The sequence below is a fragment of the Pelodiscus sinensis genome, chromosome 5 (assembly GCF_049634645.1).
Source record: "Pelodiscus sinensis isolate JC-2024 chromosome 5, ASM4963464v1, whole genome shotgun sequence".
Taxonomy (NCBI): Eukaryota; Metazoa; Chordata; order Testudines; family Trionychidae; genus Pelodiscus; species Pelodiscus sinensis.
The window spans coordinates 96,912,506-96,984,594 of record NC_134715.1 but is presented as its reverse complement, the minus strand read 5'-3'; positions in this window follow the sequence as shown (position 1 = coordinate 96,984,594).

Below are 72,089 nucleotides of genomic sequence, written 5' to 3'. Positions count from 1 at the left end.
GATAATCACCCAAGGCAATATCTACAAATACCAAACCCCAGATCCCAACAATAGTATTACATATCCACTGAAATGTATTGTGGACATAGAACTGACATCAGTCCTCTCAAAACCTCATTCTTTCCCATTCCTTACTTACTATGTTTTACAGACTTATATACTTTAATGTTATTTCTGACACACGATGAACAGTGTCAGAAATAGCTTTTCTTTAGTCACAAAACCAAGGGAAAATGTCACCAATGTGAGAAGTTTCAGTTTTATGTTAGTAACTTCAAAGATTGCCAGTCATTCATTTTTAACAGGTTGGAGTAACTGTCTCTGCTTATTGGTTCATTCTAAAGTTCACCTTTAACACCTGTTGAAACCAGCACTTAATTTGTGCCAGAGCTGATATCCAGAATCTCTAGGTTTGGCAGTTCATAGTCCCAGAACCTTTGGCCTTTGTACATCAGTAATGAATGTAAAAAAAATTGCTTGAGTACTGGCACTTCTTTCATTACTAATTACATAGTGCTTGAAACTGTTTTTCAAAAAAACATAAATCTTCTTTTTGTGGTGAAAATGGAATCTGTTGGAATAGTATCAGGAGAAATTTAGCCTTCAAGGATTCCCTCTGTTCTTATGAAATTAGTAACCCTCAAAGTAACAATGTCACAGAAAAGTAAGCAAAGTTTCAAATTATTTCTTGAGCTCACTTGCATTATTGCTATACTGGATAAATGTAATAATCCTGAAAAGGTAATATATCTAAAGTTTATGTCGCAGATGTTAAAGTTAAAATAAGAATTTCCTGGTCCTTAATCTTTCACAAAATTAAAACTGATACAAAAAAATCTGTTACTTTTTTCTTTTTCTTTTTTCTTTTATACATTTCATTATCTCTGAATTTGAGATATGCTATGGGTCATAAGCATTTAACCAAAAACATAGGCACAATGTTTTTGTGATGTGATGTGATATGATATAATACCAGTGCAAAAAAAAAAAAAAAAAAAAAAAAAAGCAGGGAAGTCTTTTTTTCTAGTGAGATTTCCATTCTAATTTGACAGTTTTAATGAGATTTGCATAGATTATGCTTCACATAATCTTTCAGACACTTGAATGCTAATATGAATCTGAGATATATTAAAAGGCTGAACTTGGACCTTTGCAGCTGTGAGATGACTTTACTTATGCGTGCTGCATACCAGTAACAGTCATGAGAGCAACACAATTTTCAGGATCAGAGATCCAAAACCACTAGAAGATTTAAGGTTCACCCACTGTGATCTTAGATGCTGTAATTCTGCAAAATAAAATAAAATAAATGTCTGAAAAAAGTTAATCCATGATATATGACCCTATATGTTAGAAGAAATAGACATTATACAATAAGAACCTATTGAAATGTATGTAACTATTTGCTGAAATATACATTGTGTGCTAATATATTTCAGTAACAAGTTACATTCAATTAACAAAATGTAAGTTATCTGAATCACTTAGAACACTAAAAATATATCATGTGAAATTCAGAGTATCAGTATAATTCTAGGAAATGAGATTAATTTGATAAAATAATTGTACATGGGAAGTATATTAAATTTAATGGGCATTGGACCTCACCCATTAGAATCACAAAGGACAACACAAAAGTCTGCTAAAGGAATGCTGAATTTACATAAATGAAATTTCACGCAAGAATTTTAATTAGCCTTATGCATAAGAAATGTAATATAGTATTTTCTGACAGTAATTTGTTACATAAATTGTTTCTCTGCCAGTATTTGGTCTAGTGTTGCTTTTACAGCTGGGTAGAGAAAGATAATTCTGTTTTGCAGAGCATTTTTATAGTTCAGACATTAATTTCATTCCATTTATGACTGAAAGCCAAACATTTTGAAATGTCTGCAAAAGAGAATGAGGTCCTTGGACAATATATCTAATGTGCTGCTCTGGAGCTATGTACCCTGGAATTCATATAGCCCCCATATTGCCTCAGGAGAGTAGATATGGATTCTGGAAGTCTGGAGTGTCAAATAACAAGATGTTGAGCTAGAAAATTAAACAGGCAAGTTTTTGCCCTTGTTCTTTTGGAATGTTAGGGTTATCAGACAGTCTTCATAGCACACTTTGACTTTGCTTAATTGGCCAAATTCCAATAAAATTATTATTTTTTCCAACCAGATCTTGTTGTTTTCTTTTCATTTTCCCAAAAAGGGATGGAAAGCTCATAGATGGGTGACTAAAATATCTTGTGAGGTCCTAAAGTGATTATGTGTATGGTTATATATTCTGTAGAAATGTCTTCATTTTCATATACAAGTTCTACCATAGTTCAGAAGTCTTTTTTGAACGATCTCTTATTTTACAGGACACATGTCATACAACACATCATGTTGCTAGGTGCAGTCCTGTTCTACACCAGGCATTCTTCTATAAGATTTTCATGATTCAATTCATGCAACAGAGCCAATACAATTAGTTGCATGTGACACAGATCCAGAATAAATTTACATAAAAACATAAAAATGGCCATACCGGGTCTGACCAAAGGTCCATCCAGGCAAGTACCCTATCTATTGACAGTGGCCAATGCCAGGTGTCCCAGAGGGAGTGAATTGAACAGGTAATGATCAAGCGATCTCTCTCCTGCCATCCATCTTCACCCTCTGACAAACTGAGGCTAGTGACACCATTCCTTACCCATACTAGCTAATAGCTATTAATAGACTTAACCTCCATGAATTTATCTAGTTCTCTTTTAAACCCTGTTATAATCCTAGCCTTCACAACCTCCTCAGGCAAGGAGTTCCACAGATTGGCAATGTGCTGTATGAAGAAGAACTTCCTTTTATTTGTTGTAAACCTGTTTCCCATTAGTTTCATTTGGTGGCACCCAGTTCTTATATTATGGGAACAAGTAAATAACTTTTCCTTATTAATTTTCTCCACACCACTCATGATTTTATAGACATCTATTATATCCCCCCTTAGTCTCCCCTTTTCCAAGCTGAAAACTCCCAGTATCTTTAATCTTTCCTCCTATGCACTAAGCTAACTAGGATATGGCAGAATGGGAGAAATGAAACCTATTACTTTTTAAATGTCCATACATTATTTTGACAATATGCTTGAACCTCCTTTGAATGGACAGAATACCTTTTCATTTTATCATATGTCTGTTTTTTAATTGCCTAAACAAAGCTTCAGACTGCTGTTTGAACTTCAAATATTCATCACAATATACAGGATATCCACCACTGAGATGCTATAAATAGCTCAAAAACACTAACAGAAAATACTTTTGGAAAGAATCAAAACAAAACAAAACAAAACAAAAGAGAGGGGGAGGAGGGAGCTAGCCTTTTGTTTTCTTCTTCTTCAGGTGGCACATTCCTTTAACTATCGATATCTCATTTACATGCACCATTAGTACAAATAATCTGTGTGTAATGCAGATTAACCAATAACATAAAATATCACGGAAGCAATGAAATTTATTGTAGTTATGTACAGGTATATAGTTTCATTCTCTGAGGATGTGCCATAAAATCATCTCTATGTCAGGTATGCCCAAAAACAGAGGTAGGTAATAATTTTAGAAGGGGGGACTCCTCACACATTTTTGAAGTAGACCCAAGCTGTCCTGGAAGTGGTGGGCCTTAGGTGGAAGGAGCGGGGCCAGGATACTCCCCGTGCTCCCCCTCCCACAGACCCTGATTGGCCTATGACTGGGGGAGTATGCGAAATCTTTGCCCCCTACCCACTGCATCTAGACTTGCAAGTTTTTCCGCAAAAGTGGCCGCTTTTCCGGAAAAACTTGCCAGCTGTTTACACTGGCCGCTTGATTTTGTGCAAAAGCACTGACGTTCTACTGTCCAAAATCAGTGCTTCTTGCACAAATGCTTTGACATTCCTGTTCGGGCAAAAGCCCTTTTCCAGAAATGCTTTTGCACAAAAGAGCCAGTGTAGACAGCTGGAAACCCAAAAAAGCCCTGATGGAGAAAATGGCGATCGAGGCTTTCTTGCACAAAACCGCGTCTAGATTGGCATGCACGCTTTTCCGCAAAAAGTGCTTTTGTGGAAAAGTGTCCGTGCCAATCTAGACGCTCTTTTCCGCAAATGCTTTTAACAGAAAAACTTTTCCGTTAAAAGCATTTGCAGAAAATCATGCCAGTCTAGACGTAGCTCTGGTGTCTAGAGAGAACCACCAACTGGTGGTTCCCTCTAGGTGCTGTGTGCCCCTGGCAGTGGGAGGAGACTTTGCGTGCTCCCTCCACCCCCAAGCCAATCAAGGGCCTGAGGGCTGGGGAGCATGTGCAGTCTTTGCCCCCATCCCCACCCTGCAAGAGGTGTGCAGCACCTGGACTGAACTGCCAGTGGTTTTGAACAACTGGTGGTTCACTCTAAGTGCTGTGTGCCCCTTGCAGGGTGGGAGGGGACTTTGTGTGCTCCCTTCTAGACCAGTCAGGGCCTGGGAGTGTGGGAGTGTGTAAAGGCTCTTGCCTTCTCCCCCTGGCCTTCAAGGGACATGCAGCACCTACGGTGAACCACCAGTTGTTCAGAACAGCTGGCGGTTCACTGTAGGCACCTACCCATGCCCCTGTCCCTGCCCTTCCCCTGGCAAGGGGAAAAGACTTTGCCCTCTCCTCCATCCCCAGGTCTCAATTGGCCTGGGGGAGGGAAGTTGGGGAGTGGCCGTGGGCTGGATCAACTGGCGTGGTGGGCTGGATCCAGCTCTCTTGCCCACCACCCTTGCCCAAGAAGCACACCTGAAGTAAAGGAATGTCAGGTAATAAGTGGGTTGTGTTAACCAACTGAAAACTCTCCTTATTAACTAGATAGTCTTCACTGGCACTACACAGGTGCTTCTCAAGCAGTCCTGGGATTTCCAGGAACATTTTTGGAGCTTGATGATCCTGGCAATGTGCTACTGAAGTGCTGCATCACCAGTATTGGGCCTACTGAAGTGCTGCTTCTTAACTTGATTCAAAGTAGTACTGAAATCGGCTTCTCAGATTTCTAGTAGACCGGTACTGTTTTGTTCACACAGCAGTGAATTATAATGGACTACTCAGATAGTGGTTGGAAAGAGGATCCAAGTGGCATCACTGCCGAGAGCTATTAAATATTGTATTTAAGCTCAAATTGTGGAGCTGCAGCTGTTGGATCCAAGAAGCCCTATTTTAAATCCCAGCAGGGGCAGATTAGACACTGTTTTAATACGGGCATTTTTTCTTAAGTTAATTTTTATTTCCAAAAGTTCTGCTTAACAACCACGGTAGAAGAAATGTTAGACTTAGTTCCTGTAAGAGCCTGTCATGTCAAATCCAATATTTTTATTCACCAGGGAAAATTGTAGTTTCTTCCTTTCCCAAGTAGCTGGAATCTCCTTCTCTTTCTGTATATTTTCCCCACTACCCTTCTATGTTTTCGGCTTTTGATACCCCAATACAGATATATTATTGCTGGGTCCTGAATTTAAATCTCTGTGCAGTAGTGATTCATCTAGAGAACTTGGACAACAACCCATGTGTCATACATATTACAGTAATATGTTGCATGATTACCTGAAATATGCTAATTAGGCTGGCACTAAAGAGCAATGGTAGGGGGAATTCTGGCCTTAGTTTTTCTGGAAACTGCGCAGTTCTGTCTGTTTCCTTACAAATTCTTTAACAAATAGGATTTCATTACAATTACAGCAGTTGCTCCTCAAAGTGCCATTCTTTCCCCCTCAAATGGGACTTCTTTTAGGCCCGCATGAGACATGTAGGATTACAGGATTTAAATAATTTAGGTACATTGGAGCAAATGGATATTTTGTCTTGGTGTTGATCTTCCACAGTATGAAAAATTACACCCTAACTGGAATGCTGACACAGTCCCTACCTTAAAAAAAAATCTTCTGGCTAGCTGAACTGGACAGCTTGACAGCAGGAAAGTTTGCATCTTCATTACAGAATAAGATAAATAAAAGGATAGATTATTTAGCATTGCTCTCTTCCAAACTGGAAAGATTTCAGCTCTTATCTTATATGCCCCATTCCTTTGCATGATTAATTGAACCACATTAAATACGTATTTCAATAGTTCTGTTCTCTCCTCACTTCTTCTGGTTATGTAATGACAACTTTTATACAAATTTTAATAATAATGTTATGTCATCTTTCAGTAATACATACTTTGTATATATTATAATCTTTTGTTAGGCCATATTTTATGTAAACCGCTTTGTTAGCTTCTGATTTTCTTGCTTTTACCTTTCTCTAGTTGGTTTTTAAACTTTATCATTTTAGTCACAAACAAACAATAAAACAGACTACAGTTTCAAAAGTTAATTCCATTTCCAACATGACTTTTTTAATAGATGGGCATTCTGTATGTTTTCAATAGAGCTGTAGTACAGTTAACATACAATATCATTTACTATTTAAAAAAAAATTCTGCTCTGTTATGATGCTTCAGCTGTTACTTATATATATTTTATATAAGCCATCTCTTTTCTTCACACTTTTGACATGTGATCACCAAAGTGACATATGCAGGAACCTGATTATAGAGTATATTTCTATGGGTATGTCTACACTAGACCCCTAGTTTGAACTAGGGAGGCTAATGTAGGCATTCAAAGTTGCAAATGAAGCCCGGGATTTAAATATCCCGGGCTTTATTTGCACCTTCCCATCCGGGCGCCATTTTTAAATCCCCTAGTCTGAACGAACTGCCAGTGGCTACACGCAGCAGTCAAACGTTAACTCGAACTAAGTCCTTAGTTCGAGTTAACTCTTACACTTCATGGACCCTATATTATTTTGAATACATACCATTGATGTCACATACACATTCATGAGGCATGTTCATTTTGTATTGTATTATTTTGAATCCAGAATGTACTTTTATATTCCATCATTTTTTAAATCAATGGATAGCATTTCTTTATGCCTAGGCTAAACTTGGCCCTATGTCATGACTGAAGAAGAAATAAGACAAAAACAAATATGTCTTTGACCATACAGACCATATTTTTGATGTTTACTACAGGTGGGTGAACTACTTGTCTGGCAGCATTCAGTTTCATGGTAACACTGTTTTAAGATGCTGATGAACCATTTCCTTTGCTCTTAAATGGAACACTTTGCAGGCAGTAGGAGAAAAGAAGGCAAAAAACCTGCTATCGGATTGGGTAGAACCTAAAAAGGGACAGCAGGAAGAAAAGGAATGGAAAGAATGCAAGCTGCTCCTTCTGTGTTCCCGCACTCACAGTATCTTGCTGACTTTTCTTTTGCTCCATGGGTGGGTATGATCCTTCTCAATAGTCATGAGAAGGAGTCATGGTGCACCAGCTAAGAAGGCTTGAACTAGAGTATGCTGACTCTGTGCAACATAGCATTTTTAATTCAAGAAGATTCTAAAGGATTTTACATTTTCTCTGTACAGACAGGATTCAGTGCATCCACCAAAGTATGCAGCTACTCTTGAGTGAAATATGGAAATTATATTTAATAGTGCATAGCAATTCTGCAGGCTAGATTGGGTCAAGAAATAGCTATTTTGTACAAATAGAACTACAAAAAATATTTATATAGGGTTCACTGTAGATTGTGTGTGTGTGTGTGTGTGTGTGTGTTTGTGTGAATAGTTTGAAGTTACATAACAGTTTTGGTAACTAGAACATCGCTGTTGATACCAATGCATCTAATCAGCTTAAATTGTGCTCCCTTATCACACAGCAAAGCAAGATTCAGAGTTGGTTGGCCTTTTTCTTTCATGCACTAGATTTTCTATCCAATTTCTCTCAGACAAGGAAAAGTTAAGTTCTTGTCTGATCACAATTTTATTTGCACTGCTGTTAGGAACTAGGCATTCACTGATCTTAAATATCAACTGCTGAAGCTTAGCAAGAACTCTGAGGTCCTTAATCCTAAAGTGGAAGTTTATTATAGGTTTTAATTTGTTTTTATAATCTGCCAAACAAGTTAAGGTATGTTTAAGGTGGTGTAAAAAAAGAATGTTTTGTTATTTTCCCTTGCATATAGATGACTTTGCACACTAAATGGCACTAAACCTGTTTATCCAAAGTGCTGATGACAGAGTATTAATAAACTGATTGCTGAGTGAAGCACTCCCCAAACACTGTAGTTATGCAGAGGCATGTGGGTATATTTGCTAAAGATCCAGTCAGTTTTGACTGTCTGAACAGTGTGGCTGGAGTAGTGAAATAGGATGGAGTTCTCCTCGGATGAGAAATCCAGGATTATAGAAAAGTCATGCTACCAACATCAGACGGATCAAATTATATCATGTGATCAAGGTGATTTCATTACAATTACAAGAAGGACTTCTCTGTCTTTAGTGCTAACTCTCATCCGTTACTCTGTTGCATAAGCAAAATAATCCATTGTAAACAATACAAAAGTATGTACTTGTAAGAAAGTATATTGCCACATACTCTAAAGTGCACTACCTAGGTCCCATTGGCAGCATCTTGCTATGATGTATAACTGATTTCTTTTATGTGTTTCCCCTCTTTTGAATGGAAAAGCAATAGCTCATCAATGCAGGCCTTGATTAATTTAAGGTGCCAAATGAGCAAATAAATAATAATAATTGTTTTAGTCAAGGCTATTTGAGATGTCTTATAGGAAATGAGATAGGGGAGTTGTTTACAATAGAAATGAAGATCTGTTTCCTACCCAAATTCATACAAGTATAATAGCAACTTCAGAAAAGCAAAATAAGTCTATCAAAATACCTCCTTGGATTGTGCATACCCACAGATTATGAAGACCATCAGAAATGAAGAAAGAAAAAATAAGAAGTAGAGAATCACCATACGAGTGAATGGCTATAAGGTTTCCTTCTTCCTCTCATTCCTGTTGGTACAAATAGTTGGTTTGATAGTCTTTTATAACTTTTCCCCTATATCCACATACATCCAGAATAATTTGGATTTATCTTTCAGCTCCTTGCCTGTGTTCATTATTCCAGAGCGCCATAATTTGGGTTCCAACTATAAGTAAAAGCTATTTCTATTCAAATGAGTGGAAATACTTTTAAAAAACCCTGTCTCAGGGTATGGCTACACTAGCACCCTAGTTCAAACTAGGGTTGCTAATGTTGTCATTTGAACTTGCAAATGAAGCTCAGGATTTAAATATCCTGGGCTTCATTTGCATGTTCCCAGGCGCTGCCATTTTTAAATGTCCAGCAGCTCGAACTACCTGCCTGTGGCTACACGCGGCACGGGCTAGGTAGTTTGAATTAATACTCTTAATTCAAACTACCATTACTCCTCCTGCAAGGAGGAACTAGGGTGTCTAGTGTAGCCATATTCTCAGTGATTTTAATATGTAAATGTAGTAACTATATGGCTATATATAAAAAAACAGACCCTAAAAACATCAATATGCAATATTGTAGCCCAATTGGTCTCTGGTAATTATAAACAAGGTGGATGAGGTGATATCGTCTATTGTATCAACTTCTGTTGATGAAAAAGACTTTTGCTCCTACACAGAATTGTTTTTTCGACTTGAAGTAGTCTACATCAGGTCAAGGGTCAATATCAGTAACATCTAAACACGTGCACTATCAGAATTGATTAAAGGGGCACTCAAGTATATATATCTTAACTTATCCTTATTAAGGTGGATTGATCAGAGTGCTTATAGAAGTTCATCTATCTACCATTTGTCTATGTTTTTACAGATTCTTAACTTCCTTCATACCATTTGTTTTCCTCACTTTCTGAGTCCTGCCTTGAATTAGGGCCCCATCCAAAATTCAGTGAAGTTAAAGGAAAAATCCTGAGTGACTTTACTGGGATTTGGATCAAGTTGTGAAACTCTAATCTCTTCAGGACAGGCATCCTGTTTTCCTGTGTGTTGGTACACTTTACACAATGGCTGTGTCTAGACTGGCCAGTTTTTCCGGAAAATCAGCTGCTTTTCCAGAAAAACTTGCCTGCTGTCTACATTGGCCACTTGAATTTCCGCAAAAGCACTGACTTCCTACTGTAAGAAATCAGTGCTTTTTGCGGAAATACTATGCTGCTCCCATTCGGGTAAAAGTCCTTTTTGCAAAAAACTTTTGTGCAAAAGGGCCAGTGTAGACAGCTGAGATTTGTTTTCCGCAAAAAAGCCCCGATTGTGAAAATAGCGATTGGGGCTTTTTTGCGCAAAAGCACGTCTAGATTGGCCACGGATGCTTATCCGCAAAAAGTGTTTTTGCGGAAAAACGTCCGTGCCAAGCTAGATGCTCTTTTCCGCAAATGCTTTAAACGGAAAACTTTTCCGTTAAAAGCATTTGCGGAAAATCATGCCAGTCTAGACGTAGCCATAATGAGAACCTGGTTTTGTTTAAGTCCTTTGGGCAATGCCACAGAAGAAGAAAATAAATAATCGACTGTGTTCCACTGAATATTTTGCTGATCAGGCGAACCACTTCGAGTTCCTACAATGGTCCTTCATATTACCATGATACTAACTCTTAATATTACTACTACTGCTATGTCTTTTTTTTGCAGAGGTATGTTTTTCTGACCTTGGTTTGCTTTGCCATAATATGGTGGGATTGTCAGTGTTATGGAACTCCATGTGTTCTTTTCTTCCAGTTTTAAGATATAATTTGGTCCCAACTGTTTTGTTAATTTTTGTGATAAGATTTAAAGCAACATGCAAAGCCAATATGGAATGGTTGTCACAAAGAAAATACTTGTATGTCCAGCAGATAAGATGGCTTTTGCTATTTTATCTGGGCTCCCAATCTAAACCCATCAATGTCTGGCACCTGTGTCCTAGAGAAAAAGATTGACATGAATACAGGCTTCATGCCATCTGAGCAGATGGATCTGAGTACAAATATCAAAGACACCAACTGTAAGCATGAAATATGTTTGTGGAGGGTAGAGATTTAGCCAGTAAATTCCAGATGGTTATCTGTCCTGAGGTTATCAACATATGTTTAAAGGATGAACCATTGGTAACCCATCTTTTACCTAGATTAAATTCTAAAAATAAAATAATGAACTGGACATAAAAAGGTTTTCATTTAATTTTTATATTTTAGACCCATTGAGTTGAACTTGGACTATATTGTAAATCTGGAAGAATGTGATCATGAAAATAGGTCTCTACCTCCCCTTGTCTCCTTTTATGAAATCTTTCTTGAATTTACAAAAGTAAATGCCGCAAAATCAGATTGATGAGTTGAGGTGTTCAATTGATGACAATGGCCTTTGCGAGTGGTGTGAGAAGGTTCTCTCTACAGCATGTTCTGCTTTCTTGAACTGCTCAAATTAAGGTTCATAAAATATCTGCAGAAGACATAAATGACAATGATCTATGGGGAAAAATAATTGAAGTTGAGCTCCCTCAGTTTCGAGATGCAATTAATTATTGGAGATAGATAAGGTTTGTAGAATGAGAGGGGCAGGTAAAAGAAGGGTGACAGGAGAGGGGAAAGGATTCCCTTCTGCTTCATTTTTTTAAATAGAATCAGATTTTGGGAAATAGCAGGAAATAAGGGAGCTCTATTTTCCCAGATGACATGACTATTCACTATGGGTATGTCTACACTAGCCCCTAATTCCATGAGGAATACCACCTAATTCGATTTAGGGCTTTATTCCGGAATCCCGTTTCACTTCCGCGTGTAGACATGGGCAGTTACTTCGGGCTAGTCAATTTCTAAAATGGCAACCGGCCGGGAACATGCAAATCAAGCGTGGGATATTTAAATCCCAGGCTTGATTTGCAATTCTGGTCACCCTTATTAGCCTCCCTAGATTGATGTAGGGAGCTAGTGTAGATGTACCCTTTGAGTTTACAGTACTAACTGCCTTAAAAATACAGGGCCATGGCCTGGATCCAGAAAGGGCCTTAAAGAAACCTTGAAAAACCACTGCAATCCACAAATCCTGTATTATGTACTTAGGTTTCCCTGTATGTTGTGTTGGATGATATAGGCACCTGAGAAAGGTGGGGAACTTTTTAAGATATCCAATGGGATATGCCTATAAGAGATGTCTATCCTAAGCCTTGCCCTTCTCACAGACTTGTACACCTAAGTACAGGCTGCAGGTGGCACCTTTTGTGACAACTAAGCTCTAAATTTACCCTAATTGTGAGCTCAACTGTAAAGAGTGAGTAAAAGCTTCTAGGATGTGACAATAGTCTGCAACAATAAATAGTAATGTGAAAAAGTTGCTAAGGGATGTAGACTAACTTAATCCAAGCAAAAAAGCTTGCTGATATAATTCAAGGAATGTGCTGAGATCATGCCTACTAAACAACAAAAGCGTGGGACCAGAACTTGCCAGATGTGATGCAGCAAGAGACCATCAACACTTGAGAAAGAAGCTGTTTTTCCCTCTTAGCTGTTCTTGTCTCTGCCCTTGGTAATCCCTTTGTAAACTTGGGTTCATGATTCTTTCTTTCTTTTTCTTTCGTTCTCTCTCTCTCTCTCAGGGTATTTCTACACTGCACGCTTATTTTGAAATAAGCTATTCCAAAACAGAAATAGCATATCTATACTGCAGGGAAGCCTTAAAATTACTTAGAGACAGGTTTCCCTATTGTAGACATGCTATCTTGATTTAGAGCTCCAGGAGGCACCGGGAAGGAATAACTTAGAATGGCCCTGGTGAAGGGCTATTTTCAAATAGCAGCAGTGGAGAGTCTACACATGCCTTATTTAAAAACAGCTATTGCAGAATAGGCATTATTCCTCGTAGAATGAGGTTTAGAGATTTCAGAATAAGCTGTCTCTTATTTCAAAATTATTTTGAAATAACGGAATGGCTGTGTAGATGCTCGTATTGTTATTTTGAAATAATGCTAGTTATCTCAAAATAACAACGCACTCTAGATGCACCCTCAGTCCTCCTCATGTTTTCTGACTGTAGTGCATATATGTATAATTGTCTTTATTATCCAAACATCACTTTTACAAATTTACCTAATATAGAACATAAGATGGGTATTTGTCTCTTGTTTTCCTAAGATTTTGTTCTAGACTTTGCCGTCAATAACATCACTATTGCTATACTGGATGAGCTAAAGGTCCATTAGGTCTAGTTTCCTGTTCCTGAAAATGGCCAAAAATAAGAGTGTACAGGCCAGGGCATCTGATGTACATTGATGTAACTTTATTGACTCCAGTGGAACTATACTTGCTGAGATCCCTTAACTACAGTGACTTAAATGAAGTAACTTGGGGATATATATCAATATCATGAGGTCAAAATCTAGCCCTATTTGTGCAGTGGAGTTCAAGCATAACTTTTCAGTCTTTATGCCTCAAATCTTTATTATGTGTTTATATTTTAATTAGCATTATCAAACATGCAGAAATATCACACACCCCTAAAAGGGAAATAGAAAAGTATGTGCTTATCTAAATTAACTTAGAGTTATGTGCATCCTTAGTTTTAATCAAAGTTACCTGACAAATCCCATGTATATCAATAAATCACTAAAAAAGCTCTTGATATAAAAAGGTAATAAGGTGCTTTGTTTGATTGGTTTGGTTTCATGAAACTGCATGAAACTGTAGTGTAGATGATACCCATTGTACTGTCAAGCTCTAACCCTGAATAATGGAATTTGTAGATCTTATGATATAACTTTTTGCTTTGGGCAAATAGCTGTTGGGCTATTTTCTGCCTCTGCACATGATTTAAATTCTTGGTGATTCCATGAACAGTGTTCTACAGTGTTCCTTCTATCAATATGTTTTTGAAAGATTTTCATCATCTGTAATATTCAAGGTCTGATACAACTGACAAAATAATGACAGGGGCAATTCTAAGTTGTTAAAGACCTTGCTGTAATAGATGCTTGCCAATGCTGACTGCAGCAGAAGTGAAGAAAAATGTTTATTATATCAGAAAAAAATGTAAAACTGAAAACATGATGACAGTTTCTTAACCTTCAGCAACACAACCTACTCCTCTGAAATGACAGGAAAATGTCAACTTATGAAAAGGACACACAACAAGAAGTAAAGGTAACAAATAAAAGTTAATGCTAGTTCATTACAATCTAGAAAAGAAAACCATATTTGGTGCTGTCAGCAAAACTTCGCTGTTTTGCATTTCCGCAAAGTAACACTGACAAATAAGAAAATGTGAACGAGCTTAGTAAATTTCCCTCTATGACAGATATGGGCAATTTCCTGCAATATTCTTGGGAAAAGCTTATTGAATTAAATTGTAAAATCTTTGTCCTTTGTATTAAATGAAAAATGTAGGCATTATTGTGGGCTGAGATCGCATATAACCTCTCTACAGGAGAAATTTATTTGAGGCCTGGGAGTTCAAAGGATGACACTGAAATTGTGGCTAGCTAGAATGGACTTCTGGTACAATAAATGTGAAATGGATTTCATGGGGAATATTTAGGGAGAGATTTAATATAAATTTCCTCTAGTTATGCAAAAAATCCAGCTTTTGGAATCTATGCTTTGAGGATCGAATCATTGTCTGCTGGTCATCTGTTAACTAGAGACTGAAGATCAAAGATCTAAGCTGTGTGATCTGTCAGATTTGTTCTTCTGGTTCTGAATTTCAGACAGACAGTTATGTAATTTTATCCCTGGGGAAAACAGGTGTGGGTTTTGAAGGACTAACACCTATCAGAGCTGGAGGGTAGAATTTGGGAGAGGCTTTTTAGCATGTATGTATGTTCTTGTTTTGGTTCTTAATGTTTTCTTTGTATTACTTTTACCTTAAAAATACTTTTCCTTGTTTAGAGTGTTGTAACCTATGACCATAGGCAAAACATTGGGCATAGGTGCTGGTGAAAACACTGGCCTTTTCAGCTGGGGATATTGCTCTAATCAAGGAGAAAGGAAGCCTTAATATTCTAGCCAACAGTGGGAGAGTTGTAGGTATCTGCTCGAGTGAGTTGACAGTTGAAAGGCAGGAGCCTAATCTGGGTACTCTTATGAGACCTTCAAGAAAAAAATGTCTTTAACTTTGGCATGCTCCTATTACTAGTTGTCACATAAGTTACAACGTTCAAGTTAATGATGATCTTAGTGCATTTTGGCTTTAGCTGCATTTTCCTATTGCTTAGAACTGAGATTACCTTTATATTTTACTTGACAATGACAAATATGGAATCAATCATGTAGCTATATTTTCATAACTGCCACTACTTGATTCAGAATAATGATAAAAAAGTCAGCTAAACTTCTGAAGATTTATAGCAAAAATAGGGAATTTGGGACAAACAGGTGTAAAATAATCAGAATTAAAAATGAGATTTGTGTCTATTGAGAACGTGGGAGTACTAATTTCAGCAACCACATCAGCAAAAATACCAAAGTGTTTTAACAAGTGATGTTGATTATACTAGTGAAGATGAGACCAAATGATATCAATGTACTTTGAATCAGACCCTCCTATATTAGATCCGATTTCTATGGAAGTCAATGGGCTTCTTTTCTATTCTCTCTAATGAGATTTGGGTTGGATCCATAATTTTCTCCATTATCTTTGAAAATCTCACTTTTTTTCTTGATTGTATATGTCATGATTGTAACAGAAATTTACCAATTTTCACACATTATAACCACATAAAAAGCTGGCTTTCTCTTATCTCTCGACAAAGATTTAATATCAGGGTGCTAATATGAAGCCTCATATTACTAAGACTTTATATTTTTTATCAATAAATGAGTATATTAGAACATTACAGCATAAATAATAAAATAAATTGGAGTTATCTAAGTAGATTTTGGACTACTTATATTTGCTTTTATAGTGTTGCCAAACTCATTAATTCACAACATTCAGTAATGCACAGTGGTTCTGACCTTTGAATTAGTGAGATTTCCACAGTACACTGGAAAACAACAAGCTGTAAAACATAACTTGGGCCATATCCCAGTTTTGGATATGCATTCTTTTCAAGACTCAATGAATGGAGGCGGTCCAAGGCATGAGTGTTTGAGCACAATAGCCCAGATCTTCAGCTATAACTGACAAAATCACAGTGCAGGACTGGGGAGAGGGACAGCGTGCAAATTTGGGCTTAAATGAATACTGAGCCAGCACCAAGGCACAACAGGACAGTTTGAAGGTCACTCTAATTTCCATCAGATGTTAGTAAGCTAGAGAGTCAATAAGTCAGATAAGAATCAATAAGGTTTAATGAGGTTCTATCCAAAAAAAATTCCTAGTAATTCTATTTACACTGGTAATAAGGAACACGGTGTTTCAGGAGCCCAAACTTCAGCTGTATAACACTTAAGGAGCTCCCCATGATGAGAGGTACTGTCATGACATATAAATTCTTCTCCAACAGTTCAAAATAGCTGACCTTCCACTTAAGATCTAGGCCATCATTTTTTCCTCTCTTGAACAAATCTGAAATCACATTTCAAATGTTTCCATTTCTGAAACAACTCACTGTAACATAAAAATGTGTCTAGCATTTGCATTAAGGATGCAAACCATTTTAATCTTTATTTCTTGATGTAGCATTGGAATGTGAATTATGACAGTAGGAGGTATCATTCACTGATGGCAATGCATTAAGAATATCACCAAATGCTGTTTGTTCCAAAGCTAACCATTTTCTAAAGGATTAAAATCATTACAGCACTTTAATATATTCTTTCATCCAAAGAAATATCTTAAACATCAGGAGACTGAACATCATATATTGATGCTTTGCTCCGTTAAAATACTTTTACATTCTAATACAGCGTAAACAAGGAAATATAACTCAAGGATCATCTATCATTTTTATGATCTTGCTCACCAACCGAGCTCTTTAAAAAAAAAAAAAAAAGAAATTCAATGCACTAAAACAGCATAATTCCAGGCTTTCGGAATTGTCTTATCTTAAGAAAACTCCTTAAACCTGATGCCTATCAGATAAGAGGATACAGTAAATGGCTTTTAAGCCCTGATTTTTATACTTAGGTTAATCTACTTAGAAATAAAAGTAGCATCAGGAGATAGCAAAAGTGTCTGAAATGCCTTTTGTATAAACATTTCTGTAGTATTACTCTAGCTAAATATTTATAAAAATGGACACTTTCAAATAGTCTAATAGCTTTTATGTGCACTATAATAGAGCAAAAACATACTTTTGGTGATTTGATACACTAATGTGATTGTTCCAATTATTTCATGTTGCAAAGGTGACTTTGATTCCTAAACTGATTTAAATAATACAAATGACAACCAGGATATGCTTAAGACCATGCACTTTGTACACTACAAAGGCATTAAAATCTGATTGATTGAATGAATATATCAGAAAAATGAGAATTAGTTATTAGAAATGAATTGTAATTCTGCATCAAAAGAACTATTTGACAGTTTGGGGAAGATTTTCATTAACATGTCCAAGCTTGTGTAGCTCTAAAAAAATGGGCTAAGTGGAAAAAAATCCCCCCAGACACTCTCTTAATTATGTAATCTCTCCCCCTCCCTGACAGCTGACTTGGGAGGGAGAGAGATTTCAGGAACAAACTGTATTTACATGAACACACCTGTTTTGCACAGGTATCTAGCAAACAGGAGTTATCAGCTGCAGGTGACCAGCTTTGGCTGGTGTTAGGTGACAAATCTCTTTAGTCTGAATACAGGGACAGTGACAGAGTAAAATAGGTTATGTTAAATGATCAAATGATAGTTGAAATTACTTATGATGGGAGGGTGTTTCTGTCCAGCCTCCAAAGAGTTGAAAATCATTTCAGAGTATGTCTACACTCCTACGTTTTGTCAACAAAAGTTATGTCTCCACTCAAAAGTCAACAAAACAGAAATTGTCAGAGGCTATGTTTACACTGTGAGGTCTTTGTGCAAAAACCTGTGGAGCGTCCACACCTCAAATGCGCTTTTGTGCAAGGAAATCAAGAGTAAAATGGAAGAACCAGAGGGCTTTTTCTGCTGTAGGTAAACCTCCTTTTATGAGGCATAACTCCCTTTTGCATAAGAGTTCTTGAACAAAAATGCAAATGTGGATACTCCAGAGGGGTTTCTTGTGCAAGAAGCCCCTGTGGGAAATAGCACAAGTGCTTTGATGGCTATTCTGTGAATGACTATCAGAGCTTTCTTGTGCAAGAGCATCTATGCAGTGTGGATACTCTCTTGCGCAAAAGCACATCACTTTTGCCATGTGCTTTGAGGTGTGGACGTGCTCTTGCGCAAGACGTTTTTGAGCAAAAGCTCTTGTGCAAAAGGCTTCTTGAGCAAGAAGCATGTAGTGTAGATGTAGCCAGAGGGCATTCACACTTGCTCCCTCTGTTGACAGATCATGTCCCTACTAGAGACATAATCATCGACAATGTGGAAAGGCAAAACTGACGCTTGCACATCTCGAGATTCCCCTTAGTTCTCCCACAGCCTCTTCAGCTGTTGGGAGGGGCATTAAGAGTAGCTCTGTGAGCTCTCTGTGCTGAGGAATGTCAAAGCAGCACAGCAGCCTCCAGATCCCCCAGCAGCAGCAGTCTGCCTGGTGTTGTGCTACTAGTGCAGGACAGAATAGGAGCTCTTTGTTCCTCAAATGAAGCAGCTCACCCAGTTGTCAGACACTTCCCCAAGCTTTGAAAGGGGAGGGGCATATGCCTGCAGGGTAGCAGAGACCAAAGATGAGCAGAGCCATCAGGGCACCATGGAATACTGGGGGAAGCCAAGTTTGTCAAAAAACAAATAGTAGAGTTTACACTGCCTCTTTGTTAACAGTAGAGAGGGGAAAAAATCTCTTCTAGCAGTGGAAATTTTTAACCACTGAAACTGTGTGTTTTTCCTGACAAAAGCCTCATTGAAGTGTATATGCTTTCACTATTTTGTCATCAAAAGGCAGGTTTTGCTAACAAAACTTTGTAGTGTAGACAAAGCTTCGGGTTTGTCTACACTACTCAGTTTTTAACAACAGGGCAGTGGTGACATTGCTATGTTGCTAAAAGTCTGTCAGTGAAGCTGGTGTTTCTTGGGACTTTTGCCAACAAAATACTTCCACCCACAATGAGCTGTCTTCATATTGTCAACAAGAGAGTGCTCCTAGGGTATGTCTAGACTACATGGCTCTGTCACCCCCCCATAGGTACAGCAGTGACCCAGCTGCTCCCCTCAAAATCCAATAACATCACAAGCAGGCCTGTGTTTTGGAACTCTAGCCTATACGGGAAGTTGGAGGCAGTCACATTATTCCCCCATCATGAATTAGCAGCTGGGGACATGCCAATGCCATTGTGCATCATGGGGGATGAAGCTTACCCCCTCATGTCATGGCTCATGAAGCCTTATACTGGATGCCTGGACCCCAGCAAGGACCAATGCCTGCCTGAACTGGGCCAGGATTCAGATCGAATGCACTTTTGGCCACCTCAAGGCATGTTTCAGGTGCTGCTGACCCACCTGTCAGGGAGCACAACATCCCCAAGGTGGTCGCGGCATGTTGTGTCCTCCTCAATATTGTGGAGAGGAATGGGAAGGGTTTCCTCCCAGGATGGGGGGGGAAGATGCCAGCTGTGAAGGGAGGGCCTTCAAGTAGCCACAGATAGCTGCCATCTGCCAGGTTCATCAAGCTGGGATGTGTATCCGGCGGGCCCTGAGAGAGTTTCTCTCAAGGATCCCAGTAGCTCTCCCCAGGACCTCCCCAATAGGGACCTCTGGCTTGTTGCCCTATCACTTTCCTACCACAACCCCTCCCTTTGCTCCTTCCCTGACCTCTCAATAAAAACACCTGTTTGATTTTCAACAAAACAAACTCTGCATTCATCTTTCATTACAAAAAGCTGGGGTCAGGGGCTCATAACTTGGAGGGGGTGGGGGTCTCAGAGTGGCATAGGGGGCTACTGGATATGACACCTTGAGTGCAGGGACCTCGTTGGACTTGGGGTTGTGTGGGTCCAGGGAATACGGGGGAGTGGATAGTAGGAGGGGCTGAAGGGGGCATGGTCATTGCTTGGGGAAGGAGCAGAGGCATCACTTGCGGGGCTGGGGAAGGGGGAATGGGCAAAGCAGGAAGGGTAGGAGGATGGTAGGCAGAAACAGTGACAGCAAGCAGGTGTGCCATCATTTCCCTTATGATGGCACACATGCTATTGCATTGCTGCATGAGCTGGTCCCAGGTGCAGTTCCACCACTCTGCGTCCTCGCAGATCTTCTGCACCAGGGTCTGCTGCATGTTGCACAGGACACTGACATGCTGCCATGGATAAGCAGACAAGGGAATTGTCCAGCCACAGTGGGATCCCATGGGCAGCACAGGACCAGGAGCAGCCTGGCCCTCCCTGAGGTCTGCACACACACCTGCTCCTGGCAGCGTTGTCCATGGCAGCGGGTGGTGCCTTGCACATACAGGCATGCCTGTGTGCTGTTTACATCAGTCCTCAATGTGTCTGGGGTCATGCCGGTGCCCTTGAGGCTAGCCTGCTTCCAGCCATGGCAGGTTTTGGGAGGGCCACTCTCTGGGGCTAGACATGTGTCCAGCCTCCCCTGAGCCTGGCAGCATGATCCCACCTGTGCAATGAGGCTGTCTGCTGAGTCTGCATGGCACACAATTACACTGCATGTGGTCCCACTTGCATGGACTGCAGCACAATGTCCAGCCCAAGCAGGCCAAGAGATGCTCACATCCCACCCCCTCTGCACCCACCTCTCCTGTCCTGTGTGTGTGACAAACTGAGAGCACTCACCTGACAATCCCTCACCAGCGTCAGACAAGGCCTGGTGTCCCTGGCCTCCTCCTGCTGTTCCTGGTCCTCCTCCTCCACTGTGGGGGTCTCCAGGCTGGAGTCCACCATGACGGGTGGAGAAGATGTTTCCTCACCCACCAGGAGTTGGTGCAGCTCCTGGTAGTAGGGGCAAGTGTGGGGTCCTGCCCCTGAGCATGAGCTGCACTCTCTGGCCTTGATGTATCCCTGACGGAGGTCTTTCACCTTACTTCAGACCTCTTCCAAGGTCCGGGGTGGGTATCCATGCTCCACAAGGGCCACTCCAGACCAGGAGAGAGCCTGCCTCTTGGTCCCCATGGGTGGGTCCTGGGGCCCCTGGGGGCTGCTCCCTGCGAGGGCCAAGGAGGTCTCACAGGATTTGTGAGATGCCATTGGTGAGCAGTGTGATGGACCAGTCCGGGTCTGGGCACGTCTGTTCAGGGCGAATTGCTCAAATTCGGGGCTCCTTACAGCCCCCAGACTGGAGACCTTCCCAAATAGGCCACAAACCACAAACTAGTCCCACAGAGCACTTTAGCTGTCTCCCTGAAGCCTCACAAGCAAAATCCCTCCGACACCCGAGCAATATCCATGCCCCAGATAGCCCTGGGCCTCATACACAGGTGAGGGGTTTTAGAGCCCAATCTCACATTCCCCGAACAAGTTCTGTCCGGTTCCAAGAAACCAGCCACAGATCCCAGGTCAATTTACCCTCTGGATCTTACCCACAGATCATGCTGAGCCAATCCTTTAGAATCTAACATTTAAAGGTTTATAACTACAAGAAGGAAAAGCATGAGAGTAAGGTTGTCAAAGTATCATACATTACATGCATTGAATCTCCCAGTACTCGATGCAGGTTTGCAGCAGAGATGTTATACTTGCTGACTTAAAAGTCCTTGGTGCACATCCTATGTCAGGATGGGTTCACAGTTCTTCCCGGCTCATGATTCCCTATGAGGCCGCATCTGGGGTCAGGAGCAGATCTGGAGACCAAGATGGAGTTGGCCACATGGCCTATTTATACCTCCTTCCTGGCTTCTTCCAAGCTGGAGACAGTCACATGGTCTCTGACCAGGTACCTAGATTCCTTTGTAGGTGTGTCTCGGGTACTAAAGAGACCTATTGTCCCTGGACCCTTGCTAATTAGCATGTCCATAGGCCAAACCCATTGCTCAACCACATACAGAGAAACTTCCAGTCTCCGTACAGAGTATATATTCATAACTCCACACACAGACATTATACAGATATATGAAGAGCATATACAGAATCAGTAGCAAGTAAGCTTTTGTTTGACACCTCACATGGCCCCCTTTGTACCACTTTTGGGGTGAACACCCCCCCCCCCCATGGGTACAGCAGTGACCCATCTGCTCCCCTCAAAATCCAATAACATCACAAGCGGGCCTGTGGCTGGAAGAGCTGTGCAGGCAAGTGCTGCTCCCAGGCCAGCTTCTTACCATAAGACTTGTTCAAGGTGCCAGTAGCTTTAAGAGGTGTCAGAAGAGAGGAACTATAGAGTTGTGATTACTGTGGACAGAGTGGCCACCAGGGCACCTGTGTTATTTCCTGGAGGCCTCTTCTTTTGAAAGAAAACCCTCTTCCCCTTCCACACACGCCTTTCTGAAAGAACTCTTTTGGAAAAGACATTCTTCCTCATAGAAAGAGGAGTGCCACTGTCAAAGAAAACCTCTGTTCTTTTGATTTACTTTTGAAAGAACGTAATTGCAGTGTGGATGTAATTCAAGTTTTGTCAGAAAAATTGCCATTTTTCCAACAAAACTTTGTAGTGTAGACATACCCTCACTGTGCTAGGTATTATACAAACCTGTTTTCCTTGAGAGTCCTTCTTCAACCAGAACCCAATCAGTCATGGTCCTTTCCTAGACAAAATGCACAGATTCTGTGGATGTTTATAAGATGCAAAACATTTAGTCAGAAATGAGATATTTCTCTAAGTCTCTGAGATGTTGTTCTTCCCCCATAATTTCAAAAGATGAAAAAGAAGGAAAGACCAGTGACACACTACATTTTAAAAAGGAAAAACTGTACACAAAAGGGAGTAAGGGATAAAGAGCTACTGCAAAGTCATCAAGCATCTCCACAAACTAGAACAAACTAGAACTCGGTTTATGAAGTACAGGTTGAATGTCTCAAGAACGGCACCCTTGAAACCTGACCGGTGCCAAAGCAGATAATTTGCCAAACCATGAGAGGTCAGTGTTGTCTGGCAGCATTACCAACTCTTTCATTGCTTACTGGACTCTTAGAAGACATTTAGGGATAAATTAGAGCTAAATAACAGCACAGAACACTGAGAGACAGGAGTGGGACAAACTTTATGAGACTGTGAGAAACTAGGCCACACCCATGATAAATAGACATCTGGCTAATTGATGGACCACAAATGTTATCAAACCAGAGAGTGCTGGGTTAGAGAAGATCAGCCTGTAGTAAAAACTCCAAGGGAAGTTTTGTAGACAGAAAGGAGCTCAACAAGGCAGAATCTACAGAAAGTACTGTACTGAAAATTGCCCAAAGGAGCTCTGTCGGCCAAACAAAGCTTCAGAAATTAACAATTAAGGACTTCTAACATACAATCATTACCCAGGAATGGGAATCCAAACAGATTACTGTACTGGGGAAAAAAGAAGTGTTGACAGTACACAAAATGAATTCAAAAGACATCAAATTACATTTGTTTAGATAAAATCTAATGAATAGTCTCTAAAAGAAAACATACCATTTAATTCTACAGGGAGCAGTTTTCATGATGTTTGTGTTTCAAAGTTTGTAAGTTTGAGAACACTATTGCGCCAAATGTTTGCTGAAGAGCTTTATAGGAATCCCTGCTTTCTCTCCAATCCTCATCACTCACATAGTCATTTTACTGGATAGTAAATTTAAATGAACACACAATACAACGTTTTCATCCAATATCTTCTAAACTTGACAGAGAATGAATTATTGATATGCCTGTCACATTTCATTATTTACATGTTCCATTAAAACCAGAAAAAAAAAAAACTATCGCAAGCTTTGGTATGTCAGGGAAATAGCACATAAGCACAACTATGGATGGTTCCTAAAGGTTAACGTCAGCTAAGGATATCACTAATTAAAGCAGTCTAGTGGCGGGACTTGGGTTTTTGTTTGTTTGTTTGTTTTTAGTTAATCTTTGTAATGGAGCAATATGATGGATTTTGTTGATAATTAAGACTTTTTGAAATAATGTTTTAAATTGAATACTGAGTTTACTGAAATTATGTCATGGTTTTCTCCATGTGAATACAATTAGGCAGAAAGATGCAGAGTATCAGACAGTTCTCATCTCTTATCTCTTTCTTTCTCCCCCCAAGACCACAGCTTTTGATTACATATTGCATATCTAAACCAGGTTTTGGATCTTAACGACTGAAAATCCTGTTTAATGTAATTTTTATCAATGCAAATTAAAGTTGTTGGAAGCAGGATATAATGCCAGCTTTCAAATTCCTTTCCTGCTTTCACTCATTGGGCATAGCAGTGCTATTTCTCTGAGGCTATGTCTACACTGCGGTTTTTTTTGTGGTAGAGGATATGCAAATGTCATGCTTATTTGCATATCTTCTTCTGCTTCTTTTTGCAGATGAGGTTTTGCTGCTAAAAAGCGCATGTAGATGGAGCCATTTGTCAGGAAAAAAAACATTCAAAAGATCCTGTAAACCTCGATTTTTGAGGAATAAGAGATCTTGAGAAAAAGGTGGTGCGAGGGGGGGGGGGGCGACAAATCTACACGGGGCTTTTTAGCCGCAAAATCGCTTCCACAAAAAGAATCAGAAGAAGATATTCAAATGAGCATGCGATTTGCATATCTTTTTCCACACAAAAAAATGCAGTGTAGATGTGGATGCAAAAAATGGGCATAATCTGACCTATGCTGCCATTCTGGATGTTTTTATTATATCTACAAGCTGTGGATATTATACAATAAGAGGAGGTATTAAAGACATGGAAAAAATCTACAAAATTAAACTGAATCCTTGATCAGAGGTATGAAATAAGTTACTTTGATTTTTTTACTTATAAAATCACTTAAGATGTCTATTACCAATTTAACATGAAGAAAGTGTAATTTTTCACATCTAATAATGGTATTCAATACTGGACTTGAATTTTCAAAGCAAGTGCTTGAAGAGTTATTTTGATTGCCATTTTATGAATACCATTTGAGACCTGCACAATGAATAAAGGTTAAATAACCACTTACCAAACTGATATAACCAATTGAAGAAAGGAAAAAAAGAAAATATAGGCACAGATGGAAAAGATTGATGATTAGATATTATCTTCAGCACATGGTTAGAACTTGGAAGTATGAATTCTCTCCACTCTTCTGAATAGATCTCCAACTCCTTGAGATTTAGATTAAAGTATCTAGCTATTTCAATTAATTGACAACTGATTAATCCACTGATGACCTTGGTCTCAGAAAACTTCCAGAGACTCTGTAACAGAAAACTACCCAATTTTTACCAGAAAAAAAAAACAGAAAAATTGGGGTAAGAGAATAAATTGTTGTTACCTCTCCCTTTTACAGCATCAAAATGTGATTTTTAAAATATTATTAAAATTTCAAAAGAAAGAAAGAAAGAAAGAAAGAAAGAAAGAAAGAAAGAAAGAAAGAAAGAAAGAAAGAAAGAAAGAAAGAAAGAAAGAAAGAAAGAAAGAAAAAAAGAAAGAAAGAAAGAAAAAGAAAACTGAGCAGTTCTGCTAATTTTTAAATGCTAGTATGCTCCAAATGCCTAGTTCCCAAACAGTGTTTTGGTTTGCATTGCCCTTATGCAAAATATACTTCTTGGATAAAAATTACAGCAAACTAAGAAAAAAGACAGACACTTTGAAAACTCCTGGCACAAGACTTACTCAGGTTCACCCCATGATCAGCTATAGAACCACCTGCAAAAACAGAATGCAAAGTTCAGTTCTTTATCTATTGAGCCCATATTGTACTAGGACTTTGAAGTACTTCAGAGCTCATCCCACTATTTGCAAACTTCCATGACAATTACATTCTACAAGCCTAATGCAACAGAAATGAACCAGACACTGAAAATCATTGTAATTTACACATAAGTGCAAGCTTAAAGTTCCCATATTTCTGTCTCGGTGCATAACAAAAATTATTTCTATGTGTTATTTTGTAACATCACTAAACCATACCAAACACGAAAGAAAATATAACAAAATGCAGTGAGATAACAAATACTGGGCATATATCATTGGCATTTTGAAGAAGTATTCAATCTAAAGATCCAGCTCTACTTCCATTTTGTTATTGACAAAACCCTTACAGATTTCAATAAACAAAGGGCTTTAAACTAGGTTCGACGGGGACAGGTGAGCAAAGCCCACAGGTAAGTGCTGAATGTGCGGGACTGGGAGATGGGTTAGAAATGGGGGGGACTACGGCCTATAATGGCAAGGAGAAAGGAGAAAGGAGGGTCAGGGCACAACAGGGAGGCAAGATCAAATCAGTATCTTAGATGCCTATACACAAATGCGAGAAGTATGGGTAATAAACAGGAAGAACTGGAATTGCTAACCAATAAATACAACTATGATATCATTGGTATTACAGAAACCTGGTGGGATGGGACGCATGATTGGAATGTTGGTATGGAAGGGTACGGCTTGCTCAGGAAGGACAGACAGGGAAAAAAGGGAGGAGGGGTTGCCTTGTATATTAAAAATGTGCACACTTGGACTGAAGTGGAGATGAACGTAGGAGATAGCTGTGTAGAGAGTCTCTGGGTTAAGCTAAAAGGGGTAAAAAATGAGGGTGATATCATGCTAGTAGTCTACTACAGGCCACCTACCCAGGTGGAAGAGGTGGATGAGGCCTTTTTTAAACAATTAACAAAATTATCCAAAGCCCAAGATTTGGTGGTGATGGAGGACTTCAACTATCCAGACATATGTTGGGAAACTAACACAGCGGGGCACAGGCTATCCAATAAGTTTCTGGACTGCATTGGAGACAACTTTCTGTTTCAGAAGGTTGAAAAAGCTACCAGAGGAGAAGCTGTTCTGGATTTGGTTTTAACAAATAGGGAGGAACTAGTTGAGAACTTGAAAGCGGAAGACAGTATAGGGGACAGTGATCACGAAATAATAGAGTTCATGATCTTAAGGAAAGGTAGAAGGGAGACCAGCACAATTGAGGTTATGGATTTCAGGAAGGCAGATTTTGATAAGCTCAGAGAACTTGTAGGTAAGGTCCCATGGGAAGCAAGACTGAAGGGAAAAACAACTGAGGAGAGTTGGAAGTATTTCAAAGGGACGTTGTTAAGGGCCCAAAAGCAAACAATTCCGCTGTGTAGGAAAGATAGAAAATATGGCAAAAGACCAGCTTGGCTTAACAAGGAGATCTTGCATGATCTCAAAATAAAAAAGGAGTCATATAAAAAATGGAAACTAGGACAAATAACAAAGGATGAATATAGGAAAGCAACACAGGAATGCAGGCAAGATTAGGAAGGCAAAGGCACAAAATGAGATCAAATTAGCTACAGGCATAAAGGGAAACAAGAAGACCTTTTATAAATACATTAAAAGCAAGAGGAAGACCAAGGACAGGGTAGGCCCACTGCTTAGTGAGGAGGGAGAAGCAGTAACAGGAAACTTGGAAATGGCAGAGATGCTCAATGACTTCTTTGTTTCGGTCTTCACCGAGAAGTCTGGAGGTGTGCCTAACGTAGTGAATACAAGCAGAGAGAGGGTAAGTTTAGAAGATAGGATACACAAAGAATAAGTTAAAAATCACTTAGGAAAGTTAGATGTCAGCAAGTCACCAGGTCCTGATGAAATGCATCCCAGGATACTCAAGGAGCTGATAGAGGAGGTATCTGAGCCTTTAGCTGTGATTTTTGAAAAATCATGGCAGACAGGGGAGATTCCAGAAGACTAGAAAAGGGCAAATATTGTGCCCATCTATAAAAAGGGGAATAAGAACAACCCAGGAAACTACAGACAGGTCAGTTTAACGTCTGTCCCAGGGAAGATAATGGAGCAGGTAATTAAGGAAATCATATGCAAATACTTGGAAGGTAATAAAGTGATAGGGAATAGCCAGCATGGGTTTGTGAAAAACAAGTCATGCCAAACTAATCTGATAGCTTTCTTTGATAGGATAACGAGCCTTGTGAATAAGGGAGAAGCGGTGGATGTCATATACCTAGACTTTAGTAAGGCATTTGATATGGTCTTATTGATGTTCTTACGGTCTGCATGATATTCTTATTGATAAACTAGGCAAATATAACTTAGATAGGGCCACGATAAGGTGGGTGCATAATTGGCTGGATAACCGTAGTCAGAGAGTTGTTGTTAACAGTGCTAAATCCTGCTGGAAAGGAATAACAAGTGGAGTTCCTCAAGGGTCTGTTTTGGGACCCCTACTGTTCAATATCTTCATCAATGATGTAGATATTGGGATAGAGAGTACGCTTATTAAGTTTGCAGATGATACCAAACTGGGTGGGGTTGCAACTTCTTTGGAGGATAGGGACATAATTCAAAATGACCTTAGCAAGTTAGAGAAATGGTCAGAGGTAAACAGGATGAGGTTTAATAAAGAGAAATGAAAAGTGCTCCACTTAGGAAGGAACAATCAGTTGCATACATACAAGATGGGAAGCGACTGTCTAGGAAGGAGCATGGCGGAAAAGGATCTAGGGGTCATAGTGGACCACAAGTTGAATATGAGTCAACAGTGTGATGCTGTTGCAAAAAAAGCAAATATGATTCTAGGTTGTATCAACAGGTGTGTTGTAAGCAAAACTCGTGAAGTCATTCTGCCGCTCTACTCTGCACTAGTTAGGCCTCAGCTGGAGTACTGTGTCCAGTTCTGGGCGCCACATTTCAAGAAAGATGTGGAGAAATTGGAAAGGGTCCAGAGAAGAGCGACAAGAATGATTAAAGGTTTAGAGAACATGATCTATGAAGCCAGGCTTCATGAACTGGGCTTGTTTAGTTTGGAAAAAAGAAGATTAAGGGGGGACATGATAGTGGTTTTCAAATATCTAAAAGGGTGGCACAAGGAGGAAGGAGAAAATTTGTTCCTCTTGGTTTCTGAGGACAGGACAAGGAGTAATGGGCTTAAAGTGCAGCAAGGGAGGTTTAGATTGGACATTAGGAAAAAATTCCTAACTGTCAGGGTGGACAAATATTGGAATAAATTGCCAAGGGAGGTGGTGGAATCTCCCTCTCTGGAGATATTTAAGAACAGGTTAGATAGACATCTGTCAGGGATGGTGTAGATGGAGCTTGGTCCTGCCTTGAGGGCAGGGGGCTGGACTCGATGACCTCTCGAGTTCCCTTCCAGTCCTATGATTCTATGATTCTATGAAAGGACTGTGTGCAGAAAAAAATAAAATAAATCACTTCTTTGCTACAGTTCAGTGAAGATAGATGAGAACTACATTTATATAATTTCAGTTTTCGTCTCAGTTTCCATCGCTTCTATATGGATGAGAGAATTATAGTTATCCTGTTAAGATACTTCTGTGTTTGTACACCTCAGCAATGTCACTCAAATGAATTATCTGAACTAAAATCTAGGTATTGTAATTGAATTTTCAATCAGCTTTTGTGTGTGTAATATTAGTATAGGTATATCTACACTATGCAGAAGATTGACCTTTTGGAGACTGATCTTCTAGCGTTTGATTTTAGTGGGTCTAATGTAGACCTCCAAATTGAATGCTGTGGCCTTCATCAGAGTCTTTTACTCCTTATTCTGCAAGGAATAAGGGAAGCCAATGGGAGCTTATGCTTCCGTCAGCCTCCCACTGTGTAGACACTATAGTGGCTCAGTTTAAGGTAAGACGAATCCAGCTACACAGTTTCCATTTTGCATTTTGTGCAGCTGGATGGCAAACCTCCTTGGTTTAGTGTAGATCAGGCCTCTTTGGTCCATCAATATCTGTGGTCTGGCATGATTTTAGATGGCTGGATGTCTACTTAGCTGTGTAGCCAAGTTTCCTGAGATCCTATTCAGTTTGTTTACAGCCACCAGTCCTGTCTCTCAGTGTTTTGTGCTGTTATTTAACTCTAATTTACCCTTAAATGCCTTCTAAAAGCCTAGTAAGCAGTGGAAATGTTGGTAATGATGCTAGACAATATTGACTTCACATGGTTCAGCACCAGTCAGATCCCAAGGGTGCTGGACTAGAGATGTTCGACCTGTAGTGCAAATACTTTCAAAGAATAAAAATTTACATTAGTCCACCATATGTTGATTTCCAACATTTTGCAGGTAAGGGCTAGTGAAGTCAGAGATCTAATACTGCAAGATGAGTCTGAAGGTCAAATTCCTATAAATCAAGAAAAAAGAAACAAAACTATTTTTTTTCCTCACAAATATTTTTTCAGTGCTTTAATTCTTTCCTTTGATTTTTACAGTAAAATTAAATATAATTTCAATTAATTTTTTCCAATCCAATATTAAATATACTTGTTCCATCTCAGCCACATTTTTTTTAAAAATGATACTATAATTACAAAGTAGTCACACATAATTTTATATTAATCATAACAGTTTCATTTTTTTTTACTTTCTTGTTAACTTATATTTCCAAAGTATTGATTACATGATTTTCCCCTTTGACATTCTTCTTAATATGTATATTATTACTATCTTGACACATGTATGATATTGTATTTATACTATAATTATTTTCAATTGTAAACTATCCAGTTACTTTGTGTAGTTATGTTGTAATTACAATGTATGTACCTCTTGTATTTGTATTGAAATTATAATATAACTACATTGTAATTACTTTAATTATGCATAATTTTTCTTTAATTATAATTATTTATAAAGACTGAGAAAACTTTCAGTTGAATTGTATAAGTTAATACTTACATCTAAAACCTACAGACATTATGGTGCAAATTGGAACACTTTTCCATTATATAGTGACAACAACTCAGTGGTCTGTAGAATGTAGCAGAGAGAGCTAAAACAGGGAAAGAAAGGGGGAAAATGATTGAATGAAAGTCAGTTAAGCAAACAAGATGAAGTTACGTTATGCATCTAAAAATCTGAATGACAAAGTTGTAATACTAAGATGAGGCAAATGAAAGAATCTATAGAAGAAAATGTTTGATGACTGAAACAGAGAAATACAAATGTCATGTTGGAATAATGTTATGAGCAAAAGACAAAAGACATTACAATGACATATTAACTGACATGTTAACATGAAGACAGTAGATGAAAGAGAAAGTTCTTCAATACTGAGAAATGCCAGGGTAGCTCAATTCAAAGGCCATTAGAAATAATAATGTCTTGCTTCCTTCCGTGTCTTTTAGTTGTTTTTCTTACCTTATTGGACAATTACATGAATGATGTAAACCTTTTCTCTTTCATCACAAATTATGCAGTCTTTTGGTTTTAAAAAAAATCAAGTGCATTCAAAGCCCCAAGTGCAGGTGTTGATATGAATAGATATACATTTAAAGAATTGGCTTAATCATAAAGTCTGTGTTCACTTTACTCTTGTTTACGTCAACATGAAATAAATATGACAAATCGTAAATTATTTTATGAGAAAGGTTTCAGTGGGACATATTAGAAACAAACAGAACTTCAACTTATGGCATTGATGGGTCTTTTAACAGTGTAGATAGTTTGCTAATTGCACAAATTTCAGAGATTTCTAAATGCTGTAGAAGAACTAGGGTTTTAACCACAATTCTTTGTCTACCAGTTGAAGATTTCAGTAACTATCACTCACATTGTGTCAAACAGAAAACCATCCACTTTATTTTTGTGTTCCACAAACCCTTCACCATGAAGTATTTTTGCACTAGCGTAGAATGTATTCACCTTGTTTTCTCAGTCTTTCTGCCTTTCTTTGCCATCTCTAGGAAATGAGTGGAAGCTATATAGAGGGATCTATAGTTTATATTGGGTGTGTATGATATTACCTTTATTATACCATATCCATTCATAACTTCTCTTCCATAAGTTTGCCTTTTGGGGCCAGACTGTGTCTAAACTGTGCCAATTTTCAACGTGAGTGTAGTTGAGCCAGATCTCTCCTTCTTTCCAGGTATGTCTACATTGCATTCCTTTTTCGAGAGACAAATGCAAATGCATCTGAACGAAATTGCAAATGAAGCACGGATTTGAATTTCCCATACTTCAGTTGCATAATTGGGTCTGGCCGCTTTTTCAAAATAAACTATTTTGAAAAAGAAACTCTGTCTCGACATGGTTATTTCAAAAGAAAACTCTTCTTTCGGAATAACCCTTACTCCTTATGAAATGAGGTTTAAGGGTTATTTTGAAAAAGGGGTTTTCTTTTGAAATAACCACATCTAGACAGCGTTTCTTTTTTCGAAATAGGGTATTTTGAAATAGAGCCTGAACACAATTATGCAAATGAAGCATGGGAAATTCAAATCCGCGCTTCATTTGCAATTTTGTTCATCTGCATTTGAATTCCTCTCTCGAAAGAGGGATGCAGTGTAGACATATCCTCCATTACAGGTTGCTAAGAGTTTTGGCCTGCAGCAACAGCCCATTTTAATGTTCCTGCTGGGTGGCCAATGAGGTGGATTTATACTCCAATGTGATAGAGCAAAAGTACAGCAGGATAACTTTATTTGAAGTTCACACTTTATACAGAGTGAACAAAATTGCTAGATCATATTCCAGGCATCCCCTGCTTTCTTTTCATGGCTATCTCAGCTGCTTCAGCCAGGATCTTTGGGTTAAAGCCCATGTATACTGGAAGATGATCATATATGGGTTGGGAAAGATTCTTCAAAAGTAAATTCTACTAGGGGTAAAAAGAAACAAACTGATTAAAAAAAGATGCTGAGCAGGGTGAAAAGATTAAGGAAAGAAAAAGTAGACTAATGAAAAATGAATTGGATAAGGAATGGGCACTTCTGCTACTACTGTTCTCAGGTTCATTCATTGCTGACTGTGGCCTTTTAATTGTTGTACTGCAAAATCATTCTCTCCCCCTTCCAAAAAATGGAATTACAATATCATTCTGATGTTATCTCAGTAAAATTTGGTGACATGTGCATGTTTAACAGCTAAAACTCCCCTAGAATTAAATATTAGACTAGAAAAGGCACATCAATGATTCAAATATAAAATCATGTTCTACATGAAGGAACACAGATTTGTAAACTATTTTTCAAAAGGTAAAACATCTTTCTTAAATGGGCGATATTAAATTTTTAAGTACTGATGAAATATTTACTGGGTATGAAGTTAAAAGAAAATCTTAAATATTTTCAGAGTTGGGCTAAAAACCTTGGAAGGAATTTGGTGAAGAGGAATAAGTTTACTTAAGCCACTACTAGAGCTAGCATTTTACCTAATTAGTTAATTAAATATTTATAATGTTTACTTTCCTTTTGATGTAACAGTGTTTTGTGGAAAAAAATAACCTTGAAAGGTTAAAATGTTAGAATGATTTTACTGGTATAAATCTTTTCATCCCTTAGCATTCCATATAAAAACTTTCCTTTCTATTTTTCTCTGTCTCCTAACCACCTGTGTTGGGTCATGGAGAGTGTGTAAACAGCACATAGGAACACTAGACCAGTGGTCCCCAACGCGGTGCCCGCGGGCGCAATGGTGCCCGCCGGGGCATTCGTAGGTGCCCGCTGACAACCTGGGCCGGCCCCGCCCCCGGCACACGGGAGGCGCCGGCCCCAGCCGTGCGACACGCACTGGCGCTGGGTGCGCGGCGCTCGGGCGGCCTCAGCCCCAGGGCACATGTGGGCACTCGGGTGCGCGGTGCTCAAGCGGCGCCGGTGCCGGCCCCAGGCTCGTGGCTCGGGCAGCAGCGCCGGCCCTGGGCCCATGGCACAAGGTGCTTGGGCTCCCCCAGCCCCAGCCCTAGGGCGCACGCCGGCGCTGGAAGCAAGGGCATCCCAGTCCCCTGGCGTGCCCCCGGGCACCCGGCGCATGAGTGTCCCCCACCTCCCGGGCGCCCGGGAGCCTCTAAAGGTTGGGGACCACTGCACTAGATAATAGTTTAGGCCAAGAAGTGCCACCACACACAACTGAAATGGTAGAGAGAAATATATATAGGTAGATTGAAATTATCCCAATAATATTTAATCAAAACACTTGGATTAAGTCTTCTGTGCCTGTACAAGTACCATGGCATATTTCATAATTCTAGTTCTTCAAATTTGTTCTATGTTTTCAACAAGTCACATTCCCTGTAACACATAAATTCCCTATACTGGGCATTAATCAAGAACTGATTGCAGAGAAGTCTACTGTCAATGGTGAAGATATTGTCTGGGCTTGCCAGAAGAAGGTGGCAGTGCTTTATATATGTAGGGAGAGCTGTGGAAATCAGAAACTACAGCAAAAGTGTAGGTGGGAGTGAGCTTGGTGACACCGACTCCATTGCTGGGAATGTAAGGGTGGGAAGTTTAAAATGTACAAGCCTGAGCATGTGAAGCCCTTTCTCCAGGAAGCAATCAAGGCTGCATCTGTCCTCTCTCCCCTTGAAGTGGTAAAAAATAGTAGGTTTGGTTAAGAGCCACTGTCAACATTGTGCTAGTCACTGCTTTTTAGGGATGCGGGGAAGGCTTTTTTCCCTTCCCACCATATTGGCCAAGATGGAGTGAGGGGTTTTGCCTTCCCCACTGCATGTGTCAAGGAGGACCTATTATGGCAGTGGAAGGGGGTTAGGCCATATGTCACAACTCATTCTGTAAGTGTGGGGGCAGATGTCTAGTGGGTGGTAAGTAAGGGTATGTCTACACTACCCTCCTAGTTCGAACTAGGAGGGTAATGTAGGCATACCGCACTTGCTAATGAAGCCCGGGATTTGAATTTCCCAGGCTTCATTAGCATAAGCGGGGAGCTGCCATTTTTAAATCCCCGCTGCTTCGAACCCCGTGCAGCGCGGCTACACGGGGCTCAAACTAGGTAGTTCGGACTAGGGTGCCTATTCCGAACTACCGGTACACCTCGTTTCACGAGGAGTAACGGTAGTTCGGAATAGGAACCTAGTCCGAACTACCTAGTTCGAGCCCCGTGTAGCCGCGCTGCATGGGGTTCGAAGCAGCGGGGATTTAAAAATGGCGGCTCCCCGCTTATGCTAATGAAGCCCGGGAAATTCAAATCCCGGGCTTCATTAGCAAGTTCGGTATGCATACATTACCCCGCTAGTTCGAACTAGCGGGGTAGTGTAGACATACCCTAAGTTCCAAGCCATGAGTTGGCTGGGTAACATAGATGGATTATGCAGGGTGATTGGTGGAAGCCCCAGGTCATTATTTGAATGAACATGAAGTTGTCTTTTCTGTACATTTTTTATCTGCTAGGTATCTCATAATAAACTTGAAGCCTAAGTTTCCTTTTCTTCTTTCCGGATAGCCAGACAATGCTATTTCCTGTAGCACTCTGGATTTTCCACTGAAAAGTCTCATACACCTACTGGCTGTTCATTTCCTTTCCTAAGAGTAAAGTACTTTCCTAGAGCTCTTATCCATTAACAACAGAATCTTTGATGAACAGGCATCTCTACTGGCGGGGGAGAGCGGGGGGGGAAGGAAGGAAGTGACTTTTTGAAACTCTAGCTCCATCTGCTGATAGTTCAAAAAATAATATAATAAGATAGTTCACACAGGAGTATTACCCAATCCAGGCTCCAGGCTTGCTGAATTTGTGATAGAGATGGGACACCGTAGAAAATTAATTAAAATAAATTATGCAGAATGGAAAGAGCATGGCAGTAGGTTTCCATCCATAAACTAGGCACTGAACAGATTGAGTTGAAGAAGAGCTTTATGTATAGTCAAAATTTTATATCGCTCACCAAGAGAAGTTGGTTCAATAAAATATTTCACCTACTTCATCTCTATCATGTAAGCAATGTAAAGACAGTACTTTTAAGCTTATGGATTCATCATTTTATTTTAAAATAATTTTATTTAAAAATATTAATGAAACCTGCTTTATTTTTAATCATCTTAGAAATCTTTCTTGATAGCTGCACTAGTTTTTTTTCCATTCACAATCATGAACCCCCTGCTCATGGTTAATGGCAACCAATTTGCAACTTTTCAAAACTCTTGCTCTTTTACTATTTATGCTCTTGTGGCTCCATTGCTACATAGGGATTCATGTTTCTTCTACCCATTCCATCCTATTTTTGTAATTAATTTATATATTTGGAAATGTTATTTCCCATATTATTCTTCTGCTGGTGTATTCATCTGCATCATTTAGATAATATCTAATGAGGGCCCAGTGATCTCTCATGCCAAAAATTTGAATTACCACCAGGAGAGTGGTGGTATCAAACATAGTATCACGTGGAGTATCCTCACTCTCTTCAGATGTGGCCATGCGAGCAGTGTTAACTTTACTCAACTTGGATAATTTGAAATATAGTTCATATGGAGTATGTGGTCTTGGAAACTGCTGATTATAACTGTTTTTCAGGGCATTTCTGTAACAATGCTCCTGTCATGAAGAATCTTTCGGACACGTTATGGGAAAACAGCACCTTAGCACATCATCCTGAACTCTCTCTTATGATAAAGTTAAAAAACAAAAAATAGTGTGGTAACACTTTAAAGACTCAAAAAAACATGTAGATGATGTCATGAGCTTTCACTTCAGATGAAGAAGTGGGCTGTGCCCATGAAAGCTCATGATACTATCTACATGTTTTGTGAGTCTTTAAAGTGCTACCAGACCATTTGTTGTTTTTTAAGTTTATCCTGTACAGACTAACTTGGCTACCTCCTGAGGCTTTTTTCCCTCTTATGAAATATTTGCAGCCAGAGTGCTCTGCTTCCCACTGCTGCAGTGAAACAGAGTGCAGCAGGCTGGGAGAAGATAGCAGGGTGGAATGGATCAGACTGCGGGCACCTGCTGTTATGAGTGTGGAAGTGGGGGTGTTGACTCCTGTTGCCACCCCATGCCAAGCAACATAGTAATCCACTGGCTCATATTGCTCGGGGGAATGAGCTTTGGACAAGGGGGTAGAACAGAGGAAGGGCAGGGCATGGGAGAATGTATGGGGTGGGGTGAGGGTAGGGCAGAAATGGGGCTGGGACAAGGCCTGTGGCTGGTGGGGAGGCATGCCTCAGGCACTTGGGAAATTGGCCCAGACACTGTGCCCCTCTAGGGACAGCTCTGGTTACAAATATACCTACATAAGGAATATTTTGAATGTAGCTGAATCAGAAGAGCCCTTAATTCCTCATATTGTTGGCCTGAGGGGAACAAGGGTTGTTAAGTTTAACAAAGAAAAAGAAAACAAAACAAAACAAAACCACTTTCTCCCACTTTAAACTTCACAGGATTCACTGGGGTCTATGGATGTGATTTGCAAAATTAGTCAGAGGTGGGTTAACATTGCCTTCAATTAATTCAATTAGGGTACGTCTACACAGCATACTTTTATTTCTCAGATTTTTTTTCTTAAATAGCTTATTTTGAAATAGCATGTCTACACTACAGGGAAGCCTTAAAATTAGTCTGAGGCAGGTTTCCCTAATTTAGACATGCTACCTCAATTTAGAGCCCCAAGAGGCTCAAAATTCTTTTGAATGGCCATGGGGAGGAGCTATTTCATAATAGCAACAGTGGAGTGTCCACACTGCTGCTATTCCAAAATAGTTATTTTGGAATGATCATTATTCCTCATGGACTAATATTTATAGATTTCAAAATAACCCATCCATTATTTCAAAATTATTTCAAAATAATGGTATTGCTGTGTAGACGCTCGCATTGTTATTTCAAAATAACAGTGGTTTTATTTTGAAATAACTGTGCTGTGTCTACACTGCAACATAACTTGAAATAAGATATGCAATTTGAACTATATAAATTGCGTATCTTATTTAGATGCTATTTCGAAATAATTTATTTTGTCATTTGGCACTATCTCCACTGATCCAAATTTCTAAATAAAGTGCTATTCTGAAATGTCCCTTACTCCTTGTAGAATGAGGTTTACAGGGACATTGGAATAGTGAACCTGAAATAACGGGCTTGCTGTGAAGACGCGGTATAGCTATTTTGGCATACTCCGGAATTCAGAAAGAACATTGCAGTGTAGATGTACCCTTAGAGTTTTTGCTTTGACTTGCTCAGGAGCAGAGTTAGATCAATAGTAAATGCTTTTAAAATCTCACCCTAAGTATCTCAAATGTGATGTTTAGAAAACTAAGCCTTTAGAGTCTAAACCCTATCTTTCAAAACAGGTTGTCTTTTTCTCTCACTGTCTGCTTCCTGTTGCCACACATCTCCTTCCCATAAACTTCCTCTATTCCTTCTCACTGAGAATATCTCTGATCATCCTACTTCAGGATCTGTCTTCCCTTAGAATATTGGTAGACAGCAGACCTCAGAGACTTGTTTATCCCTATGCACACAACTGATTTCTGTCATGCCTAGCTAGTTCCAGTAATAATAGGAATGTCCAGTTTCTATATTACAACAAAGACTTGGCACAAGTCAGTAGAAGATAAGGAACAAAGCTTATGAGCTGCTAGCATTCAATCTTCTATGTTATGGTTGGAGAGCAGCAGAATTATTACTGTTCCTCATTTGTAATATGGAAACTCACTAGATCAGGAGTAAAGCTACCTCATGGTAGGGGGTGCATACAATAAAACAAAATGATTGTCCTAAAAAGCTTAGTAGGTGAAAAAAATGTTTCGCAATATCTCCTGGCCAATTTACAATGTTTGAGTAGTTTAAGTGTTTTGTTATATCCTGTCAAGGAGTGTGCTCCCCTCGAGCGGGATCGTGTGGTTAAAGCCCACCATAGGACTACTTATCAGCATCCATATGGCACAATAGTCAAGTCTCAGTTCCCCTTTATCAGGATATATACAGCCCAACTGCCAGAGTCCCAAATAGCAGTCCACTACATAGGGGTTAATACAGTCCCGCAGCTTGAGTCCAAATACCAGTCCTTTCTATATAGGTTAATGTGGCCCTGAGGCTTAATCCTTAATAGCAGTCCCCCTGTACTGGGGTAAATATGGTCCTAAGGCATAGACCACAGAACCAAGGGAAACTACCTCTGCCCAGGAGCGCTGCAGAAGGGAGTAGGAGGACCTGGGCCCTCCCACTCCACCGGATCCCAGCCCTGGGCACTGTTGGCAGTGGCTCAGTTCACTGCTTGCTCAGTACGGAATCCCACTGCAACATGCTGAGCACTCGGGGGTCAATTACCCTTCCTGGAGTCTCCCCGCTGGACCTCCAGACTGCCTCCTGGGCTGTGGCTGTCATTGCGGCTACAGTGGCAGTTGCTGCTGTGGTTGTGGTGGCTGCTGCATTGTGTTGAGCTGCATCTACTCCTCTCGCTCTGTAGCTCTCTCAGCAGGTCCTTCCCCTTCTGCAGTCCACCCTGAGTGAGTTGGGAGTACGCCCGGCAGGGCCATGGGGGAGCTGGGCTAAGCCCACAATCTGTTCTACAGTGCGAGGCTGACGTCCCGTCACATATCCATATAAATAATGCATTAGTGATAAACATCGTACCATTTCCCAATGTTTACTTCATTGATTTTTGTCCTGTGCCCTCCACCAGGTTTCTGAAGCACACTTTGTCCATTCTAGGATTGTCTATTTTCAACTTTTATTTTCTGAATTTTTTGATAGTTGTTATTTATGTGATAAAGGAAACAAAAATTCTTTAGTTTTTGGGGATAGTCTGTTTTTTTGTGTTGATTTGTTTTAATTATTTTCATTCTTACAATCCCATACATACCATCACCAACATTCACCCTCTACCTTAAGCAATGACCAAACATTGCAAATATCAGTCCTAAAGATCAATGCTTCAGAAGTTTTGAAGTGTCTGAATCCAAGGACATATAACTATAACTGTATCAGGAGTGAATGCTGCCAGCTGCAATATGAATATATGATGCACCATGTTAAATTAAGGCCATCACATCAAAACGTCCTTGGGTGTCACCATACTTCATTATCAGTGAAAGACAGTTTGATGTTCTGAAGACCATCTAAATATTTCAGGAATTTTAGTCTTGTCCATCCACAGAAAAAAGTAAATCTTTGAAGTTTTTGCAAAACAATACTGAAAATATATTTGCAGAAGAAAAATGTATCCAACTCATATTAAAAAGTGAAGGTAAAAACCTTCATCAGCTAATCTACCCAAAAGGGATGCTTTCAAGAAGTGGTAGAAGAGACTTCAGGGGGTCATTGAGTCCAGCCTGCTGCCAAAAGCAAGGATCAAGTCTTCCAACATGCACAAATGGGTTTGATTAGAAATGATTAATTAGTTAATTGTTTGTAGAATGATGCATCTACAAATTATTTAGTTTTTTAATTATAGCAAAATATATGAATACCTTATATGCTTCATCTCTTCTAATATCAATTCAGTTGCATCCTGATATAAGCATTTTTCTAGTTTGTATGTTTTTCCTAGGCAACTGTTAAGCCTGTTTGATTATAGGAATAAAAAAGAGATGACTCAGGAAGATACCATAATTGTAAAAAATGCACAATAAGGACTCTGCAAGGAGATGTACCCTGTGGAAAATGGTGTTGATATGCAATACAGAGTTACAGCAATGAAACACATAGAGTATGTCTACACTACCCCCCTAGTTCGAACTAGGGGGGTAATGTATGCATACCGAACTTGCTAATGAAGCCCAGGATTTGATTTTCCCGGGCTTCATTAGCATAAAGCCGGCTCCGCCATTTTTAAAAGCCGGCTAGTGCGAACCCCGTGCCGCGCGGCTACACCCTAAGGTTTCTTCCTCATAGAAAGAGATTTACCAATGTCAGAAAAAAACCCTCTGTCCTTTTTTTAAAAAAATAATGTGATTGCAGTGTGGACGTAAGTGAAGTTTTTCCGAAAAAACTGTAGTGTAGACATAGCCTGGAGAAAGCAAATCTTAGCCCAGTTCAGGGTACTACTAATGTACTGGCTGAATCTACTAAAGTCAGTGAACTGGCACATAATCTGTAATGGATAGCAACTCCAGATCCTTGTCTCCTAAATTTTAAGGCTTGATTGAAATCTGTTTTAACTCAAGAGTGAAAGTGAGTCAGTAGATTTTCAAGAGTCTTAACCAACATCAGTCTGTCTCTAGTGGCTGTTATAAAATCCCTGCCCATTCATTAAACCGTAAACAATGAAATACTTGATTGAAATCATGTGTTTTATCTCTTTCCAGACAAAAAATGTTTATTTGAACAATTTTCTGAATGATGCCACCCTAGTTTCCCAAATTATTTTCTCAGAGCAACCAGAAACACATTTCTGAGTGATACATCACAAGAATGTAGCTTTCTTCACTTTCAAAATCAAATGGAATTGAAATTTTATATGATCTAAGCTACATTTTTAAAATTAGAAGGAATGGAGCAGATTTTCTTTTCAGTTAAAATTGTCTATCATGTCCACCTCCACATAAAACACACACATTTATATTTAAATATTTTTAAAACTGTTGTGTTGCTTAATATATATTATCTCAGAAATGCCAAATTTCACACCAATTCCCTCCATCGCAATGCATATACAGGTTGCACCTCGAAAATCCAGGAATCTCTGGTCCCACAACATTTGTGATCCAACAGGACCACGGATATTGCTGGATCAGAGAATGACAGCTGGCCAGGTTCAGGAGTGCAGCCTAGGCCTGGCTAGCAGTGGGCTGGTGGGGCTGGTGTGGTGGGGAGCACAGCCCCAGCCACAGGTGGCAAGCACAATCCTGACTAGGCTAGATGCAGCCTGAGCTAGTCTGCCTGGTGCCTGGGAGTACAACCCATGGCAGTCCTGGTCAGACCAGAGGCAAAGGGACTGGTGCAGTAGGGAGCTCAGCCCCGATCCCAGGCAGGAGCGCAGCTCCAGCAGAGCTGGAGGCAGCAGGGCCAGTGGAAGGGACTGCAGCCCCTGTGAGAGCTGGGACAAGAGTCCAGTAGCCAGGGCTGGCACCTGGGAACAGGGCCAACAGACTTCCCCTGATGCAGCAAACTCCATGGTTCAGGACCGCTCAGGTATCAAGGGTGCCTGGCCAAAGAAGTCCCACCTGTATTGGAATGAGGGACCACAAAAGACTATTAAAATATAGTTTTCCTCTGAAAAGTGATTCTCTAAAACCAGCATTGTGGGTTTCCAGATTTGTGTCTCAATCACTCTGTAATAAAGATGTTCAAATTAAAAGATTTTGTGACTGTTAACTTTGCACACTCTCTGTACAGCAGAAGTGACAGCAGTACATTTTAGAGTGGCATTAAGAAGCAATAAAGAGCACAGTTATGTACACTTCGATATAAAAAATATGCATTTGAAATGTAGTTAACAGTTTTCTTGATGAGTGAACTAAAGAGAATCCAGCTTACTCAACTCTTGCTGAATTGGCTCTGGAGAGCTAATACATTTTTTTTTCTTAAAGTGAAGCAAGAAAAAACAGATGTGACCAACTACTTATGGATTGTTCTAGTAGAAGCCAGTATAGCCAGCTCTTCTCCACCCATTTGTCAACCCGGCATCAAGACACATGGCCAACTGAAAAAAGAGATGTAGCGAGAGAAGCATTAAACTCTTAAGATCTGTAGCTGACAGAGCAGTCTCCTGAGTTGTAGCAACCAGGCCCAACTTACAGCAGCCACAAATTAATCTAAGTTCTACCAAGGGATATAGTATACCTAGCTTCAAAGGGTTTGCATAGGTATGTGGCTGGGGAGCCACAAAGGCAGCCTGAAGGCTCCACCTCCATCTCAGTTGCATTGCTTGGCTCCAAAGATGCAAAACACTTAGCTCACACATATGCTACATTTTAAAATAGAATTGAAATTAGTAAAATTGAGTGAGTGTCTGTTTAAATGCTTTCTTGAACCAACACAATAAGAACATATCAAGTCAGGAACTCTCTGTAAAAAGATACCACTGCCCCAATCCAAACTCTCTAATTGACACAGGTCATTATTTATGTTTGTTTCTTAAGATCATCATAGAAAAACACCTCAGCAACATTCTTCACTTATTTTTGCAAACCCTTTGAAGTAAAAATATAAAGTCTTCAACATTTGACCATCAATGTCAAATAAAATATTCAGGACCCCCATGAAGTTTTGTTTGCTTGTATATAAAACATTTTTTATAACCAGAACTATCTGATACTGGATCTCCAAGTTGTTTAGCCCCAAGCTTAGTTATGGTGACTAGTGGAATATTTTGCTTTCTGATGGGTCTGAGTTTTCTTTTATAGAACCCAGTGGGAATTAGTGGAATATTATAAACTGAAGAGGAAGTAGGATTCATCTGAATGTAGGCAAGCCAAGTAACTAATTTGTCAAGATATACATGGGCTTGTAACTCCAAGTTTGATCCAGCATTTATTTTAATGACTTCAACGAACATTGCATCAGATACTAAGTAATTAGGGGGACATGGAGATGCCAAATTAGAAGGAATAAAATGACACTGACTCTATGTAATTATTATTTATAAATATAGCACTAATAGATCCCAATCAGAAAGAGGCAACATTATGATGGGCACTGTGCAAACACACGTGGTTAAATTCTGGTCTTCCTGGAGGAGAATTCCCCTGTTCCACTTACCCATACCAAGGGTAGTAGTGTTAGTGGAGACATTTGGCTCTACAGACTCATTTTATTCCCTCTTTATTCAGGTGAGTGGGAAAAGTCATGGTGAGACACTCCACTCGCTCCCCCAAAGCATCCATTAGCATAACCAGTGCTTCAGGTATAAGTTTAATACAGGGCACTCCAAAACAACAAGGAGACTGGTGGTTTGTGAGGATGGCAGTGGGAGGTTACAATCTCCTACAAGAGATTATCCAGGGATGGTATAAGAATGTATTACTCTGTATTTGGTTGCTGCCTGGTCTACTGATTGCATTACTGATTTAGTTCCCCCACTTAGCACTGAAATTTAGTGGGTTCTTGTCCTAAGATCATGCATAATATCAAAATTAATGCTCAGTTGGAGTGCCAATGTGAAGGGTTGCAAAATTCTCATTTAGGAAATCATGCTATATTTAATATTTGTATTAACATGCAAATTCATAAGTACCAGAATGCAGCAAAGTAGGTAAAGATAATACAAAATGAGCAGATGATATACATACTTACAAAATTCCTTGAGAAGCATCTGAAAGTCTTAGTTATCTTCTTCTTCTCTTCCCCTCCACAATCACCAGAAGTTGTCAACTTGGCATCTCCCAAGAGTTACATTTCTCCATCTCCAAAGCTCACAGGCTTGGATAAAACTTTTGTAATGTGTCACACTGGTGCTAATATCCCTACTACACAATAGGAATTTTCTTATTATTCTCATTTCTTGTTTGTAGTTCCTTACTCTAATAATATTGGTGTATCCTTCTCCCATAGGTTATTAATCCTTCTACCTCAAGTGTATATAAATACAGCAAATCAATCAATTAGATACCATAGCATTTGTGTGGTCAGACACTGGTTGATGTCCTTAATGAAAAATATCTCAAGCTCTTATAACTAGAATCTTATGAACAAATGCCACTAGTTTAGTTGTTACAACATCCTATCTTGTGATATCCTGTGATTCAGGGTTCATATAGGTCAAATACATATGCTTACAGCTTGGGCGGGGGGAAGTGTTATGCCTTAATTAGGTTGGCTAACCTAGTGTCCTACAGGCCTTGAGATTTCTAGGCTCATTGCATTATTGCCTTACATCTATGCTTCACCTAGGAAACATGCTACACAAGCAAGATAGTAAACTCACAATCTACCCTGTGCTAAGAAATGGTCACAGTCCAACAATTAAAATCGAAGGCTCCCAAAATGCAATTTGTTATATGAAGGTAGGCTATTGTACATGTTCTAAGCTCTACTATTATTAATGAGATTCTGCATGGGTCACTCGTGTAACACGTATCATCACAGTTGGTGTTTAAGATAATCATATAAGAATGGGAGTAAAAAAATGGAAGAAAAAGGAAGGCAATAACAAGACATTTTCTAAAGCAGATAAAGGGACAGAAAGATGAACAGAAAGATGAAGTAAGTTAATAAATTTAATCTCTAAATTAAGACACAAATATGGGCAAATAGGTTAAATATGGCAGAATAATCAGACTCCTGTTTTTAAATATTGGATATAATGAAGGTGATAGGCTTGAAAGCAGAAGTAGCAGCAGCTTTAACCTCTGCAACTATTTCTTAATACAGTGTGCGATGCTGCACCCTCATTTTTATGGAAGCATGTTTTAATATGAATGTTGTGCATAACTGAAATATGTTATGCAAACTGGAGCATTTGACCCATCATTAAAGAGCTTGTAATGTGTATATTCAATTTGTATGTATTTATCATTCTTGTATGTGAAGTTAGAAATATGAAGCGTAACCTTGTGTATTAATCTAGGTCTTCCAGTGAAAGCCATTGGTGGTACTTTGGAACTTAATGATGCAGTGCTCAAGACAATGATCTATAAATAGTCTTGTTTTTTCCTGCAAGCCTAAACTATGGTTTGTCATGTCTAGACATGTGGCCAGGTCACCTGATGCTGGAGCCCATTTTGAATGTAGTATTTTCCCCTGGAGTGGTGAAAGGGCTAAAGTTGACCAAAAAGGATTCCCACGTTGGGCAAAATCCATTTATAGGCAGGAAAACAAGCAAAGAGTTAGTTGGCAGTTGGAAGACATATCCTGCTTACATACCCTAGAAACATCTGAGACTAAAAAGGGGAAGGATCCAGCCCAAGCTAAGAGGGAGGCTGCCTGGCATGAGGGAAAAGATAATTAAAAATACTGCTGGTAAACAATTGCACGTAAGAGGTTTCTTAGGCTATATCTACACTAGGAGATTAATCTAAATTTACTAAGTTTGATTTTTGGGCACCCGATTTTACAAATTTGAAGTTCTGTGTCCTCACTACAGGGAAGAATTGAATGTAGTCTGAGACAGGCCCCATTCACGTGGGATGTGCTACCTCAGACTCAGAGCCCCAGGAAACACTTTGGAGAGCTGCGGGAGGCCTCCCGGAGGCCAATAAGTTTGAATTAGCAGCACTGGATTATCCACACTAATGTTATTTCGGACTTACAAGTTTGGGAATAGCATTATTTCTTATGAAAAACAGGACTACAGACTTCGAATTCCACAGCCCTTTATTCCAGAATACAGGCTTGCTAGAGTGGATGCATCACTTACAAATTTGAATTTTAGGGGGCTAATTTCAGTATAAGGTCCTAGTGTAGACTAGGCTTTAGGGTATTAAGCTTAGTGAGGGTTGCCAGATATTTTCCCAAAAAATACAGAACACACGTACTAAAAATTTGTTGAGCAAGAAAAAAAAAATCTGTAAATACATACATACTGAACACATGTGCTAAAAATCCCCCACCACAACTATGCTTAACACTGAATTGGAACTTTATTATAAACAATCAACAGTCTACATCATATATTTTGACTACATGAACTTCCCAGCACCGATTGCGGCTCTGCTTTCCCAATCACTCCCTCTGCCCCCACCAGGCTTCTGCACACAACCAGCTGAGCTGAGGGCTCCCAGAGCTGATCACAGCCCTGCCTCCCCAGCCACTCCCCCCAACCCTGCCAGGCTTCCATCGGGTGCCCAGCAAAAAGCAGAAAATACTGGACATTTCACATGTCCGGTATTTTCTGAATTTTTTTACTGGACAGAGGGTGAAAAAAACAGACTATCCAGTTGAATACTGGACATCTGACAACCCTAAGCTTAGCTGATGTGGGGTTTTTTTTAGATTAGTAACTTATTTTTATCTGTCTGTTATCATATGTAATTGCTTAAATCCTATTTTTTATATTTAACCAAGTCACTTTTTAAATTTACACCCAGTGTAAATAATTGATACCAAAGCCACAGGTCAGGGGTGAGAGGAAATGACAACAGCTGTGCATATCTCTCTTTTGTTGATAAGGGAACAATATTTATAAGTAAGATAGATTTATTTGGAGTTCTGATCACCTTAGGTATGTGCATCAGGATGCTTTGTCTAGCCCCATAGCTGAACTGTTCTCAGTGTCTATGTTAATCTGCTAGAAGACTATTATGGCTCAGCAAGACAGGGTGGTGGGGTGCCCCAGAGGGCCAGGGGCTGCCCGTGACTATAGGTCGACTCGGCCATCGCCTAGGGCTCCGCCTTCAATGGGGCACCCAGGGCGCCCGATGATGTCATCATGGGGCGCCTGAGGTGCCCTATGATAACATCATTAATTGACAGCCATGCTGACAGGGGCGCCGATCTCGTGTTCCACCTGGGCTGCTCCTGCAGAGGGCAAGTAGGCTACCTCAGTAATTTGATCAGCGTATCAGGTGACAGTCTCAAAGGAGATCTCTGTAACCCAATATGTCACACGATGTTTTTGAAAGATGCTCTTCTATAAAATAATGCACATCTACTATAAACTCAACTGTTATATTTTTTTTCTCCAAATCTAGATATCTACTTCAATTGAGACTAATAAAAACATTATTAGCTGTCAAGAAAAACTTTGTGTTTGACCTTCCAGATGCTTTTCTATAATGTTAAGAGGATGCAATAGAGTTGAAAAATAAATTGAAACATTTTCAAAGGACAAATTAATTAGCTGGAAGACTGAAATAAAGTATATTAAAAGCATATTAAACATCCAATTGTATTCTTAATTAGTTAGGTTTCTTCTTTCTTTACTAATTGGCAAAAATACAGCTTTTGACTTTTGAATGTTAACCAAGTCTGTATAATGGTTGATATATCAGAGTTCATTTTTAAATCCATCTTCAATAAAAGAAATGTATAAAAGCATCCTGATCAATTAGGGTGCATCTACACTGCAGGGTTTAACTTGAAATAAGCTATCCCAATTGAGCGATGTCAATTGCGTATCTTATTTTAAAATAGCTTATTTCTATACAGGGAGTGTCTACACAACACTTATTTCAAACTAGAGCATTCTTTTGCACATTTCCCTTATTCCTCATACAATGAAGGTTACAGGGTCAGAGTAAGAAGTCCTCCAGCTTGACAGTATTTTGACACTATTTCAGAATAACTGCCTTCTGTGTAGATGTGGACTAAGTTATTTCAGAATAGCGCTAGTTATTTCAAAATAGTGTTACAGTGTAGACGTACCCTAAGTGAACTAAAAATGAATATTGATAAAGTTCAAGTAAGGAAAAAATCTGAGCATAACAAAATAAGTAGGTCCAAATTGTATGGATTTTGTTGTATTAAGAAAACCATAAATTTACTACACCTTTGACAATCAAAAATCATGAATGGAGGAGGTACTGAAAGATTGGGAAAAAAATGAGTTGACCTCTCATACATATATAAAAGTACTCTTTCACTAAAAAGAGGAAAACTGTGAAGAGATTCCAGGGAGCAATGTTCCATAGCAGTAATGAGGAAGGAAGGGTAATTGAGAAGTGTGAAATGAGTCTCCAATATTAATCCACACTGTAATAGAAGTTATTGAATGACCATGCAATTTGTGATTCAATGCTCTTGCTCCACATTTCCAGGAGAGCTGGAAGAGGGAAGCTTTGGATAAAGACACTATACTATAAAAGAAAGTGCCAGAAGGTCAGTAATGTCCAAACAGAACAGATTTAGTAAATATTAGACATAAGAAAACAATCTGTTTAAAATTTAGAAACAAATTCGAGACAAAGTTTTATGATGTACTCACAGCAAGATTTCATGCCTTTGACTGTCCTTTGTGGGTGTTAAATGTGCTTATCTTTTGCTATTTTTTATTTTTCTCTTACACATACATAGTTATTTTCTCCTCTTCTCCTGAACAATTGGCATATCAGGAGCAAGTTTAGATACAGTGTAACACATACCAGTGCAGCATCTCCTGCTGGTCACATGAGAATTAACTCAGCTGAGTGCTGAGTTGGCACCCCATTTTGGCCAATGTCTCACCTACCTGTGTTTGAATTACTGGCTCGGCCACCTTACGTTAGGAGCTGCATCCCTACCAGACTGCGACACTCTTCTCTCAGGTACTGCCCTGCCACAGTGCTTCCACACTCTGAGGTCTGCCCTCTCATGGAATACCCAACCCCCTATATCCACCTTGTCTTAGTTACCCTACTGCCAGTCATCATCTATCCCCTTGCCTCAAAAACAAACTGCAGTCGGGAATGGCACTCATCATAGGCAAGAGAATGTGAACCTTCTGCTTTCTCTTGCCATGGCTGCCTCCCTGAAGCCCTAGTACCCCTCAGGCCCCTGTCGCTGGGCCTCAGCCTGGGACTACTCAGGCCTGGGCTCCCCTGGCTCACTCTGCCTTTCCCCAGCACTGCTGTGTGCACAGTACCTACACTCATAGGCAGCTGGAGTGAGAGTGTCTGCTCCTTTCCTCCAGGAGCTATTTTTTATAAGGCCTAGCTGAGACCTGATTACCTGACTAGCTCACCTCCTAATGGCTCCCAGGACAGCCCTCTCCCAGGGCTGTTCTTAACATTTTATGAGGGGTAGGGAGATGGTGAATGCCCTGCTACAGGCAGTAATGAAAAATGGGGAAGGCTGTTTTCCAATGTACAAAATACTTAGGGTTGGCAATACAACATTTGTATTGATTAATGTGAAAAAAAGCTAATTTGGCCACTGGTACCAAAACTAACTAAAATATTTCAAGTGCTGTTTCTCAAACTATATAGTTTGGTTAAGTAAGAAAAATGCTACAAGAGCATGTATAAGTGTTTGATTTAAAGATACTTTATATACTTTAACAAGTAATGCTGACAATTTGTGTTTTAATTGTTATGAAGCTTTAACTCTTTGAATTTTTGCATTTACTGTCATGAAAACATTTTGACATCTCCTCCCACAATTTTCTGCAACTGGGAAAATTTAAAATGACTAAAAGAGGTGAAATGCATTCAAATGAATATTGGTATTATCCACCTATTTTCCCTTATGAAGACTGGAAAGCATCAAAAATGTTTACGTAATATAGCTGGTTTCATCTTTTAAAATTTGCTCCATCTTAGAAAAAAATCTCAAAAATTAATGATCACTTGTTTGCTTGTACAGAATCCACTTATAAATCTGCCTGTTGTGTCGGGACTGACTATCACCAAGTGGAAACAGTGTAATTTTGGGGAAACTTTCACATTTTGAGAAAAGAAGGAAATACTGGCTCTAAGGTTTGGCTTGCTTATGTAACCCATGGAGAGCTGAATTAATGGACAGAAGACATTTAAGGTGGTCAAAGGTTCATGATAAATGAAGGTTATCAAAAGACCCACAATTTATTCGTGACTCTATAATGTACCAACATATTTGAGTAAATATTGTCATAGCATTTTATGTATGAATGCATATAAAGTATAAATAATGAATGAGATTACCACAGTAGGAAGTGATAAATATAAGATGTTTGTTCTGAGGTAATATCTTCTGAAAGATAAACCTTGTTTTGTCAGGTAAACATTTATTTCTTTTCTTTATTTTACACTTTTCTCCTCTCTTTATACCGGTGCATACATGTTTTTCATACAATACTTACTTTGAAATATATATCCAATTTACACACAGTAGATCCACAGCAACATAGACTCAGGGACTTTAAGATCAGAAGGTACTATCACGATACATTGCAGGCCATACAACTTCACTCATGCACTCCTGTAATAGACCCAGAAGTTCTCGCTGAGTTACTGAAGTCCCCCAAGCACATTTTTAAAATCCATTTTCTTTTAAACTAAGCTTGAAATTACTATTGCTATAATTTGTCTTATCCCCCAAAACACCCTGCATCATTAAGTTTGCAATGAAAAGTGGTTAAAAACTGCTCACACTCAAACTTTCAAAGCTTCTAACAGAAGAAGGCAAAGCATATGAAATCTATAAGAACGTAAAGAGAGATTGGTGTGATCATACTGAACATGATTATTTGGTGTGTTAGTGAAGCTGTCTGAAACTTCCAATTTTCACTTCACGTTTCAGATATGAAAACTGTCTTTCCTTTTCAGGAAAAAGAATCCAAAGTGCTGTAAAATGTTCACATGATTTCCAATAGTTTCCTCCATGGAGGGATCATATTTTCAAAATTCAAGGATGTGTGAAGTAGGCCCACAAGCCTCTTTGACAGAGAGTGACTGAGAAAGGAAGTGAGGGGAGAGAAAATATAAAAAGGAACCTAATTCATAATACTACAAACATAACTGTTGTTGTAATGCCTACTTGATGTGGCAAAGATTTTGATAGGTAAGAACAACTGTCCTTACAAGTATTTTGCGTTTTTTTTTAAAGAACACATGACTCTTATTATCTATTGTATCCTCAGAGAGCACTGGGGATACAATAGACAATAAGAGGAAAAGGACCCTTAAAAGAGAACAAATATATTAATAAAATCAGGGAGAACTTCAAATTAAAAAAAATCTTAAGTATCATGTTTGACAAAAAAGGTCTTTGAATTCTAACATACTTTGGAGGTGACCATGGTAGTTCATTCCGTACAATACTCTACTCTTCTTTTGTGGATGAATAATCTTTTTGAGCCACCCAGGGTACCACATCATCCATCCAAGATGTTCTCTGCTTCATGTGCTTCTGCCATCAACTTTCCTTTCTAATGCTTGTAAGCATGAGTTGCCTGCCCTACAAATCAAACCTTTCTTTCCATAAGATCTCTGAGTAGCATTTGCTGACTTCAAATAATCTCCAATACTTTTTGGTTAGTTCACACACTCTATCAATATTTTCAAAATTATTCTATAATATGATAATTCAAATGGATGTATCTTTTATATTGATTGTTTGAATGTCAATATTTCATAGTTCCAATTTAATATAGATTAAATTAAGATTTTGAATAACAATTTAATCTTCAGATTTGGATTTTCTTTGTATATGTATTTTTCCAGGGTGTTTCTATTACTCTTGGTAACCTAGTGCTGACTTTCACATCCAGTCTTCTATCTTCTATAATGATGTCTAGTAAGTAGCAATAGTTTTTCAGTTTCTCACTTGGGGTACATCTAATCTACACCCCTCTGTTGGCAGAGGGATGTAAATGAGATGTATCGAAAGTGCAAATAAAGCGGGGATTTAAATATCCCATGCTTCATTTGCATAATGGCAGCTGTAGCTTTTTTTCGAAATGGGGTTTTTCGAAAAAAATGGCAGTTTAGATGGGGCATTTTCGACAGAAATGCCCCATTTCAAAAGATCCAGTACTCCTAAAAAAATGACCTATCTAAACAGCTTTTTTTTTTCCTTCAAAAAGCCCCATTTTGAAAAAAGCGGTGGCCGCTATTATGCAAATGAAGCACAGGATATTTAAATCCCCTCTTCATTTGTACTTTCAATGTGTCTAACTTACATCCCTCTGCTGACAGAGGGATGTAGTTTAGGCACACTCTTGTTGTATTACTGTGGGGTTCACTGAAATCTTGCATAATTTCCCATGATTCTTGAATGCCACCAACACATTTATCATGTACACATAAAACCTAGATCCTGTTTTTTTGCCATATTCATATATAATTTCTATTAACTTAATTAGACCATCTTGTCAGGGTATGTCTGCACTGCAGAGCTTTTCTGGAAAAATGGCAGTTTTTCTAGAAAATCTACAGTTACGTCCACATCACAATTGTATTCTTTTGACAGAAATTTAAAAGAATGCAGGGGGTTTTCCGACAGTGGTAAACCTCTTTCTATGAGGAAGAAGCCTTTTTCTGAAAGAAATCTTTTGGGAAAAGTCGTGTGTGGATGGGGAAAAGAGTTTTTTTTTCTAAAGAAGAGGCCTTCAGGAAAAAGCACTGGCGCCCTGGTGGCCACTTCATCCATAGTAATCACAACTTAAATATGAGATAGCGTTCAATCAATGTGGACACTATCTTTCAAAGGAACAGGTCACTTTTTCGATGCACTTTGGAAGTGTGGACGCTCTCTTTCGAAAAACATTTTTCCGGAAAATCTCTTCCGGAAAATCTTCTTCTGAAAGAAGTCTGCAGTTTAGACATAGCCTCAGTCAGCCAGGAGTTCTCCATCACCAACATAGGAAGTAGTGTTTACCCAGTTACCATTCATCTTGCTACCTTTTTCTTTTCCTTTGATTAATTTAATCAAAAACTTGCTAGGAGTGAAATGCTGTTGCTCAAATGAGGAGCTGTGCTAAGTTTCTCCAGCTCAGAATCTGGCCCTCAGTGGTAAAGAACAGTAAGTTCCACTAAGCAACTTTTTGTTTAAGTTTTTTTCATTAAGTTTCTGGGAGGTGAAAAGAGGCATATTCGAAATGTTTGTAAAAATAGTCACAAAATAACCCCACAATATGACCACAGAGGCAAAATATGAGTTATTTAGCTGTATTCAAGTTTTGTAAGCCTTTAAGTATTGCTAATAGTGTCCTCCTTTGATCTTAAACTTTCTTTACAGAAGATAAAAGATATTTGCACATAAAGCTGGTTTCCATTAGTTCTTTTGAGCAACAAGTCTATCAACAGACAGTTGAACAGTACAGTAGGCTAAAAAACAAAGCAATCTGATTGCTTTTGTTGTAGTGGATAATTATCACATGCCTGGAAAAATGCACTTCAACAAAATCCAGTATTACAAAGAATTAAGGTCTACTGGAAATGGCATACTACAGAAATTGCTAATTGAAAACTGTAGCTTTAGCAACTAAAATGTGCATACATAACTGCCTTCCCCAGGTATCATGTGTTCATTCAGATGAGTTTTCAGTTCCCTAAATTATTTTTTACAAAATTATTTTAAATCGTGGAAGGGGGTGGTTAATATAGCTAATACTCTGAACACGGGCATCAAAAAATCACAGAAGGAAACTGATAATTTTGGAAGGGTTATTGACATTTTTTTCCTGGATCATGGCTGGCAGATCCCATTATGGATTCTTGAAAACCATAGCATACACTATGGATAATTAAAATATCAATGCATTGTGAATCAGACATCTAAAGTTGCTGCTTTAAGGCATGAGTTTTTTCAGGGGTGGAGATCCTGTGAGCCATTGAACTATCCTGTAAACCTTGTATATGATGGAAACCATTTCAAGCCAGGGGACGCAGCAGCACCCCCAGCACCCCTATTTCTAGCAACTTTGATGTTTTTGTCACAATATAGTGTCTGAAGTGGGAGAATGCCTCTCTCACATAAAGAAATACAGGAAAGAAAAGAGCCCCCAGACATAGGGGTCAGCAAGTGAGGATCATGGGAAAATCAGGGAAAGCTGTGGCAAGAGGATGGAACAGCCCTATCTTATTGGCAGTAATGGAGGCCACAAACTATCAGTGTGATTTTTTGACAACATAGGCAGAGAAAACACAGAGAATTGAGTTATTATAGATGGCTTCTGGCTTAATAAAAGAAAGTCAAGAATTCCAGATAAAGCCCTGATATTTGCCATAGGTGATCCTGCTGCTGATACCCTATGTCTCCTATCCCTCACTGATGAGGGAAAGAATTTGGAAAGAATACACCTTCACTGGAAGACAGAAAGGGATAAATTTATGAGGCGGTACCAGGGATAAATGGATGCAGCTCAGGCATTTATATTACTTCACAGTGTTGCTAAGTATTGAAAATATGAAGGGTTAGAAGAACTAATAAGGACAGGATAGTTTTTCTTTAAGAGACACCAATTTATCATCATGACTTTAATTAGACCTAGATCACTCACTAGTAAAAGTGAGAACATAAAAAACAATAAAGAAATAGTAACGTGACTTACATACATACATAGTAGCATAAGGGAGACTGCATCAGACAATATTGATGCAGGAAAAGGGAAAAGCATAAATGTGAAAGGAGCAGTCAGGTCATTTTTACAATGTAAGAGTAGTGACAACGGGAAAATGAGACTACAGGACCTTAATAGAAAAGAAGGATGAAAAAGCTGTGGAACACGTGACAAGATACCTAGTCAGCCAAAAAGGGCAGAATATGGAACATGGCTCAAAATGAGACACTTTTGCAATAGCATACAGATCACCCAGAAGAGGGGAAACAATCATAAAGAATATTTATCATCAAATGACCATGTGTCCATTTTTCTAGAGACTACGTCTCCAATACAACAAACAACAGCGCAGTACAGTCAAACCTTAAATTTAGTACTGATAACGGGCCACAGTCACTGCACTTCCAAAAACAAAACAAAAAATATTTTTTTCCCTGAGGCAGTGTTGCTTTATATATTAAAAATGTATAGACTTGGACTGAGGTGGAGATTGACGTAGGAACCAGATGTGTTGAGAGTCTCTGGGTTAGGTTAAAAGGGGTAAAAAGATCAAGAGTGATGTCATGCTAGGGGTTTCCTACAGACCACCTATCCAGGTAGAAGAGGTGGATAAGGCTTTTTTTAAAATGACTAACAAAATCATCCAAAACTCAGGATTTGGTGGTGATGGGGGAATTCAACTATCCAGACATCTGTTGGGAAAACAACACAACAGGGCAAGACTATCCAACAAGTTCTTGGACTGCATTGGAGATAATTTTTTTTATTTCAGAAGGTTGAAAAAGCTACTGGATGGAAGCTATTCTAGATTTGATCTTAACAAATATGCAGGAGCTGGTTGAGAATCTGAAAGTGGAAGGCAGCTTGAGTTAAAGAGTTCATGAAATCATGGTGTTCATGATTCTAAGGAATTGTGAAAGGGAGAACAGTGGATTTCAATAGAGACAATGGATTTCAGGAGGCTGATTTTGGTAAGCTCAGGAGCTGGTAAGTATGGTCCCATGGGAAGCAAGATTAAGGGGAAAAACAAGTGAAGGAGAGTTGGCAGTTTTTCAAAGAGACGTTATTAAGGGCCAAAAGCAAGATATTCTGCTGCATAGGAAAGATAGAAAGTATGGCAAAAGATCACCTTGCCTTAACCAGAAGATCATGCATGATCTATAAATAAAAAAGGAGTCATATAAAAAGTGGAAACTAGGACAAATTACAAAGGATGAATATAAGCAAACAGGGGGCAAGGTTAGAAAGGGAAGGCTCAAAACAAGCTCAAACTAGCTACAGAAATAAAGGGTAAAAAGAATAGTGATAGAAATGTAGCCGTGTTAGTCTAGGGTAGCTGAAACAAAATACAGGACTATGTAGCACTTTAAAGACTAACAAGATGGTTTATTAGATGATGAGCTTTCATGGGCCAATCTGAGGAATTGGGTCTGGCCCGCGAAAGCTCATCATCTAATAAACCATCTTGTTAGTCTTTAAAGTGCTACATAGTCCTGTATTTTGTTTCGGGTAAAAAGAAGACTTTCTATAAATATATTGGAAGTAAGAGGAAGACCAAGGACAGGGTAGGCCCATTACTCAGTGAGGAGGAAGAAACAGTAACCGGAAATTTGGAAATGGCAGAGGTGCTTAATGACTTCTTTGTTTCGGTCTTTACCAAAAAGTCTGATAATGAAGGAATGACTAACATATTGAATGCTAGTGGAAACTGGGTAGGTTTAGAAGATTAAAAAAAAAAGTTAAAAATCATTTGGAATAGTTAGATGTCTGCAAGTCACCAGTGCCTGATGAAATGCATCCTAGAATACTCAAGGAGATGATAGAGGAGGTATCTGAGACTTTACCGATCATATTTGAAAAATCATGGAAGATGGGAGAGATTCCAGAAGATTGGAAAGGGACAAATATAGTGCCTACCTTTTAAAAGGGAAATAAGAACTACCCAGGAAACTACAGACCAGTAAGTTGAACTTCTGTGAAAGGAAAGTTAATGGAACAAGTAATTAAGGAATTCATCTGCAAACACCTGAAAGACAGTAGGGTGATAGGTAACAGCCAGCATTGATTTGTAAAGAACAGATCATGTCATACCAATCTGATAGCTTTCTTTGATAGGACAACGAGTCTTGTAATAAGGTAAAAGTGATGGACATGGTATACCTAGACTTTAGTATGGTATTTGATACTGTCTCGCATGATATTCTATTCATCAAATTAGGCAAATACATCTTAGATGGTGCTACTATAAGGAGGGTGCATAACTGGCAGGATAACCATTCTCAGAGAGTAGTTATTAACGGTTCACAATCCTGCTGGAAAGGTATAACAAGTAAGGTTCCATAGGGACCGGATCTGTTCAATACCTTCATCAACGATTTAGATATTGGCATAGAGAGTACTCTTATTAAGTTTGCAGATGATTCCAAGCTGGGAAGGGTTGCAACTGCTTTGGAGGATAGGGTCATCGTTAAAAATGATCTGGACAAACTAGAGCAATGGTCTGAGGTAAATAGGATGAAGTTTAATAAGGACAAATGCAAAGTACTCCATTTAGGAAGGAGCAATCCATTTCATACATACAGAATGGGAAGCGACTGTCTAGGAAGGAGTACTGCAGAAAAAGATCTAGGGGTCATAGTGAACCACAAAACAAATATTAGTCAACAGTGTGACACTGTTGCAGAAAAAAGTAAATATGATTCTGGGATGCATGAACAGGAGTGTTGTGAGCAAGACACAAGAAGTCATTCTTCTGCTCTATTCTGTACTGATTAGGCCTCAATTAGAGTATTGTGTCCAGTTCTGGGAACCATATTAGAAGAAAGATGTGGAGAAATTAAAGAAGGTCCAGAGAAGAGCAACAAGAATGATTAAAAGTCTGGAGAACAAGAGCTATGAAGGAAGACTGAAAGAATTGAGCTTGTTTAGTTTAGATTAAGAGGGGACAATTTAACAGTTTTCAGGTATCTAAAAGGATGTCATAAGGAGGAGGGAGAAAAATTGTTCTCCTTGTCTTCTGAGGATAGGACAAGAACCTATGATCTTAAATGGCATCAAGGGAGGTTTAGGCTGGACATTAGGAAAAAATTCCTAACTGTCAGGCTGCATCTATACTGCAAGCCTCTTACGCAAGAGGAAATGCAAATGGAGCACTCATTTGCATAAGTCATGCTCTCATTTGCATTTCCTCTTAGGATTCCTTTTGCACAAGAGGTTTTTGCGCAAAAAAGAGCTATATAGACAGCTCCTTTTTGTGAAAAAAACCACATTTTGTGCAAGAGCTATTCTTCCTAATTTTTCTTCATTTTTTGAGGAAGAACAGCTCTTGTGCAAAAGGGGGGTTTTTCACAAAAAGGAGCCGCCTACACAGCTCTTTTTTGCACAAAAACCTCTTGTGCAAAAGGGATCCAAAGAGGAAATGCAAATGAGAGTGCATCCTATGTAAATGAGCACTCCATTTGCATTTCTTCTTGTGGAAGAGGCTTGTAGTATAGACTCAGCCTCAGGGTGGTAAAACACTAGAATAAATTGCCTAGGGAGGTTGTGGAATCTCCATCTCTGGAGATATTTAAGAGAAGGTTACATAGACATCTATCAGAGATGGTCTAGATGGTACTGGGTCCTGCCGTGAGGGCAGGGGACTGGACTCGATGACCTCTCAAGGTCCCATCTAGTTCTACTCTTCTATGATTCTACAATTCTATGATAATCAATCCCAGGATGCAGATCAGCAAAGACAAAATACAATCCTATATGCAGCTAATTACATTAGCCTGGATGTCTCTGACCAGCTCTTTGTGAAACTGGAGAAAGAACGGCAAGAGCTTAAATGAATAATACGTGTAACACAAGGACTGATAACTCTGTTGGTAAGGTTGCCAGCAATACAAAGACTACAGCTAACAGAAAATCTGGAATGCATTAATGATTTAAAACAACCTATACAGAAAATGTATCCACAAATATTTACAAGGCCAGGAAAGCTATTAGGGGAGTACAAAATAAAATTAGTGCCATCAGCTACTCTCTTTGTTCTTTCAGCACTACACCACAGCCCTTGCTAAGGGAACATCAAAGAAGACTTAAAGGGACTAAAAAAGATAAAAGTCTCCTCCGGTGATGTTACGTGTGGTTGTTTGTAGTATCAAAGCCCAACAACAAAATCGGCACTCATGTGAACCTTACAATTTATTTAAAACCATATGAGGTGACAGACACATGCTTCCTACAGTTGACTAGACATTAGTTAAGTTATTGGAGGGCAAAATATTCTCAAAGTTAGATGCTATAGCAAGCTCTGTCAAATTAACCTTGGTAAAGATTTTTACCATTAACTTTGTTTATCATGCCATTCAGAAGGATTTTTTCAATCAGCTTCCCATTTGGCAAATATTCATCACCAGAACATTTTGAAAACAGAGTATCTCATAATTGTGTCAGGTGTGCCTGACCTCTTGTGCCATGCAGCTGATGTGTTGATGTATGGGAGAAACAAAAATGAATGTGATGAACAGCTTTTAAGACATTTCTAACAATTTGGCATCACACTGAATGAGAAATGTGAATTTGAAAAGAAGCAGATTAAATTTGACTCAATTCAGACAAACTGGCGGCTTTCCTAGAATATTTCGCTCATCTACAAAAACCCTTAAGAGATTACCTTAATGATCACAATGTGTGGATGTAGGAGAGCATGCTTTAAAACATTTTTAATAAGAGAACTACAGGTTTGGTTTGTATTATACTCAGTACATTAACTAACAGAATTGTGGGCATTTTCCTGAGGTTTAGGACCAGTGCTCATACAATAGAAGCAGTGAGAAGTATACTAGAGAACTGTTGCATTCATATTAAGAACCCTCATAGAAACCAAGCTGTAGCATGTTACGTAGTAAAGGAAGCAGTAGCAGTCTTTTGGACCTCTGAGCTTTTCAGTGTGTATCTGTTTGACTTTGATTTTAACATGAACACAGATCACAAGCGTTTTGCTGTATTACTGGATTCAAAACCACTGTATGGTTTCCAGCTATAAATCTAAGACCTTCAGTATGGCTAATATGATTTCCTTCCACCTTGAACACATACCTGGGGAAACATGCATAGCAGCAGGTGTTCTATTCCTAAATAAATGGCTACCAAAGGAAGAAAAATAATGGCTTAGGAAAATACTTCAAAGTTTACATTGACCTTGTTGTGGCAGCAATTCCACCAAAAACTTGGAAGTGAACAACTAAAAGATGGGACTTACTAGAAACTTACGTAATTCTGCCAAATAAGAGGGAGTGAAAGACATCCACTTCTAGTAGTCCTATTATTTATGTTGTCAGGACTGACATGAACTTCACATGGCTAATGGCATGACTCTGAAAGGATTTTCATTTTTATGAAAAGTGATACTCCCCCAAATCCATGAAGAATGCCAAAATATCTATAAACTCTGGACATGAGTAAAAGTTTTATAGTGACAAGGTCTCAGGTTTAGCCAATTCAGACCTTAGCAGAAGCTACCAGGCACATAATGAAGTGGGGAAACAATTGTAGCTATTATTTCTCCTGCTGATGGAAGTGGTTGGGAGAAAGGGGACAGTTGACCCAGGGCGTAGTGATATGAAAGGGTCTGGGGCTCCCAACCATCACCACTGCTACAGTAGCAACAACAGTAGCTGTAGCACTGGGCCCTTTAAATCACCAGTGGAACCTCAGACAGATGAAGCCAGTCTCCAGGGGAGGCCAGTCTGAACAGGGGAGGCCAGTCCCCAGTCCCACACCTTTCGCCCTAGGTCCCACCCCTTCCGGGGTCCTGGAGCTGGCCCTCCACATACCTTGCCTAAGATCCAAAGTCTGTGGGCTGCCCTCAATTTAGCTATATTTACAGAGACTTCATCAGCACAGCAGATTGACTGAAGTCAATATTTGAAAGGCATGGAGTTCCTGAAGTCTTCATATCAGATAATGGTCTCTGAAAAATGTTCCTAGTGTTCCTAGGACTTTGGTACTATAACAGGAACTCATCCCCCTCTAGAACGATCCCCACGTACAAATACAGGATTATTTAAATAGCAATGAAAATGGGATTAGGTATAAATAAATTTAAGGAATTTGAAGTTTATTTGGAAGTAGGGTGTTTTTTAAATTTGATTGATAATTTATCCTTTACCATGTTACTATAAGGAAAGGAATATGGAGTGCTTGTAAAGTTCCTGGTCCTCCACTGTTACCAGAGAGGACTAAGATGAATTGGAGACTTCACAGTCAGGGAGTTCTTGTTGCATGTGAAACATGTCTCTTATTGTTTATGTCATGACATTACAGACTATCAAATGATCTGTGTTTAATAGAACACATTTTTCAAGAGCGAGCATTGATTGACATTTCCAACTGGGTAAAGTTAAACAGAAGTCTATCAACTGACACATAGCTAGCGATTCCTATTGACAAAAATAATTGTCACATTATGAATGCTGGCACTTATTTGAGATGAAGGTGATTTTTCTGGGATATAATTACCTTTTAATGCAATTAGATTCTTCAAAATGACTTTATTTTTTTTCTAGTATATTGAGAATGAAAATACATTTTCTGAAGATGGTTCTTTTTCAGCTTTTATATTAAGTTTTCATTCTATTAAAGGGTGTATCTTGATTCTTTAATGAAAAATAGCTAAGTGGAAGAGAAATCAACTACTAATAGCAGAAAAGCTTTTTACATCATCACAAGACTGTTGAATGGTTATTCATTTTATTGGACTAACTTCTGAAGATGAGAGGGAAAAGCTTTCAAACTTACACAGAACTTTTCTTCAGGTCTGGGAAGCAAATCTTGGTGATGCTTTGAGTTATTTTCCCAGACTTGAACAAGAGAATTGTTCAAGCTCAAAAACTCAATCTCAAAAACTTTTCTCTTTCAAGAGAAGTAGGTCCAATAAATGTTAATTTGTCACTCACCTTGTTTCTCTAGTTACTGTGAAGTGGATGCTCTTCAGTTTGTTTCCCTCCTTTTAAAAATATATCCTACATAATACTTCTTTAGAATCACAAACGTATTAAAAACCCATTCTTAAGTCTTCTACATATAAGATAAAAATAATTAACAATGAAATTGCCTATGAAAGTAAGCAGTAAAATTTGGAAAAAAAAGCAAAATATGTCTGAATCTAATTTATAAGTATTATACAAAATGATTTTATTAAAAAAAATGCTCTAAAGTGTTTGATATCCTTCTTTCAAAGTCTGTAGTGAGGGAGTTCAGAAAAGAAGATAGTCTTCATCGGTATTTTCTTAAATTATTCCATCCCAGAATCCCTTATAGGATTAATGCTTGATCCTTGAATCAGTTTTTCTTCCATTAACTTACTCTTCATTTAGTGTGTGCATAATACATAATGGAATGTTTGTCATTGAAAAAAAAATGAAAACTGAAGAAAACCATTTTCATCTAAAGCTTCCAAAGAGATTCCAAAAATGTAGATGAACTTTTTAAACTCTGTTAAAATACATTTTCCATTCATAAGCCATTTAAGTATTTAATTATTTATTTACTTCCTTGTAAGTATTGACACAACAGCACTTTCAGTTATTATAAATATTATTTCAACACTTATGTCATAATAGAAGTCAGGAGCTAGGATCAACCCCATTGCACTGCCTTCATCAGTATTAGAGATCAAGCCCTTAGGGAAGACAACACAATCCAAGAAGATTGCCTTAAGGAGCCCAGGCCTCAGGCAGCATAGGCACAGGCAGGACAGAGTCCTAATGCTTGGGACCTTAAGCAGCTTGGAGCCCCAGTCTAGGAGCTCAAATCCCAGTCAGGGCAGAGAAAACAGGCAGACAGTTTGATGTCCTTGTCTCTGGCAGACAGTAGACCAATATAGGCTTCTTAGCCTAAATTGAGGAGGCTGTCAACCCTCAGACAGCTGCTAGCAGCAGGGTGTAGAGGGGTCTGGGCCCACCCTACTCTACCAGGTCCCAGAACAGATTATAACCATGGCAGATGGTTTAATTACTGGATCAGCAGAGATCTGGCCAAAACATGGTGTTCAGGTGACAACATAACCAAACTCTAAGGCTGTGTCTACACTGGCACCTTTTTCCGGAAATGCTTAAAATGGAACAGTTTTCCATTTTAAGTATTTCCAGAAAAGGAGTGTCTACATTGGCCCCGGAGTTACCGTTATAACGATGCGTTTTCCGGAAAAGCGCATCTACATTGGCGGCGTGCTTTTCCAGAAAAGCAGAAGCCGGGAGCCATTTTGAAGAGGGCAAAGGCCACCAGACCTTTCCGGGGCGGGGCCAGAGCGCCGTTCAGACACATGCTTAAAGGGGTCTCGCCGGACAGCCGTTGGTCTCCTGCTCCCGTGCCTTGGGGCCTCTGCCAGGGACTGGCACCCTTCGCAGGTTCGGTGGCTGCCCTCTGAGTTTTGGGGACACCACCCTTTGGCCCCCAACTGCTTTTCCCTGAGTTTTGTTTTTTCTGCCCTGCTCTGTCTGCTATGGAGCCGTGGGTGGCCATGTACCTGCTCGGGCCCCTGTTTCAGCTGTACAAGCGCCTGCTGCTCATGCTGGAGGCTGGTGCCATGGTGTACATGTACCAGGAGGCAGAGATCACCTTGGACTCCCTCACCAGGGAGGCCCTGGCAACCATGTCGCATCAGCACCCCACCGTAGAGAGGCCCGTCTGGAGTGCAGCACCGACTGGTGGGACCGGGTGGTCCTCGGACTATGGGACGACCAGCAATGGATCAGGAATTTCTGCATGAGAAAGCGGACCTTCCTGCAGCTGTGCACCTGGCTTACCCCCGCACTGCAGAGAGCCGCCACCCGGCTGCGGGCACCCATCTCCGTGAACAAGAGGGTCACCATCGCGCTCAGGAAGCTGGCCACACCGGACAGCTCCCGCTCGGTGGCACAGCAGTTTGGGGCGGGAAGATCAACCATCGGAGTGATCGTCGTGGAGGTAAGTCCCAGGGGAAGTGGGGAGTGGGGTGGGGGGAGGGTGCTGCACTCCAGGCCCAGGGACAGGAAGACTCCAGGCTGGGTCACCCAGGGGTTTGGGCCATCCCTCCCTTGCACAGGCCCAGTGGTGGTGGGGGGAGCGTGGGGTGAGGGGGGCCCTGGGGTGTGTGTGAGGACAGAGGGAATCAAGGGGGGGCCCAAGGGAGCACACACTCACCCCTGCCATATGTGATGTGTTCCCTTTTTTTTTCTGCACCCTTCTGCAGGTCATCCATGCCATCAATGATGTCCTGCTCCCGCAAATCATCCGCCTGCACGACGTGAATGATACCATGGCCGGCTTCGCTGCCCTCGGGTTCCCCAACTGCGGGGGAGCCCTGGACACCACCCACATCCCCATCCGGGCCCCGGAGCGTCGAGCGGGCCATTTCATGAACAGCAAGGGGTACTGCTCCATTGTTCTGCAGGCCCTCGTGGACCACCGGGGCCGCTTCGTGGAAATTTACGGGGGCTGGTCCGGCCGGGCACACGACGCCCGCATCCTCCAGAACTCTGGACTCTTTCGCAGGTTGGAGGCGGGCACCTACTTCCCCTGGCAGGACTTGACTGTTAGGGATGTGCCTATGCCAATCTGCGTCGTTGGGGACGCGGCCTACCCCCTGATGCCCTGGCTAATGCAGCCGTACACGGGGCAGCCGGACCAGAACTGGGCCCGGTTCAGCGACCGCCTCAACCGGGCCTGAAACCCAGTGGAGCTGGCCTTTGGACGCTTAAAAGCCCGCTTCCGTTGTCTGCTCATCCGTCTCGAGATGGGTGAGCAGAATGCAACGGAGGTACTGGCCGCGTGCTGCGTGTTCCACAACATTGTGGAGCACAGTGGGGAGGCCTTCCTCCCTGCCTGGATGGCAGCCGAGGCACAGATGTTGGAACAGCCCGCCACAGCTGCCATCCGCCAGGCGCGCCAGGATGCGGTGCGCATCAGAGAGGCCCTGATGGACATGTTTGCCCAAGCCCCGTAGTAGGGTCGCCTGGGTCTCCCCAGACTACTCCCTCCCATCCCCTACCCTTCCCCACCCCCTCCCCATACCTCCCCCCCAATTGTCAAGCATCGGGTCAAAGCACATCAGCCGTCATCGTGACTGTTCGTCGGGTGCGTCGGGCTTAGTTAGGGTTTTTATTTTTAGTTTAGGCGAGGGTTTAGGCCACCATCGCCTGTCCTGAAGAACAGCCAAGAAGATTCGGGGTTCGTGCGGAAGGCTCAAGTCAGCGTACCTGATTCCAGTCGTCTTCCGTCGAGGGATCTCCTGGCTGTTCCTCTCCTGAGGCCCGGAAGTACTAAAGGATTGAGGTGGCAAGTTTTGCCGTCATCTTCCGTCGAGGGATCTCCTGGCTGTTCCTCTCCTGAGGCCCAGAAGGACCAAAGGATTGAGGTGGCCAGCAACACTACCCAATTGTCCTCCCTGCGTCTAGTCTATGTTTAATAATCTGTAGTGTGCATCTTTTAACCATTCTTGCTTGTTTGTTAGCTATGTAAATATAGTTTGTGGTTTACATTTTACTGAAAAGTCTCAGTATTTCTTTATGCGCCACAAACCAATGACCACTTACAAAGGCCCCCCCCCACCCCCCAGTGATAGAGTAAAGAATTTGTTGTCCACAGTTTGTAACCCTGTTAAATTTAAGTGGCTAATTGGCATCTCAAATCATTTCTTAGTTACTAGAGTAACACAATAACCAACACAAGAATGAACTGAAAAATAGAAAACTTTTTATTTACGGGGGGGGGGGGGGGAGACCTTCAACTGGGACAGGGAGGGGGGGCAGTTACTGCGACGGGCAGCTCCTGCAAGCGCTCATCCAGGGGGGGACCTGCACACACTGGGCAGACCGCGTCAGGGCAGCCTGCACGGGGAGGTGGGCAAGGAGCAGGAGCAGGAGCAGGAGCAGGGGCAGGGGCAGGAGCAGGGGCAGGGGCAGGGGCAGGGGCAGGGATAGGAGGGGGCATGGGCAGTACTCTGGGAGGGATGGCGGGGTATGGGGTCCGGCCATGCCATAGTGTATGGCGTGCACTAAATGTGCCGTGAGCATGTCCATAGAGGTGCGCATCCCTCTGCACTCAATGAGGAAGGCAGCCCAGCCCTCCTGCCGCCACTGCAGGTCCCCCTGCACCCGCTCTGCAATGGAGCCCTGGATTCTCTCCACGGTGGTCACGTGGCGGCACAGAAGCTGGTCCCTCTGACGCAGCCTGCGCCTCCGGGATTGGCCAGCTGGGGGTGCCGCTGCTGCCGCAGTGGAGGGTCTGGTGCTGGGTCCCACTGCAGGGAAGAGAAGAAAGGATGGGTCAGTCAGGCAGGCTGTCCACTGTCCCCACACCTCATGCCCTCCACCCCTGAGCCCAGGTGACCCCACAGTTGTGTGGCTTGGGCCCACTCTCTTCCCCTCCTACCCCCGTGTTGTATGTTGGAAAGGAGAACCGCCCCTGGAGTAGGGTTCTCCCTCAAGTATTGTAAGCACCGGTCTGTATCCTGGCCCCGTGGAGGGCAGGAAGGTGCTTGTGCTGCGTTCACCTGTGGAACTTCCTGCTGGTGGAGACTGTGAAAAGGTTTTGGCTAATCACTGGTGTTTGACAGGGAGCGAGATGCATCCCCACACAGTGCCTGGGAGCACATCTGGGCTTTCAGATCCCCTCGCGTGGGATATCTCCTGGAAGGAACCAGAAGAGTGACTGGGTGGGGGGGGGTGTCCCATCCTTACAGCAAAACTCAGAGGCCCTTGTCCCTTCCACTATCCCTCCCACAAGGCCAGTAACCCAGGGACATGTGTGACCACATTGGGGACTCCCCTCGGGGAGCCAGCGAAGGCTCCGGGAGCAGGCGAGGGGCTCGGTGGGGTCCACGGTCACAGGACCGTGACTCTGCGGCATACCCAACAGCAGCTGGCTGTGCCTCACAGCCAGGCATGGGACAGTGTGCCCTTCTCCATGCTGCACCCTTAGCGGAGGTGCGGGCTCTGGGCTGAGTCCCTGGGGCCCTGGCCAGTTCCAGCCGGCATCCACCCTTCCCCCTGGTCCCGCCGAATGTGTGTGAGCAGCACGGTCCCAGGCGTGTCCTGCAGCTGCCACGTGCCGCTCCGTCACCGGGCTGCACATGGTTGCACGTGCTGCTTGCTGCCTAATGCTACGCAGCGTGCAGCTCACGTGGCCTGAGTGACATGCTCTCCCACTCCTCCCTCCGGGCACCTGGCTTCCCCCTCCCCCCCCCCGCCCTCCGTCCCCCGCCCTTTGGGAGTGCAAACTGCAAAGACTCACCAGTGGGTTCCTCCCCGGCCTCGGCCTCGGAGGAGCTGCTGGAGGGGGCCTGCTGGGTGGTGTCAACGCTGGCCTCCTCTCCCCCGGACGCGCTGCCGCTGTCCTCTCCCTCCCCCGCCTCAGTGGGCCGGATGATGGGGAGGCACTGGCAAGGTGGACCTTGCGGGGCTGGCTGGCCCAGAAAAGCGTTCATGCGCTCGAAGTATGGGCAGGCGTCTGGTCCTGCCCCCCTCCCCTCGCTGGCCTGCAAGTACCTCAGCCGCAGCTCCTTGACTTTTGAGCGGACCTGCTCACAATTGCGGGCAGGGTGTCCCTGATGCGCCAGGTTGTTGGCCAGCCGGGTGTATATGTCTACATTCCGGCGCCTGGAATGCAGGTCATGGAGATCCTTCTCCTCCTGCCACAGGTCCAGGAGGGTCTCCAGCTCCCTGGGGGTCCAGGATGGGGTCTGCCATTTGCAGCCCCTGGGGGCCTCCTGAGCTGGGGGTGCAGATGTCTCACCACCTGGAGCTGCCATGTTGGGCTGCGAGGTGGCTGCTGGGCAGCACAGAGGCATGTGGCAGAACTCAGGCCGCAGGTCTGAGGTACGCTCCTTCCACTTGCGCCCAGCTGCCTCCGAGCTCTCTAAGAGCTCGGGTTACCAGGAAGTCCAGGGCTCCTACGGGGTCTCGCGACATCCAAACCGCTTTTTTCTGTTTCTTCTGCTTTTCCGGAAAAGCTGTCTACACTGGCCCTTTTCCGGAAAAGCTTTTCCGGAAAAAGGACTTTTGCCCAAGCGGAAGCAGCATAGCTTTTCTGGAAAAGCGGCTGATTTTGTACAGTACAGTGTCATTGCTTTTCCGGAAATTCAAGGGGCCAGTGTAAACAGCTCGCAGCTTATTCTGGAAAAGCGGCTGATTTTCCAGAATAAGTGGCCCAGTGTAGACACAGCCTAATTGTTTTACCCGGGCTACTTTCTACTGTCTCACCATAAAGAAGCAGAGGCCCAGGCTCATTTTCCAACTCTTCATGTTATAGGTATGTGGCAGTCTTGGAAGCTCTTTGCCTTGGTCAGTCTCCTCCCAGGGCGAGTGTGGTGCAGTTCAATTTCAGCTCTGGAGATCTCTTCTCCCTCAGTCTCAGTAGGAAGCCCTTACTACATGGTGGAAAAAAAGGAATATACAGTAATCAAATACATTTGTCAATTTACTCCACCATTTGTCCATTAAGTAATAATTAATTGGCTCATTTCTCAAAGACATCATGCCAGAAGTGAATCCTGAGGATGGCTCTGGATGACAAGATGGTAGTGGATTAAGGCTGAATTTGGGCGGGGGGGGGGGGGGGACTTTCCACAAATTAGGAATAGCAGGGAAAAAAAAACCACATAGATGATTCTATGAAGAAAGAAAGAAAACTGATTTTTAAGTATTTTTAGTTTAAAAGGCATAAGGAGAGATGGGAGATTAAATGCAAAGCTTTGTAACTCGGCTGGTTAAACAGGAGTAGCTGTATTGATTTGCGAAATGTCTCAAAGCCATTTTATTTGCCTGCCAAATTAACTGGAGCCACAATGACTTATGCCAGCTGGGGACCTAGACCTACACATACGCAGACTAACGGATTTGTTAAATCACTTAGTTGTTCTTGCTTATCTTTGTTAGTCTGTAAAGCTTTCATGGGTTGCATTCAACATTCCTTCTGGGTACTAGTTTTTGTCATACAAATAACATATGGCTTTCAAATATTGCTCAAGACTAAAAGTAGCATAACCATCTTATATTCCCATTGAGAACTCCGCTGATTTAGCAATCATCCAAAACCTCACAGATGCTCAGGTTACCATTGTGAAGGTCAGTATCTTTTTATTTGTAATATTAATTAAGTAACCCTAATTCCAAAACATTGTGAGCAAAATCTATCCTGAAAATTATTCAAAGGGCAAGTATGGATGTCCTCTAAAAACATGCAAAACTTCAGATATTTTCTATTTGTTTGCAGAGAACAGCTAAATTAAAGTTGTGTACACACTACATCGGTCCCTGCTCGACTTGTTAAAGAACTGGAACATTTTCATACTTGAATTTAATTATTATTCATGATTAGGTGTTTACTATGTAATAGGGTTCTTATTTTCACACATTTTTAAAATTTTTATAGGCTAGTAATCCTGTTTTGTTTTTTCAAATGTTCAGAAATGCTCACTACTGAAAGATCCCATATGACATTTACGACTTCAGGTCATTTCAGTGAAATCTGTCACTCACTTTTTCATAATGCTGAACTGGGACTTTACTGGTTGCTACTACAGTAGTCCCCCCACAAGGTATCCAAATAATTAATGAACTAAACCCTAAAACTGCTACATTTTCTTGCTGCTACTAAATGCATATGTTTGACATGGAAATTATCAGGAACTTCTCACTAGCAAAATGTACAGATATTTCATCTCTAACACAGGACTAACAATGTTCTCTCTAAAAACCCCATATTTAATATTGGGTTGTACAGTAAGTTAACACATGAGTTAACCTTCGGATAACAAGGTTGAAATGTTATTTCTGAAGATAAGTGTAGGGTTTTGTTTGTTTATTTTAATCAATAGTAGGAAGCCAGCCAGGAGGAAGCTATATTCAAAGAAGAATTACAATCATGAAGCAGAAAGAGAAAGAGTGAGATAAGCTTTTGAGATAATATGGTTTTCCTTATTCTGACTCCTATCTAATGCATCTATGATTCTTTACCTTGTCACATGACATGAAACAAGATCAAAATTGAAGATGGATTTATGTATCCTTTTCTATTCATGATTTTGTACCTAACAACCCCATTTTGCAATTTTTATTGTGTACAAGTCTGTGCTTAAGAGAGATACTGTGGAAGAATGGCAAGGGTTCTTCAAGTCTTGATGAAAGTCTATTCTTAGATCTGTGTGGGGAAGCTATTCCATTTTTTTTTCTGTCCTGCTGTTATTTGGTTTTCTTCAGAAACTGCTCTTGCCTGTTCCTGTTCCTGAGTTCTTATCTGTAGAGCAAACATAATCATGTCTCTCACTCTTTTAAAATATATCTATTAATAGGTTTTTTAAATATTTCATCCTTATGCATGGTTTGTCTACTTTAGACTTGAAATAATTATATTAACCATATGTTCTCTCACCCACTAACAAAATAGTGATAGGAAAACAACTTTGGATAAAATAATTGACTGTAACCTCCACCTCACCCAACTCAAACCCAAGTTTGCAAAACTTAAGAGTATTTTTCCCAAATTTATTTCACTGTCATGCATCTGCTCTTGTTAGTTTTAGTCAGGGTGGAAGCAGTAGTGTTTGAAATACGATGGAGAAAAAAAAAGACTGTCATTAGAGTTTTTGTGGCTTTCCTGAAAACCTTGTGAGTAATTCTGATATGAAAGTTTTCCAGTGCGATTTGGCAGACATAAGGTATTTGGCGGTTTGGATAAAGTTTAGTTAAGTCTGACCTTTTGGATGCATATCCAGAAGAAACAACTGACGTTCTTCCAGATTGTGGACAAGCTGATTTCTGTCTCCATTTTTTACTTTGATAGAGATATTCCCCCTTTTTTTAACTTTCCCTCTTTATGGATGTTTCCTTTTCATCATCTATTTCTTCATAGAGTCACATATTTCAAGGCCAGAAGAGATCATTGAACATATGCAACAATTTGCCAAGAAGAGCCATATTTTTGAAGTTTAATGTAACGGACTTACACATAGACACATTTTGCTTCATTTGAGAGGTTTTTTTCAAGTGGTGCCATTAGCCTGTTGATGAGTTAAAATAATGATACCCAAAAACAGAGTGTCAGAAACACTCCAATATATCTACAAACAATTTATACCATTCGCATTAATTTCAATCCCATATTGTAGTGTTCATTGGTCAAGTCAATCAAACAACAGTGTAGCAAAAGTTATTTATTGATTTTTGCCTGAGTAAGCTTCCCTCCTACCCTCCCTCCCCCGATATATTTAGCTTATGGAAAAAAATGTCTTCCCTTTCATCTCCTGAATTTTTATCATAAAATAGTGAATGTCAACATTTTTCAATAGAATAATTTTCTATATTTTCACTTTAAATTTTCTGTTCAGATCAGCTTGTGTATTCATAGTTTGTACTACACGGGGGTTATGTCTAAACATATGTAAATTCCTAATGTAATGTAATGTGCTCCCTTTCTAAGGGTGTGTCTAGACTACATGCCTCCTTCGACGGAGGCATGTAGATTAGCCAGATCGGAAGAGGGAAATGAAGCCGCGATTAAAATAATCGCGGCTTCATTTAAATTTAAATGGCTGCCCCGATCTGCCGATCAGCTGTTTGTCGGCAGATCGGGGGAGTCTGGACGCGATGCCCCGACAAAGAAGCCTTTCTTCATCGACACAGGTAAGCCTGGTTTCACGAGGCTTACCTGTGTCGATGAAGAAAGGCTTCTTTGTCGGGGCATCGCGTCCAGACTCCCCCGATCTGCCGACAAACAGCTGATCGGCAGATCGGGGCAGCCATTTAAATTTAAATGAAGCCGCGATTATTTTAATCGCGGCTTCATTTCCCTCTTCCGATCTGGCTAATCTACATGCCTCCGTCGAAGGAGGCATGTAGTCTAGACACACCCTAAGCTTTTGTACATACAATATGGCACCTAATCTGCCTAGTGTAAGATTTTAATTTACAATAGCCAATGCATACACTGCTAGCTTTAGAAGTATTCTAGAAATTAGCTTTTAAATTCATTGACACTTACGCACAGACAAGTAGTAGTGTTAGAGATTACAATTCACAGCTTCTGTGTGCTCTATGTGCCAATATGTCTATTGGGTCTCTTGGTTCTGGTTTAAACTAGGAGTTATTTTGAAATAACCTCCCTTATTTTGAAATAATAAGTGGAGAATCCATACTACCAAGCCTGTTATTTAGAAATAACATGCTGATTATTTCAAAATTTGTACTTCTGCTTTACTGGAGGAATAAGCTTATTTCAAAATAGTTATTTTGGGAGTTATTATTTCAAATTTAGTTATTTTGAAATAATTCCCAAATGTAGACATGCTCTTGGTGTCAAAAGGAAGCATAGTAATTATGTCACTTGATATAGATGTTTTAATTCTTGTTCACTATTTTTGAAAAATGCAACACACAGATAACATGTGGCCTGAAACAAACAATTACCAGAACAAATGATAAGTACCTCTTCATACCTGTGGGGGAAAAAAAATCTGTGTTTAGTGATATCAAAACACAGATAGTGAACCTCTTCAGAGAGCTTGTCAAATTGGAAGAAAATGACAGAAAAGACACAATTTTTTCAGTAAGGAAGTTGGTAGATGTGCTTTTTGACCAGAGAATGAAAGTGAAGGAGAATCACAGACTCATGAGTTGATTGTGCCTCAATCGAGGCATTAAAAGTACA